Source organism: Peromyscus eremicus, chromosome 19, assembly GCF_949786415.1.
Source record: "Peromyscus eremicus chromosome 19, PerEre_H2_v1, whole genome shotgun sequence".
In the NCBI taxonomy this organism is placed as follows: domain Eukaryota; kingdom Metazoa; phylum Chordata; class Mammalia; order Rodentia; family Cricetidae; genus Peromyscus; species Peromyscus eremicus.
Genome location: NC_081435.1, coordinates 9531993 through 9604081, shown reverse-complemented (window position 1 = coordinate 9604081; position 72089 = coordinate 9531993). Strand labels below are relative to the sequence as shown.

Sequence of the window (72089 nt, the reverse complement as noted above, 5' to 3'; positions counted from 1 at the left end):
TCAGAAGAGGGGATTGATTTTAGGCTCTCGAAATAGAGAAACAAAACAAAACAACTCTCCCAAACAAAGTAAACAAACAAAAAACTAGAAAACAGAAATGACTGAATAAAGTAAATTGCTTTACAGTTTGATCACACAGGGGATGGAGTAGGGTGTGGGTAGAAGTCTATTTCCTTTCTAGAATGTCAGTGTGTATCTTGCTATTTTACAGAAAAATCATGAGACAATGGCTGGACAATAAGTAGATTTAGCTGTGAGACAGAATAACTGGCCCTTTTCTAGGGTTAGGAGGCCCCAGTTGCCTCCAGTACTCCATTTTCTGTTGAGAGACAGGTTTTTTTTTTTTTTTAATGGTTTTATTTGTTTGTTTAGGTCCTTTGTTTGTCTTCTAAGTCTGGTCCTGAGAAAATGGTGAGGGATTTCTATTTTAAAGATTCCTTCCTCCATATTTGAAAACAAAAGTATATCAGAGATTTTATGGGATGTGTATGTAATATCTCTCACTCCAGGTCTGGAAGAGATCTTTTTCCCTGTGTCCGTTCCTTTGGTAGGTGTAAGAAAAAAGAGGGCATTTATGCTTATTCTCTCCAGGAGATTTGAGTTCTGGTTCCTGGATTTGCTAATAGATCCACTGAGAAGATGACACCTTGCCTTTCTCTTCATTATAAAACTATAGTGACTTCTCCAGATTTGAGTGTTCCCATCATTCATTTGTTGCCATAGCACATACAAAAGCCCCACATAAAGTCATTCAAGAATTTTCCCACTTTTATTCAAAATTAACCACCACAATACATGCGGTCCAACCTCATGGCCATGAGTGTCTCTGAGAAGCTCCCCTGCTCTCTGCAGAATGGACTTTCACTTCCACTTTGTAATAAAGTTTCTTACATTCCCATACTTTCTTTTCTTTTCTTTGTCTTCTAAATTCTTTGTCTTCTGATGTCAGGAGTCGGAAACCATGGGTAGAAGTGTGTATCTTGTCTATCTCTCTAGTAGTCTTTCCAGCTTTACTAGCCATAGATTTTACAGGAAGAAGGGAGCAAGGGATGGGCAGTGTGTTTACTGATGGGATCATGTTTGCAATTAGGAAAATCTGAGTGTCTTAGATGAATTTAGTTTCATTAGTTTTGTGTCCATGTTGTTGCAAGGAGTTGGTCATGGTAGTGGCAGTGGACATTTTGCTTTGTTTTGTTTTTACTAGCAATGCTACTCCAGATTAGGCATTGATCATCATATGATATTTTAAAATGATTTGACCTCTAAAATATTTTACTTTTCTTGAATACTTATATTCACCAGGAAAACTTACTGGACTGCTAGCCAACTATATAGTACAATCCTTGAAAATATTGTGAAAATGAGGTATATGGAAAAGGTGAAGATCAAGGAGACATTATCATTTATTTAAAGGAAATAGTGAGGGAATACTGTAAATACAGTGAATACTGAATCAAACCAATTATTCAAGTTCATTTTAAAATATACTTTTCATAATTGCTTTATGCTTCAATTGTCATTGGAAATACAAGCAATGCTATACTTTTTATTCCTGACTTATGATAGGATACTGTAATTCCTCTTTTATGTCAATGTTAAAAGTAGCTATCACATAGTATCATACACACTGTGCTATATTGATTGGATTTCAGTATTTTGAGTTTGTTGCAGTTTTCAGTATAATTTTTCTCCTTTCTACTTTTCCAACATTCTATTACTGTCACTCAAGCAGGGAACCAAATTGAAGTGTTGAAATGGTGACTGGATAATTATGATACTCAGTGTCATCCCACATGTCAATAAACAGCCACATAGTGTAACACTGCTGACATCCAACAGAGATCTTGTCCTGGTTTAATCAAGGAGCATTTGACTAAAATCAGTACTGATTTATTCTGATGAACAACTTGTAGTATTGTTCAGAATTTGGAGTAGTTTTCAATCTGTAATTTATTCAAAATTTGCAAATTTATTGAGTATCTATTACCATATGCCAATCATGTAGTAGGTTTAAAATTGACAATGATATCAAATTACAATAGAGGGGGAAAAGGAAGAATATTTGTGATTTCTGGGTGATCATTGAAAATGTTATTTTAGCCAAAAAGAAAAATAATCAAACAAGTTATCTTCTTTCTACCCAGTGGTCATTCACCAAGGTCTAGATATCCCAAAATTCTGATACCCTATTAGAGACCCCAGGTACTTTGATGGGATCATTTCCTTAAACACCTGTCCAACCTATTAAGATTTTAAGGTGGTTGAATGTAGAAACCACTATGAAATAAATAAAATGTCACAAAGTATTTTTAAAGTTTACAATTTATCATCTACCAATTTCAGCATTATTATTAAGTTTATAGGTAAATTACATTTTTCCACTTATTTGTTGAGACATATATTTATTATGAACTCATTACTACATTATTTGCTAGGTAGAGTGTCAATCAAATGGACTCGCCCATTTTTCCATGAGCTTATAAAGTACAAGGGGGAATCATCGTTAAACAGATTATCAGAAAAGAGGCTCCAATTTAAAATTTGTAAAAATTATGACAACATTTCTTCTTGGTGGGTAAAGGCACGTTATGCTAACCTACAAGCCTGAGTTCAAATCGAGGAACTCACCTAAGGAAAGGAAACAAGTGACTCTTGCAAGCTGTCCTCTGACCTCCACATGCTCTCCTTGGTATGTGTATACCACCATCATTCAGAAACAAATAGATGTAAACATATTAAGTTAAAATATTGAATTTGTAATCGTTGGTTGAGGAGTGGCTAATGATTTATTTCAATTACTATAGTGTCTCATCAAATTTGAGACTGACAAGCATTTGATGCATATTTGTTTAGCTTATATAACTGCAATCATGAAAGAAGTTATGCTCCATCCTCCACTTAACTAAATTCTTTGTTTTTTGTTTGATATTTGTCTTTGTTTAGTTTTGCTTTTAACTTTGTAATGCACAACTCTCTCATACATACACTTCTCTACTTCAAGTTTGGAACACTGATTATTTCCTCTGGTTAACTGTGGTGTAGGATTATCCTCTCATGATGCCTGGGGCAGTGAGCCACAGCTTCCAGCTATCCATGCCATCACGAGGGTAAACAATCCCACTCTAGGATGTACTGTGCTTTGAAGCTATGCTGATGCTTAGTACATCGTGTGTATCATACACATTGTACTCCTTCTTCACTTGTAATATTTTCTACTTAGGATGAATTTATTTGGACATAAACTAAGAACACATTTAGAAATATTAATGCATAATTAAACTGCAAACTTGAGTGTTTTTTTTCATTTTCCAATGATTTTATTTATTTATTTTGAATTATTTGTTTTATTTTTTGAGATTATCTTATAATTACATCATTTCCCCTTACATTTACTCCCTCCATACAATCCCACATAACCCATGTATCTCTCTTTCTCTCTAATTCATAGCCTCTTTTTTCATTCACTGGTGTTACAAAAACATACATACATATTCTTAACTAAATCCAAACTGCTCCTGCTACAAAATATTACTTGTGTGTATGTTTTCATGACTGATCAGTTAGTATTGTATAACTAATTCTTCCATGTGTAACATGTTCTTCCATGAAGACTACTTCTTCCACTCTTAGAATACCTTAGTTGTCTGCAGGTTTTCTGTGTTTGTTTGCTTGTGTGTGTGTGTGTGTGTGTGTGTGTGTGTGTGTGTGTGTGTGTGTAAGGTTGAGGTCTTCTGGTCTTTCCCCATCTACTTTGGAATGTCTTTTATTGTTGTCCTTTTTCATCTCATATTTATGCAGTCGTATTGAGGAGATTTTATGGGTGTAGCTTCTAACATTACTAGAAGACACAATCTCATAGCAAACTCCCTGATCCTCTGGCTTTTAGAACCTCTCTCCATGCTTCCTAAATGATCCGTGAGCCTTAGATGCATTACAGATGTATCATTGGGACTGGGAAGCAACCAACAGTCGTACTAACCTCTGATGCCTACAAAGCTCAATGATGACCAGAAGGGCTGACATCTGTAAGTGTGTAACAGTGGCACACGTACCATGGTGTAACCAACAGCTCTTTAACTGGGAATAAGACCAGCCCACAAAGAAGGAATCATGCCTGATACTGGAAACCTAGTCAAATCGTTAAGGCTAAGGAAGTCATGGATCTTGGAAAAGAACCTACAATTGCTTTACTAAACCAGTTTACTAAACTAGCATAATCCCTAAATATACTCTAAATATTTGTTTTTATACTCACAGATAAGTATAGTCCTCACCCATCAGCAAGGAAATTTCTCTTTGCAGCAGATGGAGACCATTACAGAAAAAATTATGTTTCTAAGTCTATGTAATGCTTAAGTTAATTTTTTCTTAAAGACTATCTTTTTACAATTAATTATTTTTTTGCCATCTCAAGCTGTTATGAAAATCATTGCTCAGGGTTCTGTGAAATCCAAATTCTCTCACTGAATCCTCCTATATGGTAGCAGTACAGGTAGACATAGCCATGCTGAACTGAGAAATGCTTTCTTTAAATAATTTTGGTGAATTTCAGTTTTTGAAAATGAACAAAATCTTTACTAATGTGGTACTTACAACACACACACAAAATAAATGTTTATTATTAAAATCATCCTTTGATGTAAATGCACATTCATAAAATGTGTCAAATATCACTTGTTTCGGCAAAAACTTACATCTTACATCATCACAGAAAAAAAGATTTTATTATATTACATTTTAGAATGTGGTAATGTTATTTTAATGATAATTCTTTAATGCCAATTAATGTACCAGTAAGACTTTTCAAACCATATATAAATTCAACATTAATTTCTCTCTTCCCCAGAGAGAAAATTTTACATGGACAAAAAAAGCTTTGTGTGTATTAGAATTATATCCTTCTCTACCATGATAATTATGCACCTGTCAATACCACATTAAGAATCAAGTCTATTCATCTTTAGATTTTTCTTCCACAAGGACTTCTACTTATGGTTTTAATGAAATTCCAATCACCTTGTGTGGTGACACTCTAAGTTGATCCTCACTGTCCAAACATTGCTTTTGCTGTATGTTTGTTTATAGTAATTAGTCTGATTTGATTCAATGCAGGGTAAAATAACAAACATATGCAAACTAAGTCTAGAGGGAATAGAATCAAGATTAGTGTTCATGACACTGAATGGACTCTTTAGGGACAGCTTCAAGCTACTAGAAAGCACAGGGAATCTACCTGTATCACACTCACTTGGGACCTGTTCTTCCCAAGCAAACATCATAATCTTACTTTCTTTATGATTTAAACCAGATTAGGTTCATAGCTACTGCACCATTTCTACCAAGTGAATGAAAATCTGTTTGTCTCTCAGATGTAACATTAAGTGTTAATATTACCATGAATATTAATAAATACACAATGTTCTGGGGTCACAACTGTATGATAAAACATTTTCCCGAACCTCCAATGATCTCCACATGTCTGAACATAGTAGCAATTCTCCATCAGTCTCAACCTCCTCAACCTTCTGAACTTTTTTGTTTTCTAGAATAATAGATAAGAGTATATACAATATGTTTGATTCCCTTTGATAAGTGTTCAAGTATGAACCTGGGACTTGAAATAGGTACAGATATCCCTTCATAAGAAACCAATTATTTTCATTTTTCCATTCAAATCTGCATAAATTACTCATCTCTGGGTGTCTTTTTCAAAAATGGTAACAAAAAAGACTAAGGTAGTAGTAAATAAAATTGTTTAATTAGCTGCAGTTAAATTAGTTAAAGTTGTAAACAGATGCATTATTCAGAAACTAAAGAAAACACATGTGAACTATGGTTTAATTCAACATAATTTTTTACTGTTAGTCTCTTATGGTTGACTATTTTATTACTCTTGAGCCACTGATGAACTAATTTTCCCTTGATAACTTACCCTTAAAATTTATCAAAAAATATGCCGATTAAAGCTGGTAAAGTCTTCCTGAAAATTGGTCATAAGAAAGTACCATAATATGGGCTATGCATTCCAATTAGGGTTTCAGATTTTTCAGCCATCTTGAAGTAATCTGAAAGGTAGAGTGTTGGGAAATAGTGAAGTAGTTGGGTGATAAATTGGACAAATATTAGTCATCCCCTTCAGACTTCTAGAACAAGTAGGACATGGTAATGAATTTCCAAGTACACAGATTCTCAAATCTCACTTATCATTAGTATATAAAGATTCCTCTACACATATGTGTGTATGTGCATGTGTATAGTTTTTAAAATGTTGTGCTTCCTCTATTCAATATCCTGTAGCTTCTGAAATTGTTTTTCAAGCTAGGGACCAAGTCCTTAAGAGTCGCTTTGTCTCCAGGTTGTGAAGTCAGTATCACACGTATTTGAAGAGGTGCTGAAAGATAGAAGCTTAAAATAAAAAGAAGATGGCTATTGAACTTCCTATTTTTGTGACTTAAGCATGCCTCATAAGCCTTCATAACATTTCTGAGGAGCTGACACATAGTGTGAGATTAAAAAAAAATGTTGATTTTCGTTCCTTAGAAGAGGAAAATAATCTCCAAAATCAAATGGCAAGGTTCTCTTTGTGAAGCTCCAAGACGCAATGGATTCTGCAATGAGTACAAATGCAGTAATTTTCATCACTTCTTCTCTGGTGACAATTGACACAGTGCCTGTTCTTACAGGCATGCAGTAGGTGCTTGCAGCAACTAAAGTCAGATCAGTTCTAAGGTATCTTGGCTTTGAAAGTTGCAATAAATTTGAATCAGAGCAACTAAGGGTTAACTTACAAGCTTTGCAGTTTTAATGTGTGACTCTATCTCCAGGCTATTGTTCTTTCCTATAAAAATAGAACACCGATAAATTGCTCATAAGGATAAATAAGATGATGTTTAGCTGTGCAGTCTACTGCTAATTATTTAATATTTTCTGATATAGAGTAGCTACTTACCATCTTAATGTCCATGTAGTTCATGCTCCTAGTCTTAGGCTATGAGATTTACCAGAATCAGTAGCCGTTCCATTTATTTTTGCAGTGACTATTCCAAACCTTGTAGACTATACACAGATGTGTTAATGGGACAAACATGTAAAATTCTCTTCTCTGGTTCTGTTCTCCAACTGAATTATTTTCTTTTTTTGTTGACTCAGTTTTTTTCCAAGTTCTTTTAACTATTATTGGTGAGTCTACAGGCTTCCTTCTTCTTGTCTGAGTGGCCGTGCTTCTCTGCTTTTGTGGCAACTCTGCTTTTGTGGCATCTCTGCTTTATGGGGCAGATGATGACACATCATCCATGACATCATCCAGTAGCACTCTTGTCGCATTACCTGAACTAAAGCTTAGTTTCTCCCACTGAAAACACCTCTTGAAAGCTTTGTCATCGATATAACTCCAGCAGCATTGCATAACTTAAGGACTAGTTGAACCCTCTTGGTGAGGTTCTAATCAATAGGACAACAATATTTTGGTTTAGAATATTGCATTTATCATACATAGTACAGAGAGAGAGAGAGAGAGAGAGAGAGAGAGAGAGAGAGAGAGAGAGAGAGAGAGAGTAATAATTGTATTTGTGAAGTGTTCTTGAAAGATACTTTGGCATGAAGATGCAGTAGTTCCTGGATTTCCAAATCTAAAGCCTGGAGAGATCCTCAGTGCTGCGAGTAAACACTGCTCTTGCAGAAGGACCTCAGTTTGGTCTGCAGCATCCAATTATGGTAGCTCACAGCTGCCTCTAACTCCAGCTCCAGGGAATTAATGTTGTCTTCTAGTCTAAATGGGCACTCAGTGGCATATGCACACAATTAAAAAAAGATACTAAAAGTTTTAATTTTTTCAAATCTAATACTCACTTTTATTAGGCAATAATTTTTTTTCAGAGCTGAGGACCAAACCCAGGGCCTACCACTGAGCTAAATCCCCAACCCCTATTAGGCAATAATTTTAAATACACATATGACTATATATATAGGTTATCAGAAATACTCTTATTATAATCGTGAAATTAAAAAGTATAGGTTAACTAAAATATCTTAAAAATTATATATAATCCCTGTGATGTAAAAGCAAATATAAAGTACAATGTGGCATTTTAATATAAATTCCTCGAGTATGACTAAATAAGAAAATGCAATGAAAGATACTAGAAATGTTTCACAGCTCATGTGTTGGTTTAAGAAAGGTAAAGGTGAAGAAAATATCAGAAGCTGTCTCTACCAAACATGGAATTAGAAAACAATAAATAATAGGAGTATTCAATACATGAGACAGATTTTGTTCTTTTGTTTATGTACCAGATAATAGAAATAAAGATGTAATTTTTCTTGACGTAGGCTAACGTTAAGGAGAATTAGACTATGGAAGTGAAGAAATGAAGAAAGTATTGCCAACAACATAGACTAGACAGGATAATTTTAAATTATTTCCTTGTGTTTATAGGGTTTACCAAGGGTTTACAGAACTCGAAGTGGATATTATTTTGTACATTTGTTAAGAAACATGGCAAGTTGCTACAGCAAAGATTTGAGCATAATGGCTTAAACACGTTAGAGTTTGCCTCTTGCTATTCAGTGTACAGATGAGCATCTCGGGTAAGTGTTAAGGCTCCGTCAAGGACTCGTGCCATGGTTCAATGTGGTCCTCACTTCCTAGCACTAGCAAGGAGCCACTGGACCAATATAAAACAAGAAGAACCCGAAATCTCTGAGACAGCCTCTACCTACACATCCACACTGAGGAAACGATTCAGTTTATATGACTCACAAAGGTCTTAGAGGCCAGAAAGAACTAGAAGGACACCTAACAGGAGACAAAGGACAAAGTCCAGGTGCTTTAGAGTATATAGGTTAAACTTAGGAGTCAGCATGGAAGACAAGCAAAAAAGTCTCTACAGAAAAATCATTTTGTGGACATTTTTAGAATATTATGCATATTTAATTAAATCATATTTATTAAATAATTTCAATGAGATCTTTGCATTTCACGTGTCCCTGTTAATTTAATACAATTTAGATCTCCCATTGTTAAACAATTGATAAGCCTTCCATTTCTTTCTTATGTATTAGTAATTGGCCTTAAACCCTTTGGTTACAATGCTACTTCACAAAGACACCTGTTTAAATTGAAAACATTATGATACTAAATTAGTTTCCTTCCATGGAGTGGATATGCAAGTTTTAATTCTGTCTAAAATCTATCATAGTTGGGTGCATTAAATAATGCTCTGTTTCAAAATCATTTGTAAATTAACTCTGTCTGAATTATTGGATAATACATTTCATATCCACTTCAAATGGATTAATCATCCAAACTGATATTACATGTTCATACAGATTTTTATATTTAAGTATTTTATTTTTTAAGGAGCACATAAACAGGAGAAATATCTTTCCTTTTTTGTGTTTATGAACTTATTTTTTAATAACTGCAGCAAATATAGGAGTTTCATTTGCAAGCAAGTTTTTTAATATAATTACTGTTACATTTCTTGATACTCTGTTTATTTTTCTCATCCTTGCAAAGACATCATTTGTCATTTCAAATAGACATTAAGAACAAGAGTCATCATTTCATAACATTTTAATTTAATTTAAGTTTTATATGATTAACTGAAACAATCTCCATTAGAAATAAAAACACCCAAGGACCACTTTATAATGAATTATTTATTATGCCCTTATTATCTTTTCACAGTTTAAGAAATGTATCCACCATTCAATAGGCTACATTAATCATGGCTATCAGTAGTAACAGTTTTTAGCTAGTTTGTGAAGTCTCTAACTAAAACCACTGGTGGTTAACTGAGATTAATGAATACTGAAACAAACACTAAATGCTTGTTTAATGTATCTTTAAAACCTTCTCAGTGATTCTCTATACTTAGCAATACATCTGCTGAATAAGTAAATAATATTGGTGGGAGGACTTTTCATATAAACTGATAGACAAAGATTATACAAGTTATTGTCTGCTTTATAATCACTGTTAGTGTTTCAGTTCATATCCTCTAAGAGGCAGATGTGAAAACAGTGTTATACACTCAGGAAATGTGCTAGAAAAATGACTATGAAGCCTAAAGGAGAAACAAAAAAAGGAATGTCATCCTGAGAGCAGGATGCATGGGAGAGGCTTGAGGGAAGGTCACTGGGTAGCTGGGTAGTGCTGGAAGGAAGAGAGGGAGGCGGGAAGTGGAGTGATGTAATTCTATTTGAATAAAAATCATTAAGACGCAAAAAGAAACAAGCAAAGACAGGGACTGCCATTCAAATACAATGCTCTTACAGCTGTGAATGAAGAAGGCAAAGGTTAAATTCTGAGGGTTAAAATATACCAAACTACAGATCTGAAAGACACCTGGAAGATCCTTGGTGAAGCCATCTGCAGATGGAGTCTTTTGACCATCAGAAGGACTGTGGAAGTGCCTTGGTTATGGTCTGTCAATGGCAGAAACTCTTGCCAGTTCATGAGACCAGCATGAATTCAGTGGCAGATCAGAGAGCAGATAGACACAGCTGAGGCCAGGAATGTGAAGTGCTTGTAGGAGACAATCCAACAACCTGTCTCACTGTTCAGACCATAGTAATTCTGAAAGGCATGTTTTCTCTATGACTTTCAAAAATAGTATCAAATTGCATACCTTCAAGCAGAATTTTATTTTTATGGAAGATATAACACCGAAGGAAAAGGAAGAATGAAAGGAAAAAGGAAAAGAAAGTATGTGATGGAGAGCATGCTAATTTGCTCTGCTCTTAATGATGAGTTTGTCATGCATTTGTAGAACAAGTATTTGAACCCATCTTAAGCACATAAAATAAAAAAAACCCTCAGTTGGAGCAAAGGTGATTCCTCTATGTATCAGAAAAAATAAATATTGCAGAGTATCTCCCAGTGGTAATTGCTTTCTACCAATTCCATCAACGCTCTTCAATCATGGTCATAGTCCAATGACCATCACACAGTTGCCCATCCCCAAACACAGCTTTCTGAGGCCAGAGTCCCATGCACTACCCAGCATTTCCAAATTAGAGCACACGGAAGAGTTGCCACAGAGCTTCCTCTTCTTCTCTGTCTCAGAGCAGTCAGTTTTCCTTGTACAGTATTTGTGCATTCTAATTCTAAACATTTGTCTTTTAAAGGCTAACCAACTCATTGCTCTGTCAGATGGTTGACCTGTATGTGCTTCCCCTTTGTTCTGTGTATAGTTTGTGAAAGATTGAACACTCAGCATGTGTTAGGACCCAGGAATTTCAAGTTCAGAAGTGACATTTAGAGACAGGTTCTGGGAGAAAAGTCATTTAGCTGCTCTGCATTCTTGAGAGGCTCAGGAGTCTTAATGGTCTCTGAGCTCCAGGAACCCTTTTGAGTCTTCTCATGGGAGCTCTGCTAGGATCAGCAGAATTGACTATTGGGCCTCTTGAGTGTCACGTCATTTCTTGTTACAGAGTGAACAATTATGTCATTGTGGTAGTTTCCACATTTCCTAGAGCCAGGAATGTGATCTCTTCCTGCCTCCATTGTCTTACTAGATGAGGAAAAATAAAATCATAGCACAAGATTGTTTGAACAATGAAATAAAACAATGTGAAATCAATGGCTTAAGCCACTGGCATACACGTGACACTCTAGTACTTGGGGGGTTGAGGCAGGGGGATCAAGTGTCACGATCATCCTTGGGAACATAGAGAGTCTGAGGCTAGCCTTAACTACACAGACAATTGTAGTATTCATGCTGCTAGAGAGATGGCTCAGTAGTTAAGAACATTAGCTACTCTTCCAGAGGACTGAGGTTCAATTCTCAGTTCTCACATAGCAGTTCACAAACATTTGTAACTCCAGTTTCAGAGGACCAGGTGTCCTCTTCTGACTTTTTTTTGTGCATTGAGCTCCCACGTGGCACACAGACATACATGAAGATAAAATATCTATACAAATAAAATTCGAAGAAATTTAAAAGTAATATTTCAGTTCTTGACCAATAAGAACAATTGAATAAAATTAATTGCAATGAATTATTACAAAGTGCTTTACAGAAACACTTGTTCTGAATATCTTAGAGTAATACAACTAACAAATGATACATAGTGTTTAAGGTCTTAGTACCCAAGTTTATGTTCCTCTACTAAATGCTTCAAGGGTAATGAATGACCTATATCAGCAAGCGTCAGCCATTTGTGGATGGCTGATGTCAGTTCTTCCAACTTGAGAGTGTGGCTTAGTGTTTTCTGATAATCATCGTGGAAGACAGATGAAGTTGGGGAGTAGTATAGAAGTGTGGCGTTTTCCTTAAATGCACTGAGAAGAATAGGCCATTCCACTTCTGTATACATTATTTTGGTGAGATCTTAATTCCATGCACATGTGTGTGCAAGTCCTGACTTCCTTCAACATGAAAAAAGAAGAGCTTTTTGCATATACAGCTTTCCTCCCATGGGGCTTCTGAAACCATGATTGCAACAGTATTTCCTTCAGATTGCAAAATTGCAAGGACTTTCCCCCATTACACCAAACTGGGAATATGGAAATTACAGTCTCACTTCAGCTCTAGATTTTGTTTCTTACAGTGTGGCCAATAGCCACTGTAACTTTACCTCCTGGAGCACTTGTTAAAATTGCAGCTATGGGCTTCCAGCTGACTCACAGGAACAGCTCCTTCAGGGCACATTGTGTAGCTCTTCCTTTCCAAGTGAAAGTCGCTCTTACAGGGAGGAGGGAAGTTCAGGAACTCAGACTAAAGGAACTCACAAACTCAGGAAGCTCATCAAATTTGCCATGCTCAGGAAATTCAAAACGTCACGCAATTCACGAGGCTACTTGCCAAATTATCAACACAATTGATGGTACAGAAGAGACTCTTTCCAATAGTCCTGCTTGCATGTTGGGCAGGAGTTCCAGTGAGGCAGGTTTCTGAGTTGTCAAGCCATTCTGAAGTGGGCTGTAAGAGGGTAACAGCAGATTTTAAATCGTCCACATTCCTGTGAGTTATCTCAAGATAGGCTTGCCTGGAATTGCTTCATGGGTCTGTCTGTCATCAATTCCTATCTGGAGTAAGTAGACATTTATTTAGGTTTCCCCAGGAAAAGTCATGCAACAAGGCTTGATTCTTTTTGTAAAAATGTAATTTCTTTCCATTATTTTTAATTTTCCGTACTTGCATATGTCTGTATGTGGGTATGTATACATGAGTGCAGGTGTTCAGTGAGGCTAGGCACATTGGATTTCCCTGGAGCTGAAATTATAGTTAGATGCTGGGAATGAGTCTCAGGTCCTGAGCAAGGGTACATTCTCTTAACAACTGAGCCTTCATTCTGGTGTCAAATTTAGTTTCTTACCAAGTAAACTGGGTGGGTGTCCGATGAATTTGAGAATTACTGCCTCAAAAATCAAAGGTGGCATTTTATCTGAGTCGTCCTTGACTATCAATTCCACTTCTTCAATGACTGCTACTAGTTTTTTTTTTTTTTAAATATGATCAGGTTGAACAAATTTAAATGAACAAACCCCCAAACTCACATTGTTTCTTTCTGCATATTTCATGAACCTTCTTTCTAAATGACTTCGCAATCTTTCAGATCACTGAAGGGTTATGCATTAGTTATTGCTATTATTAGCTGTCTTAACAACTATGTCCCTTCCTACCCAAATCACAATGTCGTGAGTCACATGACTATGATAAGTAGTAATTACATTTGAGAGCTGTAGTAAGCTAGCTTCTATTAAGGAGAACTTTGATTTTTGTCAATAATCATTCATTCATTTTTCAATGATCATAACTTTATTATTTGACCATAGTTTAAGTTTTCATTTAAGTATCTTATATAAGATGATTGGATCCTATTAAAAAAGAAAATTTATTTAAGACTTTAATTGATTAAACCGAGGCAAAATTATTTACACAATTTAAGGTATTTTAGTCATAGCATAAGTACTCAAATGTACTTGGTTATTTTTTTCTGGCAAATACTAATGATGCTGTTAAAACAGGTAATCATTTACTGGAATAATATCATACATTCCTTGGTTCCCCAAGTGATTTTATTTCCTTATACTTAGACTCCTGTTTTCAAAAGTGCTATTTCTGATTTGAAAGCATTTTCTTAACATTTGTGATCTGTCTGGAATCCTTTCATCTTATACTAAGCTAAAGAAAGATTAAGCTTTTTCATTTTTTAATAGAAAGATCAAGCATTTTATAAACTTGATGTGACCTTTTTCACATTTGATGTTTTTTATACACCTAAGGCCAGTGAGCTTCATATCTCAGTTTCTGCTGTGAGCTGGAGCTGTATGAATTAGTAATGGATTAAAGTGATTGTCCTGTGTACCTGCTTCTGGCTCCTTTGCCGTCTTTATTTTGTATTTTTTAACTGCATACTGTTTTCAAGAGAAGTTATAAAATACTTTATTTTTCACATTTTCTTCTCTCTTTCTAACGTTCTCACCAGATTTCCTTGACATCGTTTTGACCAATGCTGCCTTCCATAATGACTTCATTTTCCTGTGAACATGCTTGGTTGGCTCAGGAAGAAGAGGTGCAAAAGCAGATTTGTGTTCAATTCTCACAAAAAATAAAGAGAACTAACAAATGAATCCCACGCACATCATTAGAAAAAATCAATGAGTTGAAGCTTATCCAATAGCCATGTTGATTTCTGAGTTCTGATGTTAGAATCAATCACTGACCTGACATCGAGCCAGGCACAGTGAATGTTTCCATTCATTATTTATACACAGAAAGCACAGTCACACACTTGGATGGATTTGCCTATGACCCAGTAAGAGAAGTCAAACTTGTAGTTTCTAAGGAATATAGTAGGAAACCACAAATATTTGCTTACCATAGTTTTATTTTATTATCACATCTGTAGTTAGCACTGGGTAGTTTGACTGATAACCTATCCACTCTCTTAAAGATTATTTTGTTTGCTTAAGGATGAATGTGTGGCGATAAACTTTAGGGTTCTGCTTATTTGATTTTGGTTAAAGGACAGAAAGACATACATAATCACCAAGGTGTGTTGTTACTAAATTTCCTTAAATTTTAATTTAAGAAGTATTGATATCCCTCTGATGTGAACTCCTGATATCTTTTGGCCTAAGATCAAGCATAGTTTTCATTTTTTTAGAATTGTTTTCAGCATTTGAAGTAAAAATACATACTCTATGCCACGAGAGACAAATGCAAAGCACTGCAGTGTCATGTATACGCTATCTAAATTTAATCATATTACAGAGAATCTAAGACCCATAAAGTGGCATCATCTATCTAATGTGACATAATAAGAATCTAAGAAAAGTAAACAAAAAACATAGCTTGAAGAATTAGGCCAAATCCTAGAACTACTGAGTTCATTCTAGGGACAGGAGATTTACCTAACATTAAGCTTGGTTAGGACAGGAAGGCTTTATTTATATAGATGCTGGAAAAGGTGAGGGTTATAATTACAAGAGCAAGATTCTCTCCTAAGTGCAGTGTTGTGTGCTTCATGTTTGTCCTGGGTTATCCTTCTCTCCCACAGCAGGATTGCCATACACTATCAGGGATACTTAGAGCTATGTGGAGACCAAAGCCCCATGAAAATGGCCTAGAGGACCTGACTAGTTCATCATTCAATCCCTACTGAGGCTGCAGCATCTTCCCTGTGACTCAAACTCAGAAGAATTTTCATGTCTGTTTTTATGCTGGTGATATCACAGTAAAAATAAAAAGACAAAATGGCAAGAGTATAGATCAATTGATTAGCATTTAGGAGATCCTGGTTTGAATCCTAGCCATAAAAAAAAAGACATCTTGACACATGCCTAAAATATCAGCACTTAGGAAGTGGAGGCAGGAAGATCAGAAGTTCAAGTGCATTCTTGGCTATTAGCAAGTTCAGGCAACTTTAGCTGCATGAGACCTGGTCTCAAAATATAAAAGACGAGAAGAAGAAAAGAAGAAAGAAAGAGAGGGAGGAAGAAATAAAGGAAGGGAGCAAGGGAGGGAGGAAGGGTAGGGAGAGAGAAGAGAAGGAAGAAAGAAAGGGAGGCAAAGAAAGAGGGAGGGAGAAAAGGAAGGAAAGAAAAGAAATGATGAAAACAGAAAGAGAAAGTTCTTGTGTTTGCTTTCAAGTCTTTGTTGTCATAAATCCCCTGTGAAAATTGCTAAAATATCAATGCCAGTACTCATTTCACTTGGATTATTTATTCTCCTTTGGATATGTTTGCTAATGGCATAAATTTATTTGTTTAGGCATGATCCAGTATCTGCCTGAGAGTTCCCATTCTGTGTTCTATGATGACTTATTGATTCTGTGTGTGTGTGTGCACGTGTGCATGTGCACACATGTGCACATGAGAAACTAGACAGAGAGAGAGAGAATAAGTATATGATGTTAGATAAAAATAAATTCAAACACAATTGCTTTTATTGGCTAAAGCTCTATTTGGAAAGAGAAATTATATATACACATATACATACATATATATACATAATAGTAAAACATACATATATATGTTACACACCCACATACATATATACAAAAGGCTGTGTGTGAACTTGATGTACAGACCCATGAATGGTCAGTGGAGCTCTCATACATTTTTAAAGCTAAAACAAGGCCGATCCTAAGCAAATAAGATGTAAGTTTCCTTACAAAGAGTAAACATGACACTCTCTAATGAATTGTCAAACAATTGTAGATGTTAGTGCACATTCTGTCTTTAGCCCTAACATATGTGCTTAAGCATAGACAAAAGCAATTAATGTAGAAAAAAATCAGATTTTTATCTCTTTAAAATTTCAACTCTGACAGTTCTAAAGATGAAGAGTTGCTGCCTTAGATCTAATGAGCACCATCCCCATATGTTTTAGGCACTTATTTGCTACAAAATCTAATTAAGCCATGTGAAAAAAAATGAGTCCCTGTAAAATTACACATCTAAGAGAAATGACATGTTTTTGATAGTGCCAGCACTTATCAACAGAGGAGCAGACCCCAGTCACAGCACTGCGGTGTTGTGTAGCGTGACAGCGCCAATTGACTTAGGCGCTTCTGTCGTTTTGGAGGACTCACACACAATTGGGTTTTCTAGGGTAACTGAATAAATGACTGCCGGTCTTTGAAATCTGAGAATATTTTGGGGGTGAAAGCATGATTTCAGTAGATGGCTTGGCAGAATGACATCAGGCTTGGCAAAATCTCAGGAGAAAGTCTTGTTGAAGTTGAGATTTGTGAAAAGCAAAATATTCACAATAAGTTAACATGAAAATTCCTCAATCTATCTTACTTTGTAAGTCAGATCAAATTGATTTCATATTATTTCACACATCTCTGCAAACTATTTTAATTGTTGTTTATTTATATTTCCCATTATACTTTAAAATTGAGCAACTACAGAATGCTGTATTTATTTTTATAAAGCACTGTAGGTATTAACAAGGAAGAAATTTTAAAAGTAACTGGAAAAATCATGGTTTTAAGCAATAGAAGTGAAACATTTTAGACCTCCCTATTGTCCTAAGATAAAAACGCCACCATCAGTCATTTCTTGTCATAAATATTATTCTTTTAAATGCCCCCATCGACAGCTACATCATTTTGAACTCAAAATTGCTCTAGCTTCTGGTACCATGCCTACACTGAAAAGCAGCATGAAGGTCACTAGGGCTGTGTTAAGTTTCAGGCAAAGAGCAACTCCAGCCATGCTCAACTGCCACGGCCTTTTTTCTCTCTCTCCCCTCCCAGTGGCTATCAACTCAGAAACCCCAGCATCCTGTTTTTTCATGGTGTTGAGCACTCCCAGAATAAATCTGTAAGCCCAAACTGTAATCACATTTGGTATTCCTATCAAAACCAAACATTGCAAGCCCTTGATCAGCAAACTTTCCAGTGCATACCATGGGCTAGTGATGAGCTGTAAGATCAAATTGTAGCTGCTAGAGAAGATTGGAGACGTGAGGAACAGAAGGGATTTATCAACATAGCTGTTCATGGGATTTTATCAGCAGACCAGAAGAGAAAAATATTAGGAGACTAACCACATTTGCCAAATTCATACTCATTTTTGAAAAGTGAAACATTAAGAATTGTAGGATAATTATAACTTCCTTAAACTCACATCCAGAATTAAATCATATTCTTTTCTTACTCATATTTAAAGTATATTTTTTTAAAATTGAGATTGCATATATTTTAACTATGATCATATTTTGTGTGCATTCTTGCTTTGTTCCTTGTGTTTTGTTTAATAGAACTTTTGTGTGTAATTATGAACACTATGGTTTAGGTTTAGGGATGACCCACTAGGAAGATCTTCCACTGTGAAGAAGTTCTCTCAACATTTGCTTTGGGATTCTAATTTCTTTGACCTATTTCCAGCATTATTTGAAAACTGTTTTCTAGGGCTAGAGAGATGGCTCTTGCTTCTCTTGCAAAGAGAAAATCTCCAAGTGTGGGTGAACAGATATACTACATGCAGACACACATATACACATTAAAAATAAACCTCAAAATTCTCCATTCCTTTCTTAGAAACATTTTCAATTTCCTCATCAGCTGGAGGACCCCTTTCTTACTTTCATTATTGCTGTATGTTAATTCTCTAAACTAAAACAATTGCTGTAAGGAGATACCATAAATACGATACACAAGAATGTGTACTTATCATCACAGATGGAAATTTCTTCACAATGCTCCATGTTTCCTTACTTGGTAATATTTCATAAGTTCATTTATATGTGTAAATAATAAAGTGCTGTACTAGCTGCGTAGGTAAATATGCATATGGATAACATACAGTCCTTAAATCAATCTAAAGGAAGTAAGAGAAAGACTTGATCTCATAAATTATTTACATCACAATTAAAATTTTTTTATATAACTGTAGGAATGAACAGAAAAAGCTCATGTGACCAAAAAGCAGTGCATTTCAAGGAAAGTAGAATGTACTGGAGGCAGGCAGAAGTGTGTTGTGAGTTGTGGGAAAGCAGGGTGGATGAGAACCAAGAGAGTTCCCAAGAATTAGATTGTAAGATAGCCTCTTCAGAAAACAAAGTCCAATTCTCATGTGGTGGGTGGCAGAGTAAATTATATATGTAAACTCAAAAGTCATTGAGAAAAGTGGTAGGAACAACAACCACAAAAACAAAACAAAACAACAACAAAAACCCTAGGAATTTGTAGTCTTTGGGGTTGCAATAGGACAGCCAAAGTGGGCAACAACTGGAAAGAAACATGAAGTTAGCTTCAAAAAAAAGAAAGAAAGCAGGCTTGAATAAACAGAAATGGTTCAATGAAGTGAAAAAAATTCCCCAAGAACCAAGAAAAATGTCTTTTTTAAGCCTTGCATAGTTGCAGACAACTCTAGTCATAATGCGTGGGAGATGGAGGGAGATGGCCAGAAAATGTGAGGCCACTGTCAGCTTTGTACCAGGCTTTGGACCAGCTAGGGCTACATGAGACTGTATTTCAAAAAGAAAGAAACAAGAAAAGAAAAAGAAAAACCTTTAAAAAAGAAAACCCACCATCTCTACTGCATACAAAATGGACCACATTATTCGCCTAGATGAACGTGTTCAATATCAACTTCAATAAAAAATATAATTTAGTAACCAAATAAAAAACATTGATGTCAAGTAGATTAAGTACATTGCTTCCAAAACATTGTAAAGTTCACACACTAATTTTCCTACATATAGACAACATGTCTGCAACAGACCCAAAGTGAAAATCCATCTGGCAATTTCAAAGTGGACACGTACCAGAGGCTATGGGAATCAGTGTGCAATTTGTATATTTCTACATTTGTCTTTAGTTCTTACATATACAATATTGTAAAACATTACAATTCTAATTATTGTTGAATATATGCAGTCATAAAAGGATTAATGATAGAATGGCCTGTCACCAGCACTGAAAACAGGTTTTATCACCTGAGACTCGTTTTTAATTGATCCCTTAGGGGGAGTGAAATAAGCAGTTATTTACCTGCCTGAAATGAATGCCCTGGCAAATCTCACTTTCCCCTGTCTCCTCCACAGTTAATACTTCCTTTGTGATCACTAATGTCTCCAATTTCATTTACTTATTAGATCTGGTTGTTAACTCACCACGAGCAATAATTTCTGAGCAGATGAATACTGAATGGAAATTGCTTAATTACTGAAGTTTTATTTGTGCTTTATTTATAAATGTTTGATTGCCTATGGCTGAGAGTAAAATGACCTTGGAATGTCTTTTCACCGGTGAAGAACTTAGGTGGGTTGTAACTGCACTGGATATTTTGTGGCATCATGTGAAACATGTGGGTGTATTTGTCTGTCAGTAGAATAATGACAGCTGTAGGTAAGGTCCGTCAGTGTGGTCACTTTGACCAGACTGCCATGTAGCTTACTGCTCTGCTCATATGCAATAGCTGGTTGTTTCAAAGTGCTGATGCTAAAATCTTTGTGTGTGTGTGTGTGTGTGTGTGTGTGTGTGTGTGTGTGTGTGTGTGTTGTGCTAGGAATGGAATCTAGGGTCCTGTACCTGTTAGCCAAATGTTCTGTCATGGATCTCCATACCATACATCTCTGTTTTTGAGTTTTTCAGGGGGAAATGAGCACAACATATTTTGATAAATTTTGTACCTGGCAAACTAGTAAAGATATCCGGTCGTACTGAATTTTATGTTTATTTTTAATCATATTTTTACTTTATCTACTGTACACGAGGCCTTTTGGCCATATCATTCTTTTGTTAGTTATTACTATAATGTTGTTCAGGGAAGCCCAAATCACTCTTCTGATGGTCTCCAGAGTGAGTCTAAAGAAACATTTGCCAATGGCAGGAATGTTCAAACATTTAGAAAAAAAATGAAAAAGTCTAGCAACCATCAACAGTTCCTTATCCCTCAAATAATACTTATTTTAAAAAAATCAATTCATCATCTAAAGAGAAAAGTATTACAAATTTACGTGCAAAGATCAAGTGAGTCTTTTTCAGACCATATATACAAAATTATTGGAGGCTACTGATGTTTCCTATTATGGGTCTAGAAACATGTCAATTGTCAAAAATAACACATACTTGTAAAAAACATGTTTCCTAAAAAATGTATTAAAGCAGCAAAGATGGACAGAACATAGAGAAAGGTGTTCTCACGTGAGCGAATGGTAATTTAAGCAACGATTTCATCAAGACTAAGTGGAAAAAACACAACAACAATAAAATGTTTTCCAGGACCAGTTAACGCAGAAGTCCACTGGGTAGGGTTGGTGTGCTTGTCACTTTAGGAGTCTTTTAGTGACCAACGTACCTCAAGTGCATACTCAAGGATGGAATCACGAAGTCTGGTAGAATACATTAAGTATTTGCCTTTGACTTTAATTACGAAGACTTTTCGAAGAGTCTCACATCCAGATTGTTGCAGGAAGTGAGCAGGTTGGATATACAAGATCAAATAGTGGTCAATACTCAGATGTTTCTGCAAAATTGACAAAGTAAATGCAGATTAATCACCAGGACCAGATGGTTTCTACCCAGGGGCTTTAAGAAACTCTAGAATGAAACAGAGACAGTTGGCCATGTGCAGCCAGTCATTTCAAAGGAAAACTGTGTGAGAAGGAAGACAAGTTGTTTGCAAATTTAACTCCTTCAGGGAGGGTCCTGGGACAAACCATGTCTCAACAATGAAGGATAAATATTACACACTTCAAAACTGTGCATTCTACTTCCTCAAAAGCGTCTACAAAGCTCAATCACCTTTGAAGTCATAGGAAGTGAATTCATTTGTAAGTTACAGAAAGAACACTTACTATTTTCACTAAAGAAAATATATACATGTATGTGTGTCTTTGTTGCTCTCATTCACTCATGTGCTTCTGTGTGTCTATTAGCCCATAAGACATGAACTCTGTTCCTATTGTTTATTTTTGAGAGTTTACTTCACTATTGCCAATATCAGAATGGTGTAATGCCACTTCCCACTTCATTTATGTTGTTGGGAAAATGTGAACTGTGTAGAGGAGCGGGCCTCTTGTCTTTTCAGATGAGGACACAATGTTTTTCCAGAAGACGTCTTTCACTAGAAGATGAACTTGTAATTCTAACATTAAATTCCTTGCTGCATTATCTTCTCAGGCATTACATAAGTTTTCACAGCACTGAGACAGAGCAGAACATCATCTCTGATCCGTTTTAGCCTTTGCCAATCTAGCTAATTGGTGTCAGGAGGTGAAACTGTGGCTATGGCAACTAAAGAAATAGAAAATGTTTGAAAATTAAACTTATTGAGTCTCACACATTTTTATTGTCTTGTTATATTCCTGTACTCCCTTTTCTCCTGTTCATATTTCGTGTCTTGAATAGGGGAATTATACTGTGACAGCTGGTACAGTAACATCAACTGAGTATCCCCCCATAGATTTGTCATGTTTGGTTTCTAGAAAGGGCCTCAGCTATGCCCCACATCTTAACATATTTTTTTTTTTATTGAAGTTATCAAGTTTCTGTTCACTCTGCCCAATTTTGGCCTGATTTATTTTCTCCTTATCTTGTTGGGAAAAAATGAAAAGAGAAGCAATGCAAAGTGAATTTCTGCATTTTTCCATCAAAAACCTACCAACGCACCTGTATTTGTACCTATGGGGACAGTTTTCCCTCTGTCACAATGGGTAATATATCTCTTCTACTGAGCCTGCCTTCCTCACTTTCCTGCTGATGTCGTCCTATCTTCTGCCTGTGTTCTTGGTTTCCACAATGACGCCATCTTTTTGTTGAGTATCTGCCTTTCTGCTCAATCAGTCCCACCCACATGTGGACACACTGACTATCCTTGTGCAACAGACAAACAAAATGAAACCTCATAACAATAAAACTTCCAGCTACTGCACCCCTTTCCAGCAAAACTCCCCGAAAGCATTGTTATTGATTGGAACTACTATTTTTTTTGTGTGTGTTCACTTCAATTAGTGTTTGTTTCTTGCTGAAACAGAGATTACTCTTATCAAAAGATGTCCACATGTTTCTAAATTCATTCATTAGTCATTCCATACTCTGTCCTAAAAATGCATTATGTTTTGCTAGTGCATTGCCTGATTTCTTTTTTTGTGTGAAAACTTTCATTTTGAGTATTCTATTCCTGGTTTTCTTCTATTTAACTGGTGGCTTCACATTGTCTTTGCTAAGAACCTTTGTTCTCACCTCTAACACAGAAGAATTTAAATTTAAATCTCAAGTAGATGTCTGCGTACCCATGTTCACTGCATTAGCTGCAATTGACAAGACCTAGAAACAAATTCTATGTCCATCAAGAGAAGGACAGGAATACAGGGTGTCCAGACAGGTAGAATACTATGCACAGTATAAAGAAGATAATCATATAATTGTTACAACATGTTGGCCAGGAATCTCTAGGGAATGGAACTGACAGAATGAATATGTATTAAAGGGGGATTTATTGGATTGGTTTATAAGTGTACTATAAATAGTTCAAAAATGCCTGATTTATATGAGAGCCCAAGAAACTGGTATTCACTCAGTCCCTGGGACCAAGAGACTCAGTGTTCCCAATCTGGACCTGAAGGTCCGAGGGATTCTTTAGGTGTAGTGTCAGTAATGTATCAGAGCAACACCAACAGTAGATGAAATTGTCAGTAAGAGTGAAAGCCAAGCAAGCAAAGAAAAAAAAAACAGTTAGCATTTCTTTATCCATTTCCCTTATGTGGGCTTAGAGATCTGCCCTAAACTGCCACATTTAACATCAGTAGTATAGCACCAAATTACTTCAAATTTTAAGAAACTTCAAATTTATCAAGAAGTGGATCTTGTGTTAACATTTTTCAGCACAATAAAAATTCATAAATAAAAAAGATAATAAAATAGCATTATATTGCATATAAAAGATAATTTACTTGTAAAGTGTAGCTCAAGTAAGAATGAGGGAGACATCATTCCCCACTTGCTGTAGATGAGATGAGTTGCATTATCCTCACTCTCTTTCTTATATCAGGTGTACAGGGAGAATTCAGCATCTTTTTTTTTTAATTTTTATTTTTATTTTGCAATACAATTCAGTTCTACATATCAGCCACGGATTCCCTTGTTCTCCCCCTCCGGCCCCCCTCACCTTCCCCCCAGCCCACCCCCCATTCCTACCTCCTCCAGGGCAAAGCCTCCCCCACGGACTGAGATCAACCTAGTAGACTCAGTCCAGGTAGGTCCAGCATCTTATGCATTAAGCACAAAGTTTTAGGGACTGACAGAACTCAATATATGTTGCCATTTGACTGAAGGGACAAATTTGTTCAAGACAGTTAGAATCATCATGAAACCTGACCTCCAAATTGGCTTTCTCTTAGCCTGGCACTATTATGTTGGGATATTGTAGATTTTTTTTTAAATGATATCACTAAATCTTGAAGGAGGCTCATGACTTGATGGTGGATGAATTGGAGTAATCTAGGGTTCTGACAGCTAAAATGGCAGGTAGCACAGAGGGCTTAAACAAAACTTCAGATTTGTTCCCAACACAAGTCTGTCATATACAAGCATTACAAAGAAAAGAAAATTCTAAATACAGAAGTGAGAAGACAAAAACAGGATCTTCTTTTAAACGTAGCTGATGGAGTGATGTAACGCTGTGCGTATGATGTAGAAGTGAACCTGGGAACTGTCTTACGCTGTGAGTGGTCATCAAACTGCCGCACATTTCAGATAAGTTAGAGCATGTGCTATACTGCTCCCACGATGACTAGGCATCCTGCAAAAATAGCCCAAAGTGAGGGGGGGCTTGAGGCCAGCAATGGCCAGCAGATTCCAGAGCCTGTCAGAAAGCACCAACTTAGCAACAAGTACTAAGGCAGAGCTTTCCTCAGGATGGGGTGGAAGGTATATAAGGCTTACCCTTTCCTAAAAGTAAATGAGCTTGCTTGCATTCTCCTGGAGTCTGTGTTGTTGCCTCTGCGTCTCCTTACCCACCGTACCCAGGGCATAAGGGACACACTGAATAGACAGCAACAATCAACAAATTACCTCTGTCAATTGCCTTTGGACCACAGTTATGAGAGGTGATTTATTGGTTATGAATCTGCCACATATTTAAAGTGAGATTTCCTAGTTGATCTCTTCATACGGATTAATCTATTTTGTACCAAGGGAGCTGAGGAAAGAGATGTGGAATCTTCCATGTTTCTAACAGTAAGTAGTTAGGCAACTGATGTAGTTCTCTTGAAGGAATATTTACTATATAACTACATAATTCTGGGCTTATGATAGGCTCTAACAATGCAAGATACTATTCTTCAGTGATGGATGTGCTATGCAAGTGATAAGACTAGGAATGGTTTTGGAACAATGGACAAATTGAGAAAAAAATTTGTAAACCTAGAAAAGTAGAGCATGAACTCGTGGAGTATCTGGTCTACTTAGAGGAACTAATGGCTGAATTTAGTTTAAACTGGGAGTGGAACATATCCATGAGAGCAATTAGGTAATAGCAGGATGTAGAGGGAAGGAGATTACAAAATCTCAAGGCAAGGAACTCAGTCATGAAGTCCTAAGTTATAAGATGTTTTTAGAGAAAGAGAATAAAGTCAGAGACTGATGTCAGCTGAACTGAGACTTAAGCAGCAGTCAGATTGCTGAGGGGCAGCAGCAGTTAAGTTATAGACTGTGGAGTTAATTCTGAAGGTCATGGTTGCAATCAAATTCTAACAATTGAGATGTGGTATGAAAATAAATTTGACACCTTGGTGTGTGGTTGGTGAAAAAAGTACAAATGTTTAAGATTTTTTTTCAATCTAGTATACACTAAAACCACCTTATATAAATCTATATTTTCTATCTCTTCTTCCCTCCTCTTTGATTTTTTTGCTTCATTTCTTTGTATACCTTGGCTTTGTTTACGTCCATTCATAACGTTTTACACTTCTGTATGCTCCTTGGCCCTTAATTGAGTGTCTAATTTGCTCTGGATTCATGAATTGTACGTGTTAGCAAATTGTTGGTCTCCTTGATCCTACTGCTCAAGCCAGGCAATCCAACAAGCAAATGTCTGCTAAAAAAGAACCAGAGTTTATAGGCCCTGCAGTCAGCATTTCCTTGAATGAATATTTGAGGCAGATAGAGTGTAACCCACAATGCCAAAGCTGGGTATGGCTGCTGACTGCAGGAGTAGATTACAGAGTGTGTGGTTTGCTTTGAAAAGCAGAATTCCTAAAATTCATGGGGGAAGTAGGAGGCCATGGTAAGGAAATCTAGGTCTGTGATAGGGTTGTCCAGAATCGGTGCCATCCAAGGATAGACATGCAGGGCAGACGTGAAGTATCAAGTTAACAGAAACTCAAAACAAGATTAATACATGGATTCTAGATTAAAGGAGAAGGTTTCAAATGTTCAAGAAGACTCACACACCACAGAAACAGACCACCAAAAATCAATGTTGTAGGTATGCTGTATGTCAGCCATCAAGCCAGGGTCCCTAGCGTGGTGAATATGATGCAAACTCAAAAGTGCCTAGGTCATGGTGCTGACTTCTGACACCTCTTCTTTGAGAAAGGCAGCTCAGAATCATCTCATCTTTCCTCTCAGTAAATCTACTTAGTACTGTATTTTTTATTTTTTTTTACTTTTTTTTATTGCTTTGGCTTCAAAGGAGACATGTTAATTAGAAACACAATGAAGTTGTTAACAAAGGGGAAAACATAAACATTTGCAGGAGCTTCAAAAAGAAAAATTGATCGCCTTCGGATAAGTTTGTTTATTCAGGTATTTAAATGACGTTTATCATCACAGCAGCTGGGGTGTTTTACATCTGAGAAAATCATTGTTACTGAAAAAAGTCAATTTCCACAACAGAAAGCAAAATAATTGAACTAAAGTATTGCCTGCAGTATTAAATGACCCCCCAAAAAAACAAATCTGTGCTCAAAATAGAAATATAAGAAGGAAGTTAACAGAATAAAAACTAAGGCAAACATGAGAAAAGATGGATTTTTTAGTGTTCTTAAATGATCATCAGTAAACCATCTTGAGAGAGTATGTCCAAGTATTTATTGTTCTTGACTGCTTAGTTGTATTAAGAAATGAGCACAACTGAATTTCTTTGAATTTTCTTACTTTCTTGTTGCCTACAAGGAAAGTCACATTTGGATTACTGAGTTACTTTTTTGTGTTTGAGTGTATCTTTCAAGATGCCAGATTATTCTTTCAAGAAATATACACTTGATGAGTTCATTTTATTGTCTCAATATTCCTTAAATAACCTGGATCACATGTTGTAGTCAGGTGAGCATCTATGTGCACACCTGTTGAAGGAGTTAGGTACTCATGGCTGGCTGGCCGCTGTCCATGGAGGTTGAGTTGGCGGAAGAGAGCGCTGGATGCTGCGGTGACAGAAGAATCACGAGCCATGGTTACCTTTCTAGAGCTTTATTAGGAGGAAGGAGAAAGAGAGAGAGAGGAGAGAGAGAGAGAGAGAGAGAGAGAGAGAGAGAGAGAGAGAGAGAGAGAGAGAGAGAGAGAGAATACGGAAAGAGGGCCTGTGGGAGGGCACACCCACTTTTTAGGCTGGGACATTGTTGCAGTCTGATGATATAATGAGGACATAATCCTTACTCCTGTTTTCTTGATCTGTTTTCTCCCCTCTCCCCCATGTCTTGAACATTCTAAAGTGCTTATTGGTAAACTTACCTTTAGTTGACTTTCTTACTGAAAGGACCAAGCAGATGCCATAACAGGCTGCTCAGTCTTCTCTTAGAGATCAGGCCTCAATTTCAGTTTCCTGAGACTTGAGCAAGCAGTTTCTGGGAGGGCCATGAACAAAAGACATAGTCCTTGCAGTAGCTCCCTTTCTGCACGTACTCTGACTGCTCAAAGTTCAGCCAGATGTTTACTGTCTGGGGCCCCTCACCAACTTCGAGCTATGTGCATAACACGCTAGGCCAGCCAGCCCGCACGGCAGCTCAAGGACAGAGCCTAGACCACTGAGCCAGGCCCCACAGTCAGTATGTGCTTGGCCAGCCAGCCCCCATGGCGGCTCAAGGACAAAGCCTGGGACTTGTGCTGGACTGCCCCCAAAATGGTAATAGTAACCCCCAACCAGTAAATTCAAAGGTTACATACCCTCACCCAATTAAATAGAACAGAGATAAAAATAAACCAATCCGAGTTGCACCCGTGGCAAAACCCCCCAACTGTCCTGAAGGGCTTGTGGTTTTTGCCTTTAAAAAGCTAGCCACACAAAGAGCGAGCAACTCCTCCCTGCCTCACTCTATTGGGTATAGGAATGAGTTCCCTGTCTAGACTTGTATCTACAGAATAAACCTTGCTGTTGTATTCTGGACTTCCAAGCTCTTCGGTGGTCTCTTTGAGGTCACAATCTGGGCATAACACTTACCATAATTATGAAAACAAGTTTAGGATGCATTTCTCCATGGAAAATTCTATAGCTTTAACAACTCTAATCATCACCAATTTTCTGTTATATTTACTAATATGGTATAAATTTTCTTTAAATCTTGTTGTTAAAAAAAAAAATCTAAGTAAAAATTCCTACTTTTTTTTTTCAAAGCAAAAAAATCATCTAGATCTCCAGGGTCAGAAATGACATATTTTACATTTATTATAATAAAAGAAAACAAATATGACATTGTGCTAGATTCTTAAATCCTTGCTAAATGATGGACTTATATAATGCTTGCTTATAAATTATTCTGTGTTTTTAATAAGGAAATGTGTAGCTAATAAGTTCCTGAATAAATTTGGCCTCACAAAATCTGTAAACTGTCCTTAGAAAATCTCCTCTCATGTTTATCAGGTAGATCTTAAGTATACCGAGATATCACAATGGGGGGTGTCTTTTATTTCTGGTTGCTTACCCACAATCAGCGTGCGCTTTCACACACGGATGCTGTATCAGTACTGGGGGATGCCATATGATGACCTAAGCTTAAATTAACTACTTGAAGCCCCTACTAATACCCTAGTAACAACACCCATTCCAGTGTTCTGGGAAGATCAAAATGAATCAAAGTGGGGAAAATATTACTGTAGCTTTCAAGAAAGAAGAACATGGCATTGTTTTAGAAAGTAGCAACATAGACCAAAATAGGGAAAAAATGTGAAGATGGCTTCTAACATGTAGTCTTTTCATTTTCATTTTTCTCTAATTAAAAGAAAAGTGACCATACAGAAAGCATGTTTTTCCCCTGAAAGTTCTTACTTATGACCTACACATGGAAAATATCCAAAACCACAAGATTTACATTATACTTACATTATCTCATCCTAGAAATTTTGTTTTTATCTGGCGTATTTGTGTTATTATGGACTTCTGAAGCAAACTGATCTTTCCTTTTTATAGGGTGCAATAGTGAGGCATATTTCTGCATGTTGTAAAAACATTTTTCACTCATATTTCACAAACTCTGATTGTAACTATATAATGGTTACTATTTTTTCCTAAATCTTGATTTGTAGATTCAAAGTTTAAAGCAATTATGCTCTATTCTCAAAAAACTAATTGATTGTATAATTTATGCACTGTTAATAGGTTTCTTTTCTTTCACTTTTTTTCTTTCTTTTTTTTAGGTTTTTTGAACAGGTTTTCTTTGTGTCGCCCTGGCTGTCCTGAACTCACTCTGTAGACGGGATTGGCCTCAAACTCACAGAGATCCTCCTGCCTTAAATAGATTTCAATTGGATCTTAACTCATTACCAGATGGATGGGATAGTCAATGTGTAGATAAGTTATGAACACTGTTAACAAACATGAAAGATACCAACTTATTATTAAAAAAAGTAAGACAAATTCTATTAAATAAATCTATATAATAAAACTAAAAAAGTCATTTTTTTCTTTTCAGTTCTCTAAAACACGAATTCTAATCACAACTAAGGCAGAATTTTCTCAGCTATATTGTTGAGAAATATATGCATTGACAACATCCTTGGCAGATACATAGCAAAAAAAACAAATGGAGTCATAGGGCACATCAGGCATTTCGTGTATTTTCATCTATAATGTTTTATTGGGTTATCTTTAACAGTTGCATCTAGGTGGAAAGGTGGTCACATGCTTTAACTAATACATTGGCACTTGATAGCAGGCTTGCATACATCGCATGTAGAGAGACCTGAATTTCATACCTCTCACCAAGCAAACCTGATGCTGTGTCACATACCTGTAATATCAAGGGATATATAGTTTGTTGCCATCCTGAGATACATGAGATTAGCTCTCAACAGCACAACAAAAAAAAAACATAATGGAAAATATTTTAAATATTTTACTAATAAATGCATGCAAATCCTAATCCACAGAATCCACTTTTCTTTTTTTTTAAAAATGTTTGATGTTTTTATTGAAATAGAATTCATCACTTCTCCCCTCTCTTTCATCCTCCAGCTCTTCCAGTGATCCTCCCTTAAAGCCTTCCATGTCCACTTCAAGCTGATAGCTTCTTTATGCATTATTACATTTGTTTTACACACACACACACACACACACATGCACATGCACACACATGTATATACATTAATATACATAAATAGAACCTATTGCATCCTTTTTTTGTTCTTTGTGTGTAAATGATTTCAAGGGTCACCACTCTGCACTGGATAACCATTAACAGGGCAGCTCCCTCTGAGAGTCTAATCCTCCTTCTCCCAGAAGACAATAGTTGCCAACATTTCATTGTCTAAGGCTGAGTCCCTGAGAAATTTCCCTTTCCATGTTAACATGGCCATTGATACTGGCATTGTTCTGGTCTTGTTCATGCAGCCATCTCTATGAGAAATGCCAGAATCCATTTTTGTTTTGCTTTCTGATAATAAAAGGGTTTTTTTTCCCCCCAAAGGCAACACTAATAAAAGCAGAAGCCTGAGCTGCTGTTCACTGACTAATATCAACTGTAACCATCTGTTGATGGTGGAGTGCTCAATAATTTGTATTTGTGCTCTACAACCAATTTAACATGAACGAGCTATAGATGGATCTGATCACATGACCTTCATCTTAACTTGTCAGAACTGAAATATTTCTACCTGAGAGGAAGGTTCCTTAAGCTTCAGGAATGTTTATTCAAACATTCCATGCTAGTGGGAGGCCTTAAAGACGCAGGAATTAAACACTTCTGGAAATCCCTAGACACTACAAAATTTCCAAGCTCCTCAGTCCTCAGGGATATATAAAGAGTAAGACTGACTGAGGAGAGAGGGTACTTTCAGACTGACCTCTCCAGTGAACTAGCTGCAAGATGTGCAACTTACCCTGGACTGCATATTCCTTAGTTAGCCCCTTGGTTGCATCTTCCTTTCCAGTGATGCAGCTGCCTTCAAGTCAGCCATCTTGCAAGCCACTCGACAAACTCATTGTTTGGTCAAGGTCGAGTTTCGTGGAACAGAATCTTTGTTCTCCTGTCAGGGCCTGAATAGACACATGTTCCCATCTCCCCAGGGAGATCTGCACAGCTGACTTGGTGTCACCTCCTGGGTGCAGGAGAAATTGACTGGCAAGCATTCTTCAGAGTCTCTTGCCTGAATTGGTAAAGTCTAAAAACACAGTCCATAATAAACCCCGTTACATAAATCTGCTCAAAGCATGGGTGCGTGTGGACTAAGGAGATGTCTCTTTTGAGCTGTGAAGTATTTTCCTCGTTCAGCTGGGCATGAGTTTGCTCCCCTCCTCATAATTTTGTGGCCCTGGGTCTGTCTTGTCTGGGTCAGGAAAATAAATTATTTTGGTATCATCAATTGTCACAGCGATGTGTCATGTTTTGCTATAAAGGTCAGATACTATGGTATATACCTATAATTCTATCTGTCCTATAAAGAAAATATTGATGGGATTTGTGACCTTCTTTTGCTTGTATTTAAAGTAATGCTTCACTGACTTATATCAGAAATTTACCTGACCACAGTCTGTGTTCAAAATCTTGACCTCTAATGTTTCTCTTCAATAAACATTCTTCTAACAGAAGAACTGCCAATCAAACCCATCATTTCATAGTCTATGACCTTTGTTGTGCAGTCTCTTTGTTTCCTTGACTTACTATTCATCTAATCTTGATTGAAATATATTAGTTGCCTAAAAACTTTAACATTTTATGATGTTTGTTTCACATCATATTATCTTTAAGTAATATAAAATTATCTTCCCAACAGAAAATAAGGATTCTAGATTCAGTGGAAACATTTCTTAATGAATGATCCTAGTAATCCCCAAATACACAAACTCTGTACTGACATTGGGTTTTCAGAAGTGCCCTCTGTAGCAGCCACGTTCGTTGTCACATGCCATTCTGCTTGTCATTGTTGGGCTTGGCTGCCTTCCAAAGACTGAGCAGTGAGGAATTTCTAAAGAACTGAAATATTTTAGAACGTGCATTCTGAAGAATGACAATTCTCTTAACAGACTCATCAGTAGAATTTTTTGCTGACAGTTTTGAAAGTATGGCTAGAGTGCAGTCCTTGGAATTTGATGATATACTTAGGAAAAAAATTAGAGTTCATGATACCTTCTTAAATACTTACATATATTTATAGCAAAATATCTGAAAATTCTAATTTAGAAGCTTTTAGTTTTTGATATCTTTTAAACAAAAGGTCATAAAATTAAATGATTAATCAAACTTTCATAAGCCAACATAGATGACTTTCAAAAAATTAGTTCCAATGATAGAAGTAGCATAATACCAGTTGTAAAATGTTAAAACCACATGGTATTATACATATCAACTCATTTAAAGTAAAATAATAAAGCAATAAAGAAACTCAAGAAAACAATAAGTAAAAATTTAAGGTAGCAGGGATCTTTATGGAAGAAGAAAACAGAGAAAGTGAGTAGCCCCTGAGAGGCAAGCACTGGGGCATTTAGTTTCTTTAGATGGAAAGTGATATATCCATTTTACTTTTATATTTTTGCAGATTTATTGCACATTTCATATTACATTTCCATGTATCAATGCACTCTTGTGATTTACATGGATTATTATTGAAATGTTTGAAATAATCAAAGCTTGTTAGATTATTTCTAGAAATGAAGTCCCCATTCAAAGTCAGATTTTTTTCCTTATAACTCTTTGAATAAAGAGAAATAATAAAATAACCTTGATGTGGCACCTAGTTTTTCCAACATCCAAATGATGCAATTAATGTTTAAGAATCTTGGCTTGGTTTTAGAATTGGGTAATGATAACTTGCTGTTGGATATTTTAGGGGGCTGAGAAAGAAGTTTCTAAGATTTTGATTTTTATTATTAATTTGTTCTTTGAAAATTTTGTGTAGGTGTGTACACACACTGATCTCTGTCATCTTCCATCCTCTATCTCCACACAGCTCTGCTTACTCAACCTCACACCATTCCCTACAAATTTCTTTCTCCTATTCCTTTCTGTCTTTTTTGTTGCTGTTCTGTGACCCACTGAGTTTAACCAGAGTCACCTATGTGATCATGGGTTTAGAGCTGTCCATCCATACCAACTGCCTGCTAATGTGATTTGAGGCCCTCTTCACAGGAGGGAACCTATGCCCGGTACTGGAATCCCAGTCAGCAGTCCATGTCTGGGAAAGCCACAGGCCCAAGGGAGGAACTTTAAGTAATTGACACAACATCAAACTGCATTCTAAATAGCTATTTTGCACTGTAGTCAAAAGCTAGTCTGAGGCATGGTTAGAAACTATTGTATTATTAATGAGGTATGGGGGGCCCTCTGCTTTATCAAAGTTAGTTAGGTACTCTTTGGTGACCACTGGATTAGCATTTTTATCTCAGTTGTCTAACTGACAGGTCAATGCTATACTATTCATGTATATTTTCATATCATGCTTTTCAACTGAACCAGATGAAGCGTTTATACTTCAGTTTATTACAATGAGCAGATATTATACCAATAACAAGCATAGGAATTCAAAGGTGTTTATTGGATTTAATGTCCATGAAGGCAAAGGTCTCTTATTTTTTATTAAATATTATTGTATACCTGGAAGTGTTTAGTTTAAGAGAGAGGGTAGCAGAGGTGAGGCTGGGCAACTCTCCTTATAGAGCACCTATGTAAAAGATGTAGAAGATAAACCTTTGTACAATGGGAAGTTTTGTTTCAGATTATTTGTCTTTAATTATATTCAGATGAATTGAATATAGATTAACAGTCCGAGTTGGTCAAAGCACACTAGGCATACATTTTACATTGCTGTTGTCACTTCATTAATCTTCAGTCAATCTCTAGGATCTGGTCACTTTAGTCATAGCTATACTGCACTATACTATTAAATGAAAAACTTGTGGGCACCAAAACTTCTGTATCTACCACATTCTTATCAAAACCAAAATTTCTTGAAGTTCCTTGTCTGTTGCATATCATGTAAATGAATTCTAATTGATCTTTAATTTTAAAAGTTTCAATCTTGCACACTCACGTAAGGTAAAATGAGGAATAACTTTGTATCATATGCTTTTCAGTAATCGTTTGAATAACCAGAATCCCTCATTCACAAAGAATATCATCACAGTAATGCAGGCTGGTTAGGAAGAAGTGATAACTATTTCTTATTATTTTTTGACACATATTTAAGAGGCAAATTTTGAAAGTTATAATGATATCTGTGAAATTCAGTCACTTATTCTTAATTTTTAATGAATACATTTAAATTATGATAATACATTATGCACCAGTGGTCAGGAAAACTGCTTTTAGTGCCCTAGGCTATTTAATCTACAGCACTGTAAATAGTCATGATGTCCACACATAATGATTCTTATATTTCACAGCATTTTAATTAATACTGTTTCCATGGAGACTATAGGTTTTTACTTTGATTTTCAATATTTTTGAAGTCTATAACAATTTTACAATAATATTATATAGTCTATAAAGAGCTTGTAAGAGGGGGATAGAGTGGTACTTTACTCACTTATTACTAAACTATTAAAATGTTAATAGGTTAATAGGTTGGGGAGCTGGGTCAGTAGTGGTATCATTGACACAATGTTAGTATATGAGTTCAAATCTCTCAAACCCATGTAAATTGAGCATCTTAGTGCATATATATAATCCAGATGGTGCTTGTAAAAATAGGAGACTCCACAGAAGCATGTGATTGGGATAAACTGGCATATAGTGCTCTGGAATAATCCATCTGTACACTGTGTGAATATATGTTACTATGATTAGTTTAATAAACAAGCTGACTGACCAATAGCTGAACAGGATAAAGTTAGACAGGAAAGCCAAACTGAGAATGATGGAATGAGGAACGGGGGAGTCAGAGGAGATGCCAGGAGATGCCAGGCCATGCTGATAAAGGTACTGCTACATGGCAGAGGGTAAATAAGAAGTATGGGTTAATTTAAATGTAAGAGTTAGCTAGTAACAAGCCTGAGCTATTGACCTATCATTTACAATTAGTATAAGCCTCTGTGTGGTAATTTGGAAGTAGCTGCTCATGGGAAAATTCCACCTACAATATAGGACAGTGAGCAAGAAATTCTGTCTAAGAAAGATGGCACATGGGAGGATTTCCACCTACCAAAGCTGTCTTCTGATCTCTACACACACATCATGGCACATACCTGAATTCAAACACAAACACACGTGCATCAAGTAAATCTCTCTCACACACATATATTATATATGCACACGCACAAATGAATACATAAATGAAAACATTTAAATATTAGTAACCTTCCTCAGGATATTTAAATTAGCCATCTAAACATATCCAAGCAGTTGTTTTTCCCCCCCAGTGGTCTTTAGTTTTTATTGTTTCTTGTTCTCATAAATAATCCCATCATTTTCTCTTCCTGTAACTTTGTGCATAGGAGCTAAGCACGTAGGTTCCCAGTAGCTTCCCACCTATCACTATGTTCACAGCAACTGCTGGAAGTCAGGAAGAGGATTAATTGAAAGGATTTTCCGTGGATTAGAATCACAAAAGGGTTTTAGTAATAAACAGTGCAGCAGAAGAAATAAACATGGGCAACAGCTAGGGCCACAGAAAACCAGGGGCAGGCAACCCTGTGTAAAATCCCTGCCATTTAAAGGGCACAAAGAGATAGATGAAGGTCTTCTGTAAGGCAGGCAGCTCCTCTGAGGATCGCCAACTGCCAGGTTCCACCCATAGAACATTCTAACTGCTCTAAAGGTTGAGCCCAGCCCCCACCCTACAAGCTCAGAACTTGAAATCCCACCAATTCCTCCCCCTACACTTGGAGCTGAAGTGGTGTAGTTTCCTTAGGCTGAAAGAGGCAATTGCACCCCTTCCTGCCCTCTTTTTCCACTTTTCGACGGAGTTGCCTGTAATCTTACAGCTCCTCTAGTCCCTCGTGGCTTTTGTGACTCCATTTTTTTTCCAACCCTTTCTTGTGGATGAGACAACGGCTCCCATCCCCTTGGAGCTCGATTTTCATCTTCATCACCTTCTGGTCTCCACAGAAGTCCTTGTCCCAGGTGTCCAATGGAGAGTTTGTCTTCAGGTTTAGCCAGGCTAACCCCTGACCCCTGTTGGGTGTGGTGACAACCTACTGAATGGCTTGGTCCTCTTTCAGTCCTCAGTAAGTCCTGGGGACCTCAGCAAATACAGGTTGTAGTAGCATTTTTCTTCTCTCTCACCTGTGGGAACTGTCTCTTCCATACTTTCTCATTTCTCCTTGGGATGCCTTAGAGAACTTCCAGCTTTTCCACCTGGCACCAGACCTGAAGGGCCTAAATTTATTCACTTTTACAGTTAAATCTGTCCTCAATATCACTTAGATAAGCAATGCAAAGGGCCACCTAGAAGCATCCTAGATCCTAATATTATTTGACCTTTACAAATACTGCGAGAAATGGAAAGAGATTTCCCGGTTCTCTTTCTCTTTTCTCCATTCCAAGCCTTGTTTGCTTTTGTCTCTTTCCCCCAACATACATATCACACAGTAAATATCCTTTTAAGTTACCACTGATGGATCTGTAAGTTTGTTTCAAAGTGGGAGCAGTACTTAGCAGGAGGGGGAGAAAGCAACGGAACAGACAAGCTGTCCCCCAGTCCTGCGCACACAGCCTGCACACGTTCCTTCTGGCTGATGCGTCTCTCAGCTCCCTCCTGCACCATCCTCTATCTACAGCCAGGACTCAAAACTTTCCTATCTCTAAACCCTCTTTGTTCTCAGCTTACTGGATTTGGTTTTACAGGGATTCGGGTGTCTTTTACGTATGAGTGGCGTTAGACTGTTGTTTTATGCTGTTCCACTTCAATTAAAAGCTGGTTCTGGAGTTGGCTCCCCCGCCTCTAGACACATTCATGTTTGTTTAAAGGTTTCCTCCAAAATCTCTGTTCCATGTCAGGCGAGCCACCTGACTATGTGATGAGCAAAGAAGATTAAAACAAAAGGACAGACCATTCTCAGTGGAGACTATTGCTACTCAGCTCATACTCTTTTGGTTTTTGGTTTAACTCTCTAAAACTTTTGCTAAGGTATAAGTCTTACTTCAAGATTTGTAAATATGTTGGGTATGATTAAAAATCTATAAAACCTGTAACAAAAGGGTTAACTTAAAATTTATAATACTAGGTTGAGAGTTAAAAATCTATACCTAGGTAGTCTTAAAGGAAACATGGCTTCCTTCCATCTTAGCTTCTGTCTCGTCAAGATGGAGGCAGCCACTTGGCTGACAGCCTTCTTTGCTAGGGTTAGAAAGGATGGATTTTGCCATGTGACTTCACTTGAATCTTGTTCAAAGTAACCATACAGCATTAGCCAACCAAGGAAAAAACAAACTCTTCCTAACTTTGAAGCCCAAACCAAATGGTTCCTCTACTATTTTAGATCAAGCTAACAAGCCTCCCATTATCAGCCTCAACCCACAGTCTTTTCTTTCCCTCTCCAGCCTCTTGGTTATTGTAGTGGGTAGCTGTTCCAGCTTTGACCTGAAGTACTACCCCTAGTAAGGCTTCTGATAACTGCCATGCCTACCAATGATGCATCCTTGGGGCAGGGCCAAGATGGGAGTCCTTGAGACCTGAAATCTGGATGTGCTGGCTCTCTTGGTTCCTGGTGATCCTGGATGCTAGAAGACAGACTGAGTCAGAGTTCTCCAGAGACCCCTAGTGGATTGCCCCTCACCTCTCCCGGATCCTGTAACCAACCCCTTTACTGGCTGTAAGTTACCCCAAAATAAACCTCCTTTTTAACTACTTGGAGTTGCCTTGATAAATCCCCACATTACTTGGTCTTCCTTTCTCCCTCCTCAGTGACAGGTCACCCAAATCAACCCTCTCTGGTGCCCATTTTAATCCCACTGCCATCCTTAGTTCTGAGACTACTTCTCTCCAGCTCTGCTATGGAATCCCCTTTACCTTCCCCTACCTGGCCTTAAACTAGTCACAATTCTCCCTGTGTGGGAGGTAGCTGGGATAGATGGCCTGGTCAAGATACATATCTCCTCATTAAGATAACTTTCTCAACTAGAAAAGAGATTGAGGTCCTACACTGTTAATTCTTCCACCTGTATTAAAGAATTCCAGAATATTACCCAACCTTACAATCTCACCTTCCACATTGTTTATATGATTCTCACAACAATCTTCTCCCCAAGGAGTGTAGGTGAGTGTGTGACTGACTGGGCTAGAATGAATGCAGACAAAATCCACCCAACTAATGCCACCCACCCAGCCGGGGCTGAGGCAGTCCCTGACCAGGACTCTAAATAGAATTGCAATATCCCAGCAGGAATTCTTGCTAGGGATCAATTCATAACTTTCCTTTTGGATGGTCTTATCAAGGTCACACTTAAAGTGGTAAATTATGAAAAATTCAAGAGGTCACCCAAGACAAATGCAAAAACCTGTTTCAATTCCTAGAGCCCCTTACAAAGGCCCTCTTGCAATATGCCAGTGTGGATCCTGAGTCTCCAGATGGAAAACAACTCCTTATGACCTACTTCTTCTCCTAGAGTTTTTCTGATGTTAGGACCAAATTTAAACATCTAAAAGAAAGGACCTCTGACTCAACATGCAGTCTTAGCCCATGGCCTTCAAGATATACCATGAGAGAGATGAAAAATCCCCCAAACAAAAGTACCTGATACTGAATGAGGTCTTTTAGCTGGCCATAGCAGCTGCCCGGGCTCCCAAAGCCCAAGAACCTCTTGGTCCCTGTTTCAAATGTAGTCATGATGGCCGTTGGGCCTGGGACTGTCCAAACCCTCACAAACTGTTCCAGCCATGCGCACAGTGCCAACAAGAGGGACACCGGGCTGCTGACTGTCCTCATGTCTTTCTTGGCTTGAGGACATCAAGCCCAGGTCACCTTCAAGCTGACTTCCTAAGTCTGGCCATGGAAACCTGCAGGGGCTTAGGCTCCTTTGGCCGGACCACCACCATCTCAGACAGGGAGCCTTGGGGTGCCATTCCACTATCAGGTCAATTTATCTCCTTCCTTCTGGGCACCAAGACCACTTTTTGGGACCTGAAGGGACTTTTGTGCACCCATTTCTCCTTCTCATTCCTCTATTGTCAGAGTAGGGGGACAACCTTACCGGGCTTGCCAAATCCAACCCCTTAGCTTTATTTTTAGGAATATTCCCTTACCATCTTCTTCCTAGTGGTAGCAACCTGTCTAGTCCCCTTGCTTGGAAGTGGCCTCCCAGCTAAAGTAGGAGCTTCTATTTCTTTTTCTCCCTCACTAGCTTGACACCAGGATAGCCAGTGTGCCCTTCCACCATCTACTTCAAACCACACAATCAGACACACTCTTTGCCTTACCAGCTTCTCAGGTGGATTCTTGGGTATGGAACACCCCAAACACCCCTATAGACACACGTCATCCCCCTCTCATCCAATTACAAGACCCTTTCACTCCTATCCAGGGCAAAAGGCAAGACAGCCTGCATGCATGATTCCAGTTGTTTGGAAAGTTTTGTCTGTTTCTTTGTGCAGGTGGGCTTGTTTTCTGGTGTATCTGTAAGTTTCAATGTAAACTTGGGAGTTGAGGCAGACATCAGTCAGACTCAGCTGAATGCATGAATGATGATGTTTTGTTTCCAACTGGTCTTCTTTGAGTGTGTGAGCTTTCTGTGTTCTGTGTTTATCCATTTTGTTTTCGCTTTCTCTGCTACTGCCAGCCTCCAGCCACCACTGCTAACGCCACTTGTTATGGCTGCTTTGATGGGCCAGAGCGTCCAGAGCTTGGAATTTATCTCTGGGCTTTCTGGTCACTGTATTCAGCTTATGAAATACAAGAATTAAAAACAATGTGTGTTCAATAGGTATGAAAGTTACACCTCCACGCATTCATATACAAGAATGTACCTCTGGCCACAGCAGAATTTATTCTGTCTAACACACAAAAGTCTCCAAAAACTATTCCCTTCCTAAGTTCTCTCTCTTCAGGTAGCATTGATAGAGGATACTAACTTTACCTTCCAGCCATGCCCACCTATTAACGTTTCAAAGCTTCTCCCCTGACCCATCCCAGAATACTCCCCATCTCACTTGTGCATTGAGACACTGAAAGAGTTATTACCTCATCTTACACATATACAAAAGGGAGTGCTAACTCAGGCCACCTATAGAATGTTGGTTGTGTGACCCTCCTGGGTCACACTCAAGACTACCTTTTGTGGCCTGGCCCATTCTCTTCTTAGATGCTCCCACCTCACCTCTCATTAACTGCTCTGAGACAAATACCACTCCCACCCCTTATCTCACCCATATACCTCTCTTTGGTATGGTAAACCATTTTAACTCCTCAGCATTACACTTTATGGGCACACTGAATCCTTCAGACTGTAATAATACTTTGACTCTGAGCACTGCCATATGGCCCTTATGTCTGAATGCTCACAAACCCTCAGTCCTCTGTGGCAATCAGGTTACTGCTGTCTACCCACTGGGTGATCTGAGACTTGTGCTCTGGTGTTCCTTTTTCCAAAGTTAGCTATGGTACCTGGTAAATAATTTTTGCTAGTCAGATTCTATTTTTTATTGAAGTCCTGGGTATAACCATTGGCATCACCACTGGGGCAGCAGGACTAACTACTTCTCTAGCTATTTACCATCAGTTTTCACCCAAGTTCATCCAGGATCTCCAAGGAGTGGCTCAGACCATTCTTACCTTTAAAGCTGGCCACCATAGTGCTACAAAATTGGTGAGGGTTAGATTTACTAACAGCAGAGACAGAGATGGTCTTTGTCTCATCCTCAGGGAAGAATGTTGCTTCTATGTCAGTCAGTCAGGTATAATAAAAGACAAGATCCAACAACTCCAGAGAGATCTCTAAAAAAACATAAGAAACAGCTCGATGCCTTTGGCCAGTGGATCATTGACAGTCCAATATGGAACTGGATACTACCCTTTTTAATGACCCTTCTCCTCTTTTTCTTAATGCTACTAATCATACCCTGAATCACAAACTTCTTGTCTAGGTTTTTTCAACAACAAATCAAAAAGCTTTCTAACCAGACTTTAATCAGTTGATCTTACAGGATTACTAACCTCCAGCTATCAATCTAGAAACCTGGGACTCCCGATTATACCCTGATGGTAAAGTAGTCTAATAATAATGTCATCTCTCCTTCCTAACCCCTGACTGTTTATCAATAATAAACAAAAAGGGGGAAATGTAAGCTCCTCAAGGTGCACCAAAGGCCAGGCCCCTTCCCTGAGGACCTTCAACTGCCATGTTCCACCCACAGAAGACTCTTACTGTTGTAATGGCTGAATCAAGCCCCCACTCTACAGAGTAAAAAGCCCAAGCTCAGAACTTGAAATCTTACCAATCACTACCCTGGAAAACTTCACCCTGGAAAGCCCCACCCATCCAGAAATCTTGTATAAAACCTGTCTTCTGTTCAGTTCTCTGCTGCCTGAAGCTGGAGAGGAGGTATCTGTCTTGGGTTTTTCCCTCTTAATAAATCTCTTGTGTGAGAATTGTTGTGCCATGTGACTTTGTGATAGTCCTTAACTCCCAACTGCTAGGGGACCTCTCCTCCCAAAGTTGTAACACTTACATCTTCTGTATCATGCTGGTGGTCAAATCAGGCTGGTCAACTGAGTAAGCTAAGATGCACCCAAGTCTATACACTCTTAGCAATGAATACAGACAGACTGATATATAATAACTTGGGTACAGGGGAAATTTTGAATTTTACATAGCATATTCTATGTCTTTAGCTAATAAAGAGGCTGTAATGATAAACATCATCTGTCAGGGTCAAGCCTGCTATTCTATGTAGTGCACATTTTTTTTTTTTTGTTAAGAAAAATTACAGTGAAGTAACAGAATATGGGCATTACAGTGGATTTTTTTTTTTAGGATTTCTCAGACTAGCTTTAACTTCTAGAGACTGTTTTACTTTTCAATAATTTGCTACTTTTAAAAAATATGGATTATAGAAGTGCTAGATTATACATATATATGAATCTGCTTTACCTTTTTATGTGTTTGCATACATGTGCATCATATGTGTACTTGGAACTTGTGAAGGCTGGAGGGTGTCTAAACACCTGGAACTGGAGTCACAGATGGTTGTCAGTCAACATATGGGTGCTGAGAACCAGATGTGGGTCCTCTGCAAGAGCAGCCAGTGCTCTTATCCACTGAACCATCCAGCCAAACCATATATTTGCTTTTTAAAAACCAGGTGCCCAGTCCTTTTATAAACTCATTGTCTCTTTTTCAATTATCAGTTATCAGAGATTTATTAAAGTTTTTCTTTAATCATGCTGCATTTATCTGTCTTTCTGTTCAATTTTTGTCTTCGATAATTGATGGTAGACTCATATACTCCCAAATTTCAGAGTGTTCTAACTCTCTGGTAAATTGAAGAGTTTTCCCACTACATATTATTATAACATTCCAAAGCCTATTTCATATATTACAATTAGCATAATTTTATGTCTTTTTTGTCCTCATGTAATTTTCTAAAAATGTTATTTATAATATTTCTGCTTTTTTATTTTGAGATTATACTATGATTATAGCATATTTACCTTCCTTTTATTACCTACAAACGTTCCCATATTTATCATTCTCTTTCAAAACATGGTCTTTTTAAAAATTAATTGTTATTGTATTATTGTAATTGTAGGAATATATATATATATATATATATATATATATATATATATATATGAAGTTTAGTCTGCTCAGTTTATATAATGTTGCTTATGTATATGTTTTCAGGGCTGACCATTTGGTATTTGACAATCAATTGATGTCATATTCCCTGGGGAAGATTATTTTTTTGCTCTCAACTTTCCTGAGTTGCCTGGAGTTCTTTGTGTAGGGTTGAGGCCTCATGGGCTTTTTCAAATCCACTTTGTCATGTCTATTGGTTTAATACTTAAATTTCTAAATAAAGTCATGTATCTTTAGGTTTGAAATGTTAATGCTGTAATGCCTGTCTTAATCTAGTGATTGGATTGTTTTGTGTCTGTTAGGACTGCCCATTTCTTTCCATATATTCTGTTTTGTTCCTTGCTGATTGTGTATTCTGATCTTCTTTCTTGTTTTCCATTAGCTTGCTTTTGAGTGGTAGTGTTTTAATTCTTCTTGTTTGAAAAGCTGTCCCGTGTTTACTCATTTTATTTTTATTTTTAATTATAGCCTAACAGAAAGAATACAGAAAAGCACCTTTCACATTAAAGCTGACGACTGCCCTCTGCACATTAAATAATGACACATCTTCTAAAGGGGATCTGTGTGTTCCAGAAGGGAGAACCTCTCTTTTCCATGGTTGCAATAACTCAGCTCTATTCCCAGTGAATTTTCAATGTATCATTTATGAGATCTCCTCGGTGTGAACCTGAATGTACAATGGTTACAGTAATATCATGACTGTTTTTCCTTACAGAGACAACTTTTGAAGACAGTTCACCATAACTGTATCTCCTAAATGCCTCAGTGTATGTACACCTCATCAGTGTGCCCATGTCCACATTTCACATAAGAATGAGCTTCCTTTCTCCTCCATCACATCCTTTATAGTTCTTGAGGTAATGTAATAACTTCCAATAAAATAGAAGTTCTCTTCCCAAATATCCCACTTCCAGTTTGTTGCCTGTAACAGGCAATGATGCAAAGCAGCAGTAGTCATCCTTTATGTCAAGAAGGTACCTTTGCTTTCGAGGTAATAGCTGTATTTTGTTCATTTCCCTGATTTATTTTTTCCCCGCCACCTACCGAATTATGTTCCATATACTGATGTGATTGCTAGTGTTTTAGCACTGAAACATATTCAGCGTGAGCCATTAGAGGGAAAATGAACATGAAAAGCCACAGCAGAAACCTATGTTTTCAATAATAAAAATGTAAATAGAGAGTATCAGAAAGCATGTTCTCATTCACTTACAAATACTCTATGCTAATAGCTTCTACAGAATAGTTCATATCTGGAATTGCTAAAAATAGGAGCTGGTTTTCAAATCAACTCTTTAAATTGACAGTTTTACCAAAGGCATAATCAGAATTGTTTTCATTTTTCAAAGATCAGTTTGCTTGCATTGCTTCCTTTTATTTAACCACAAAGCTGTATTTTTCACATGGAAAGATAATTGTTATAAAGGAAACCAGAACTGAATTGTTACCTTAAAGGTAAAGATTCAATCACTTGTATTAATATATGAATAATTTACTACTGTTCATCTATTTATTACTGCTGTCCATCTGGGTGTCTATTTTATTTGATTTGGCCTTTGGGGATGCCATAGGTTTTAGTAGCTAGAAAAAAATGGAAAATTTGCCAAGCTCTCTTCTTAATAAGGGCATTTACAGCCAAACACATGTTTTTTTAATATTTGTAGAGTTTTAAATTTTCAATATTTGTTAAAGTTCACATTAGATGGCATTGACACTAGTTTTCTGTTCAGCATTTAATTTTCATATTAATTTCTCACATACAGATGTCCTCTCAATTGTGTTGCCGAAGAATTATAATAATAACATGAACATTTGAAATATAAACTTGTTCAAAAGATGATCTTATTATTTCTATTTGGAGAATATAGGTACTTCATTACCTATATAATTGGAAATCCAATGAATTATAGGTGATTCTTTTTACTTGTAGTTATTGATTGATCTTTCAACCAAGTTTGGCCAAGATTGGCTGAAAATAAATTAGATAATAAAAAAATATGAAAGTATGTATGGCAATAAATTTATATGGTAAAGTCAATGCAATGTAAATTATGCATTTGCTTTGTGTGTGTGTGTGTGTGTGTGTGTGTGTGTGTGTGTGTGTGTGCGCGTGCGCATATACGTGAAAACCAGATATCATATTCTATCACTCTATTATTATTATTGGTATTCTTATCTTTGAGACAGGGTCCTTCACTGAATGGGGACTCAATGTTTTGACTAAATCATAAGAGCAGCAAGGCCCTGAATATGACTTTCCCTCAGCTCTATGTATTGCGTTACTGCTGTGGATATCGCTCTGTATAAATAAACACTGATTGGCCAGTAGCCAGACAGGAAGTATAGGCAGGACTAACAGAGAGGAGAACTGAGGGAACAGGAAGGCAGAGGGAGAGACTGCCTGGAGCTGCAGCCAGGACAAGAAAAATGTAAGGTACCATTAAGCCACAAGCCATGTGACAAAGTATAGATTAATAAAAATGGGTTAAATATAAGAGTAAGAGCTAAACAATGATAGGCCTGAGCTAATGGCCAAGCAGTTTAAATGATGTAAGAGTCTGTGTGTTTATTTTACAAGTGGGCTCCGGAACTGGCGGGACTTGGCGGGTTCTGGAGAGAAATTGTCCAGCTACAGGTTACTGTTGGATGCTACCACACAGCTTTATGTAGGTGCTGATAATCTCCTTCTTGGGCTGTTAGCATTTTAGTCATTGACCCTTGCCCATATTTGGAATTTTGTAAGGAAGATAAGAAACTAAATATATGACAATTTAAAGAACCACCAAAATTCAAGAAAATAAACAGCAGATGCTAGCAACTTACAAACTTACATTACTTGATTATTCAACAGGGGAGTGAGAAAGACATTGGAGCTGTAGTTCAAAGGAAATTAATTCTTAAAAAAAGAAAATGCTTTAAAGGATTATTACTCCCTGAAACTACTAGTTTGTGGATAACGCAAGACAATTACTTTAGATAAAAGATAATACTAGCCTTTGGCCGTTAACCTCTGAAAAAAACAACTTAGTTTGAAAAGCATAACTTATCAATACTTGATATATAAAGCTCCTATCTTCCATCTTGTACCTGAACATTAACACTACCTAAAAGTTATTTACTTTAATGTGAATCTGAATGAGTTGTGTATGCTATCACATTCATGTTTTCCTTTATGGATTAGTAGATTTAATGTTCATTGTGTAACTGCAACTTGTGAACTTTCTCCATTACATCAGTATATCCTATTGGATACTCTTGGACCCAGATCATAAAGTAGATGTGAATTTGTAGGACATTTATGAAAACATGTCTTTGGGACCAACTGGTATATAAAAAAAAAAGCAGACTCACTCACTTCATGGAAAAGCAGAGAGTGTGAGAGATGGTCTCATACATGACAGGACCTAAAGATATCTCATTGGATCATCTCTTTGAAAGCTTCTACAGTCTCCACATATAATTACTCTTGGAGACTTAAGCTTTTGGGACACAGTTTAAATTCCAGAATACTGAATCCATGCTTTAATTAACCCTGGGTGATTGTATTTTTTTTTATTTCAAGACAGGGTTTCTCTGTGTAGCCCTGGCTCTCCTGGGGCTTACTTTGTAGACTAAGCTGGCGTAGAACTCACAGAGATCCTCCTGCCTTGGTTTCTTCCATACTGAGTTGAGGAATGAGCTGATTACTTTTACCTGAGAGAGATTGAGTTGTCTTGTGATTTCTGTGGTAGCAGTCATTGCTGGGAGAGTTCTACGCTTACTCTCAGTAGGTGTGTCAAGCTAGTTCTTAAAAAGGAGAAGCTGTACTTTCATAGGTTTCAATATTAGGAGGGAAATTATTCTAGCTGACTGCACCCATGTGTTGGATTTCCATTCTTTTTTCCAATACCTCCTTAATCTCTCATGCTCATGGATCAGTATGATTAACATAGTAAAAATAGCCATTTTACCAAAAGTGCTGTACAGTTCAACCTAGCCCCATCAAAATTCCAACACAATTCTTTACAGACCTTGAAAGAATAATACTCAACTTCATATAAAAAAAAAACCCAGGATAGATAAAACAATCCTGTACAATTAAAGATCTTCTGAAGATAGCACAACCCCAGATTTCAAGCTCGACTACAGACCTATGTTAATAAAAATCATGTCATGGAATTGACATAAAAACAGACAGGTGGATCAATGGAATTGAACTGAATACCCATATGTAAACCCACACACCTATGGACATATTTTTTTTTTAAACAGAACCTAAAAATATAAATTGGAAGAAAGAAATAATCTAAAACCAATGGTGCTCATCTAACTGGATGCCAGCATGTAGAAGAAATCAAATGATCCATATCCATCACCATGTACAAAACTCAAGTCCAAGTGAATCAAAGACCTCAACTTAAAATGAGGTACACTGAACCTGATAGAAAAAAATGTGGGAATAGCCCTGAATACATTGTCACAAGAGACAGTGTCCTGAACAGAACACCAATACCCCAAGCACTAAGATCTACAACTAATAAATGGGACTTCATGAAACTGAAAATCCCCTGTAAGTCAAAGGAAGTACCAATGGGAAAAAATACCAGCCTACGAAGGGGTAATGATTTTCACCAACCCCACATCTGACTGAGGGTTAATTTCCAAAATACGTAAAGAACTTAAGGAACTAGAAATCCACAGAGCAAATAATCCAATTAAAAAATGGGGTACATATCTAAACAGAATTCTCAGAAGAAGAATCTCAAAAGGCAGAAAAATACTTAAATGTTCAAAATCCTTAGCCTTCAGGGAAATGCAAATGAAATGACTCTGAGATTCCATCTTAATACTTGTCAGAATGGATAAGATCAAAACCACAAATGATAGCTCATGCTGGCAAGGATGTGGAGCAAGGGGAACACTTCTTCATCGCTGGTGGGAGCACAAAGTTGTACAGCCATTTTGGAAATCAATATGATGGTTTCTGAGAAAATTGGTAATTCATCTACTTTTCTAGCTATATCACTCTTAAGCATGTACCCAAAGGATGCTCCATCATACCTCAAGGACAGCTGCTGAACTATATTCATAGCAGCTTTGTTTGTAATAGGCAGAAACTGGAAACAACCTAGATTTCCCTCAACGGAGGAATGGATAAAGAAAATATGGTGCATTTATACAATGGCATATTAGATGGCTGCTAAACACAACGACGTCATGAAATTTGCGGGCAAGTGGAGAGAACTAGCAAAAAATTATCACGAATGAGGTAACACAGACCAAGAAAGACAAACATAGTATGTACTCACTCATAAGTGGATATCAGCTGTAAAGTAAAGGAGAAACATTGCACAATCCACAGACCTAGAGAAGCTATGTAACAAAGAAGGCTCAAGGGGAGGGGTTGGAAAAATCTCACTGTGAAGGGGAAATAGAATAGACATGGAGGGTGGAGGGGTGTGTGTGTGTGTGTGTGTGTGTGTGTGTGTGTGTGTGTGTGTAATCAGGTTGGGGGAGTGTGGTGATATATTGTGTATCAAATAAAGCTTGCCAGAGGATCAGAGGACTAGATTAAACATAGAGGCCAGGCAGTGGTGGCACACACCTTTAATCCTAGCACCAGGGAGGCAGAGATCTGTTTGGATCTCTGTGAGTTCAAAGCCACTCTGGAATACATGAGATTGATTCAGTCTAGGGGAGAAATAGAGCCAGGCAGTGGTGGTACATACCTTTAATCCCAGTTCTTGGAAGTCACATGCCTTTAATCCCAGCACTTGAGATCTCATGCTTTTAATCCAAGCACTAGGAAGAAAGTGATATGGCTGGGCAGAGAAAGGTATATAAGGCATGAGGAGATAGGAACTAAGGCTTTTTCCTCTGAGGACTCAGAGGTTTTCAGTCTGAGGATTCATGGAGACAGGATCTTGCCTCCATTTTGGCTGAAGGATTCAGTAGTGGTGAGAAGTTTATCTAGTGGCTTGTTCCTTTGTCTCTCTGATCTTTCAGTATTTACCCCAATATCTGGCTCTGGGTTTTTATTGTAAGACCATTTAGATTTCGAACAAAAGGAGAGGATGAAGGGAGAGAATATTAGAGAGACAACTGAATTGGAGAGTATCTTGGGAACAAGAAATCTAATGCAATGGAAACTCTTAGGAATCTATGAGTGTGACCCTAGCAAAGACTCTTAAGAATGAGAGTCAGAGCCTAAACCAGCCATCTTCCATAAACAAGCAAGGCTCTCAGTGGAGGGATTGGGCCATCAACCCAGCCACAAAACCTTCAACCCACAATTTGTCCTGTCTGCAAGATGTCCTGGGGTAATGGTGGCACAGAACTTGTGGAAGTGACCAGTTAATAACTGGTCTAACTTGAGGCCCATGCCACAAGAGGGAGTCCATGCCTGACAATGCCTAGATGGCCAGGAACCAGAGGCTAGATAGCCCAGAGCCCTAGGATAGAACCAAACACAACTGGCACACACAAAAGTAAATTAAATGATTCCTAATGATATTCTGCTATACTCAGACTGGAGCCTAGCCCAATCACCATAAGAGAGGCTTCATCCAGCAACTAATGGGAGCAGATGAAGAGACCAACAACCACACATTAAGCAGAGCTTTGGGAACCTTTTTGAAAAGGGGGAGGAAGGATAGTAGGAGCCAGAGGGTACCACAAGAACAAGCTCTACATAATCAAATAAGCAGGGCTCATGGGGGCTCACAGAGACTGAACTGACAATCAAGGAGTCCATATGTATCTGAGCTGGGTTCTCTGCATATATGTTATACTTGTATAGTTTGGCATTCTTGTGGGACTCCTAACAGTGGGAGTGGGATTGTTTGCTTTGACACTTTTGCCTTCTCTTGGGCTCCTTTTCCTCCTGCTGGGTTGCTTCAACCAGCCTTGATGTGAGGGTATATGCCTAGTCTTGTAGCAGGAATTGTTAGAAGGTCTTGTTAATAAAAACAAACCTGGGGCCAGGTATTGGGGTGACTGCTGGATCGTCAGAGAAGCAGAACAAGCCACAGCCACCTCATCTTGCCAATTCCTCAGCTGATCCTGTTTCCTCAGACTGGAAGCCTCTGAGTCATTATCCAAATGAATCTCAGCTCAACTGTTGCTCAAAAGCCTAAAAGATTAACCAGTCAAAAGCTTCTAGTTTCTGGTCTTTATGCCTTTCTGCTTTCTGCCATCACTCCCTGGGATTAAAGGCTCACTTTCTGGGATTAAAGGCGTGTGTCACCATGCCTGGCTGTTTCCAATGTGGCCATGAACTCACAGAGATCCAGAGGGATTTCTGCTTCTGGAATGCTAGGATTAAAGATGTGTGCTACCACTGCCTAACCTCTATGTTTAATATTGTGGCTGTTCTCTTCTCTGACCCCAGATGAGTTTATTAGAGTGCACAATGTTTTGGGGAACACAATACCACCATATAGTTTTATTGTAACTTGCTATACAGTATTAGGCTGATATCCCTGGGAGGCCTGCTCTTTTCTGAAGGGAAAAGGAAGAGAGGATCTGGGGGAGAGGAGAGGTGGTGGGGGAGGGCCTGTGAGGAGAGAAGGGAGGAGAAACTGTGGTTGGGATGTAATACATGAAGAAGAATAAATGAATAAATAAATGAAAAAACTTTCCCTTTGCTAACTTTAAACACAGCCATTTCTGTAAGAGAATAGGTAACAATGGAAACAGTATTCAGTATGAGCCAAATGACATAATTTCTCTCTGTTTCTACTTTAGGCCCTCTGCCTGATAAATGTCATGTGCAAATTTAGATAAAAATTGTTAACATGGCCTGTAATTCTTTTCTGAATTGTCCAGATACTTGTGTAAATTCCCTTATGCCCTCAGAGCATGTGTGGATGTAAGCCGAATAAAGTATGGACATTACCCCAGATAACCAAAACCAGTATGCATGAATTGATTTTGAGGGGGGAATTGCCTGAACAATTAATTCCTTGTTGTATTTTAGAAGGATTTTAAATAATGGTTTTGTTGTCTTTAATTGTTTCAAATTTGAATTATACAGTTATTTTAATTTTCCAGTTTGCCTATCAAAGAAAAAAAAAAACAAAAACAAAAAAACAAGGAAACATGGGGTTTATTGTTGCAGTGAATCCCTGTTAGATATCTGTTAGTGTGAGCACTGATGTTTCAGGTCCTAAATTATAACATAGTTTACACTAAGTAATGTTAAAATGAACAGAATTCCATTTTCTAAAATGTCTTGATGAATGGAGGGATCATATTTCCCTTCCACTAAGATCCAAAGTTTGAGGCAATCCTAGAATCCACAAATCTCTTCTCATTACACAGAGTGACTGTAGACATGTAATACAGGGTTAAGGTCATAAGAAAAATGATTTTCTTTGTTTTTTTTTTCTCTTTTAATATGACAGGTAGGAAACAAAATAATTCTTGCAAACAGAAAAATAAATTGCAAGATTTTTCATTAAAGTTAAAACACAATAACACACAAAAATAAGTATTAAAAATAACTATTAAAATAAATTATTTTAACCGGTTTGCCTTTCTTTTTTTTTTTTTTTTTTTTTGGTTTTTCGAGACAGGGTTTCTCTGTGTAGCTTTGCGCCTTTCCTGGAACTCACTTGGTAGCCCAGGCTGGCCTCGAACTCACAGAGATCCACCTGGCTCTGCCTCCAGAGTGCTGGGATTAAAGGCGTGTGCCACCACCGCCCGGCTTTGGTTTGCCTTTCTTATGACAATGATATGCTTTCTTGGGTGTATCCACTGTCCTCCGGATACTCTCCTCTACCTTCTATTAGTTCTCTCCCATGCCTGCCTTCTTCCTTCCACATCTTTTTTTCCGTGTTCACTACTGATTGTTTAGTTTGTATCCCCATAGAGTTTAACTAGGTCCCTCTTGTGTGATGCTGGGTGTGGCTCTACCAATTAGAGCTTGATGTGCTCACTAGTGAATACATGACCAGATGCTATGCCCCTCCCCTCCTGGAATCTATTGCAACTTTGAGGGCTCAATTCTAAACAAGATATTCAGACCACACTCTTAAGGCACAGGAACCATTGGGTAAGAGGAGGGCAGAAAGAATTTAAGAGAAAGAAGATAACGAGAAGGTCTGTGTAATACTGTCTTCTAAGCATGCTACAATCATGAACTCAGGGCAGCTTTTCATCCTGGCATTGAGCTGATGAAAGTCATGCCCACCCAAAGGTTAACTATAGATAAGGAGGGAACGCAAGGACCCTACCACTTACTGTCTGTTATAGGTACCTTAAAGGATTGCTACATAAAGATTTTTTTATGCTACATATTTTTTAATCATTTATTTGCAGATAACTTAAACATCTACCTTTTTCCCCCATTTTTCTTTGTTAAGAATTTTTCTACTCACTCTACATGCCACCCACAAATCCTACCTCCTCCCTCTTCCCACCCCCCATCGGTCCCCCACAAGCCACCCCACATCCCCACATCCTCCAAATCAAGGTCTCCCATGGGGAGTCAGCAGAACCTGGCACACTGAGCCTAAGCAGGTCCATGGCCCTCCCCACTGCACCAAGGCTGTACAAGGCATCATATCACAGGCACCAGGCTCCCAAAAGCCTGCCCATGCACCAGGGACAGATCCCGATCCTCCTGCCTAGGTGGCCCCCAAACAGTTCGAGCCAAACAACTGTCTTCTGTATCCAGAGGGCCTAATCCAGTCCCATGGGCGCTCCACAGCCAATAGTCTACAGCTCATGGGCTTCCATTAGTGTGGCCGGTCATCTCTGCACATCTTCCCGTCATGATCTTGAGTCCCCCACCTGCATAATCCCTCTTCTCTCTCATCAATTGAATTCCTGGAGCTCAGCCTGGTGCCTGGCCATGGATCTCTGCATCTGCCTCCATCAGTCACTGGACAAAGGCTCTATGATGACAGTTAGGGTACTCACTAGACCAGTCACCAGAGTAGACCAGTCCAAGCACCCTCTACACCACTGCCAGCACTCCAAGGTGGGGTCATCCTTGTGGATTCCTGAGAGCCTCCCCGGTACCCTGCCTCTTTCTATTCCCATGATGTCCTCATCTATCATGGTATCTCCCTCCCTGCCCTCCCACTCTGTCCCTGTTCCAGCTTTACCCTTCCATTTCCCTATGTTCTCATTCCTCACTCCTTGCCCTCTGCCACCCCTCTACACCCAGTCAGCTCATGTAGATCTCATCCAATTCTCCTTCACTGGGTCATCCATGTGTCCCTCTTGGGTCTTTTCCTGTTAGCTAGCCTCTCTGGAGCTGTGGGTCGCAGTCTGGCCATCCCATCCCTCACATCTAAGATCCACTTATGAGTGAGTACATACTATGTTTGTCCTTCTGAGTCTGGGTTACCTCACTCAGGATGATATTTTCTAGTTCCATCCATTTGCCTGCAAATTTCATGATATCATTGTTTTTTACTGCTGAATAGTACTCCATTGTGTATATGTGCCACATTTTCTTAATCCATTCTTCAGTTGAGGGGCATCTAGGTTGTTTCCACCTTCTTGCTATTACGAATAATGCTGATAGGAACATAAAGATTTAAGAGATGTTTCAGAAAGACTTTTATTTCTATCCAAGAGTGAGTCACCGGGAGCACATTTGGCCCATTTGTCCAAACACCAAGAAATCAGTGTAAACGTTTGCAAGTCAGTAACTTTCAAGATTCTCCCATCATGCAATGAATATTAGACCCCAAAGTAGGGGGAATGGCTCAGAATGGTTATGATTGCCTGCCTTACTGTTAGAGGAATTTTCATGGCTTTTGTGTTATAAAAAGTTCTGAACCAGAGCACTGCTCTTCCTGCATCTAGTTGTGGGATGTTGAGGCAGCTGGTTTCCAGCATAAACTAACAGGAAGATGTGCAAATACAGAGACAGGTATCATATATTTTCCCTCAGATATGTAAATGGGGTAATTAACTTAAAGTAAACAAAGTTAGTGGGGGAGTGAAAGGGCAAAGTAGAGGGGAATTAATGGTAAAAGGGAAAAAAGAGGAGATGTACATGATCAAAGTATATTATAGGTTTATATAAATGCATAATGAAGCCTATCACTTTGTACAACTGTTGTACACTAACAACAATAATGATGGTGGCGATAATGATGATGATGGTAAAAAGGAAGCCTTAAGCTTCTATTTGCAAATGACATGTTTTATAAAATTGTTCTAGGGACAATATAAAAAGAATGCTTTAAAAATAATAACCTATGCTGTAAAGATGAGTGTAGCTCAAGGACACTCTGTTTGACCAATATAATTATGTAGATCACACATATAAAAGGATGTTCATTCAACATTGTAAATGAGTAATGATTTTTTCTTTTTTAAATATTTGAGAATTTCCTACCCGCATCATACATTTTGAGCAAATCCACTCCCATCCTTTTCTTCAAGTCTAATTCTGCCCACCGTCACTTTTTCTTCCCACTTTCATGACATTGTTTAACTCACTGTGTTCACTTAGTGCTGCGTGTATGTGCATGGGTTTAGGGCCATCCACTGAAGCATGGACAACCTTTGTCCTTCTCCCAGCAGCCCTCAATCACCAATACTCCTGAGCAAAGAGAGGGAATTCATGAACCAACCTCCCCTACGTGCTTCTGTTTTGACTGTCTTGATATTGTGCAGGTTTTATACATGTAGTCATAGCCTCTGTAATTTCATGTGTAACAGCCCTCATGTGAGAAAATATCATTTCTTTTCAGATGTCACCTACATCTTCTTACAGTCTTTCTGTCTCCCTTTAGTTGATGGTCTCTGTATTAATGAGCATCTACTCTAAAATTAAGCTCCTTTCATGAGGATTGAGAGATACGTTAATTCACAGGTTAATGATAAACATTTAGGGTATATTTTATTGCCATGTACAGTTAGTAGAAAAATAGCATTAGGTTCTTCACTGAGCCCCATTTTGCAGGCATTCCTGGGTTTTGGACCCACTTCACTTTCCCAGGCATATTGAGATCTGTCTTTGTCGATTGGAGTTTAATCCAATCAGAATGTTTGGATGGTTACTGTTGGTTACTACCATAACATTCATGCCCCAATTGCACAGGAGGACATATCTTGTCAGGCCAGTTACTGTTTCAGCTCATAGAGTTTTCAGCTGTGTAGGGTTGGTGATTAATTTTTCCTCTGATAGAATAGCACAGCATTATGAAAGCTATTCTGTAGCAATTAAGCTTCTCCATCAGAACCAGCTTGCTATATCTAATTCCTATAACTAAAAAATTTGGTTTCTTCAGCAATCGGATCTTAGTATTAGATCTGGAGCATAAACAAGTGCAGTGCCTATAATCCTTAGTGATTCTGAAGGTCTATGGACTCTACTGACCAAGAATCAAACAGAAGTAACCCTCATCTGGCACTGGAGTATTTATTTGATAATCAATGGGTTCTGGAAAAGGCATCGTCTCTCTGTTAGGGGATAACTGTGGTGATATTTTATTTGTGCTGAAATGTGGTGATTTTTTATTTGTATGTTAATCAAGTTTGCCTGGAGATCAGAACAAATAGCAAGCCATTAACACAAGTCAGGTAGGGGGAGCACATGCCCTTAATTCGATCACTTGGCAGGCAGGGTCTCTGTGTGTTCAAGGTCATACTAGGGAATAGAGCCAAGCGTGGTGACACATGCCTTTAATCCCAGTATCAACCATAGAGACCTGGAGGTCTGTACAGATAGGCAGTGACAAGGAAGTGAGGTGTCTGGGCTAAGAGCCAATGAGAGGGCAGAACAGCAAGGCAATAAGGGCATGGGTAGACAGGAAGTAGCTCACTTTTGGAAGTTGCAGAGCGGGTGAGTTAAGGTAGCTGGTGGCTATTCCTATTTCCCTGATCTCTAAGGCTTTCACCCCTATATTTGGCTCCATGTTTTTTATTTAATAAGACCGCTTAGAAATTCATCTACAGATAACTCCATTTAAACTCCTTTTGTTAAGTATATGTACACATCTTAGGAAGCTTCTGTAGTCTTAGGTTCACATATAGATTTTCAAAGGTCTTTGTTGTTAGGAGAATTCTTCCCCAGACTGTATTCTCTCCCCTGCCCTCTCTGTCCCTTGCCAACTTAACCCTTCCTGCTCCATTATTCCCCCTATCCTCATCAAAGCAGCTGTGTTTTTCTCTCGAAATCCACTACTCAGTGACCCTTTACTGGGTTCCTGCCTTCTATGGGGATTTTAACTTAACCACACATACCAGACTTGGTAATTCTGTATGACTGAATATTTAGCCAAATGAATGCTTTAAATCAGACCATTCAAGTACTGGTGAAGATTCATTGCAAAGCAGGGCATCTTGAACAAAAGCTTAACATTTCTTTTAAAACATTGCAAGAATCTTAATCTCTGACTACACATTCCACTCCTATATGTTCACATTAGAGAGCTGAAAGCAATGCTCACTAAAGATGTACTTATCAATGCTCATAAAAGCTTTATTTAACCTGGTCCCAAAGCAGAAACAACACAGGCGTTCTGCAGCCATTCTAGATCAAAACACTTTTAATATAACCCTTTTGGAGGAATGCTTCTTAGCATTTAAGGAAAAGAGCATGTGATATAGACAGGTATGCTAATGTATCTCAAAATTCTCATGGTAAAGGAGGCAATGAAAGAAAACAGCAAATTGTATACAGCCATCTATTAAAAATGCTAATAAATGAAAACTAATATTTAGTAACATAGTGTAAGTTTTACTTGGTTGCTAGGAAGAAGGGTGTTAGAACAGCATGAGAATGATGAACTTTAAAAGGGACATGCTTCAGGTGTGATGATTTGCACAATGATTATAGTGATCATTTCTCTAATAGATGTTTAAATATTACAAAAGCTATCAAATGTTCCTATAAATATGTGGAGAGTATTTCATATCCATTTTTTCTCAGCAAAAGTAAATAAAAGAAAAACTGTCTTTGAAGGTTATAATAGAATACATATATAATCCCAGCACTTGGGAGGCAGATGTGGCCTGATCTCTGAGGATTCAAGGCCAGTGTGTGCTACATAGTGAGAAACTATCTAAAAAGCAATACTAAATACAAAAATAAAACCTGGCCTCACAAATAAATGTGTTGTAGATCAGTGTCTCACTTAACCATCATCAGAGAAGCTACCTCTTGTAGGAGGTAGGAACTAAGACAGAGGCCTACAAACTGCACAAAGCCAAGAGTGAGGGACCTTGGAACACAGTTCTACATGGGATGTCTTTATTAAACCCCTGCCTTCAGGGCTCAGGGAGCTATGTGGAAGAAGGGTTGTAAAGATTGTAAGAGTGAGAAGGGATGGATGACAGCAATGAAACCTTGTCTTCCAGATACCACAGGACTGAAGCAAATGGGAACTCACAGAAACTGTGGCAGCATGCACGAGACCTGCACAGTTGCAAGTCAGAGAGAGTCCCAGTGCCGAGATGGAGAAGAGGACATGATGTCCTATCCATATGTGCATTTGTTTGCATGAGCATGAGCATTTGAATTCAGGAATCCATGGAGGCTGGAGCAAAGCATGCAATCCAGTAGAGCTGGAATTAAATAATTATGAGCAACCTGATATGTGTGCTGGGAACTGAGCTTGGGTTCTGTGGATGAGCAGTACAAACTCTTTTAACTGCTGAGCTGTAGTGGGTAGCCATTCCAGCTTTGACCTGGAAGTTCCAACCCCCATTGAGGCTTCAGTAATGGTCATGCCTACAAGGTGGGGCTGAGAGAGGATGCTGAAGATCCGGATGCACCAGTGCTCTTGGTTCTAGGACCCTGGACTCTGGAGGTAGACCGAGCAGAGTTCTCCAGAGAACACCGCCAGACTGCGCCACACCTTTCCCAGACCCTGTAGCCTATTCCTTCACTTGTAAGTTACCCCACGAAATAAACCTCCCTTTTAACTACGAGGAGTGGCCTTAATCATTTCACCAATACTGAGCCACCTCACCAGTCCCTTAACTGCTTTTTAATAATTGCATTCCCAGTGTAGCACACTGTTCACTAAACTGTGTTTCAGATATTACTTCAAATTACTTGTTAAAATTTCCATATTCTAAAACTTTGCTTAAGACTAAATGCTGAAAAGTATTCTACTACAAAAGAAGAGTATAATATGATGGAATGCTTGATTATACAAGGTCTATGTATACTCTGACCTACGTTGTAGAGAAATTACAGAGACCAAGAAGTAAAAAATTGTCTCACAGTATAACATCTGCTCAATTTTCTACTTCAGTTCATTAATACAGAATTATCCTCATATGGTCCGCTTAATTTTTACTCACATTTGTCAGGGTGAATTCACTTAATTAAAATCATTTTATTCAATGAACAAAATCAATAAAGCAACTCATCTAAAAAATGCAACCCCAGTAAAGCTGCAGTTATTAGTAGAAGCCATCAGGCTCTGAATTAATCTGGATTATATCTCGACATAATTTTAGTGACCCAACTCTTATAAAAAGATGATCTCATTATAATAATATATCTAAACAGAGAAACGATGATAACATATATTGTATATTATAGAATGAAAAGGAGAAAAATACCAGTATATATATATATATATACACATATACATACATATGTATATATGGACATATATAGTGTTTCTCCATATATACATATGTGTGTATATGTATATGTGTGTATATATACTGGTATTTTTCTCCTTTTCATTTTTATAATACATAAATATATTATCATCGTTTCTCTGTTTAGATATATTCTTGTAATGAGATCATCTTTTGAAAGAGTTGGGTCAGTATGTCTATATGTGTATGTGTTATACACATATATACATATATAGGTGGGTTTTTTCCTTTTTATTTTTCTAGTGTCTGTAAAGAAAATATGTCATAAAATCAAGTGCAATGGCGTGCATGGAGGAACTTTATAAACTGAGACCCCTTTTTCCTGATTGCTGCTCCCAGCATCATTGCCACCGTGGTTTCCACAGTGTTACTACTTTTTACTATCACTGGTAAGAAAAGATAATTAAAGATTCTAGACAAGGGTGGGGAGAAAAGGAAAAATTAGCTATCCAGTACCATAATATTTAAATGTGTTATTTTATTTATTTACTTCTTTATTATTTAATGGTATTAAGAATTCAACAGAGGTCCTTATGCACACTAAGGAACTATGGTGATATTTTATTTGTACTGAAATGTGATTTTATTTGCGTGTTAATAAATAAGGTTGCCTGAGGTCAGAGCTAATAGCAAGCCATAGCAGAAGCTGGGTGGTGGTGGTGCACGCCTTTAATCCCAGCTCTTGGGAGGCCGAGCTAGGCAGATCTATGTATGTTCAAGGATACAGCCAGCATGGAGACACATGCCTTTAATCTCAATACCAACCATAGAAGACCTGGAGGTCTGTACAGACAGGCAGTGATGAGGAGGTCATGTGGTTGGGTTTACAACCAATGAGAAGGCAGAATAGAAAGTCTATAAAAAAGACAAACAGACAGGAAGTAGCTCTCTTGCTGAAGGGGACATCAGCAGCAGTGAAGGGTAAGGCTCTTAGCTTTGACCTCTTGGGCTTTCATCTCTGCATTGGCTCTGTGTTTCTTATTTAACAAGACCATTCTTCTACACTCTAGACTCAGCAATATCTAAGCCTAGTATCCTAATTGTAAGTTAATCTTCTGTTTTGAAAACCTGGGTAGAAAGGAAAGCATTCCCACAACCTATATATTTTTCTCGCTCCCAGATTTAACAGCAACAAGACAGAGAAATGAATTTAATTTTAAATTCAAGAAATAGAGAACTCCCCCTCCCCTGTGGGCATGTTTTAGAAAATATTTGGAACATACGTTAAAAAATTTTTTGTTATGTGAACGCCAGGTTTAGCTGTGTATCCTGTATTGTAACTGCAATTTGCCCCTCTCCCCCTTTCTTGTCATTCACATGATGTGTGGCTCCAGTAAAGTTTATCAGAGTAACTTTCATAAATCATAGAGTGAAACAGTTTTATGTGGTTTGAAGCTCCAAAGCTCCAGCTAAACAAGGAAACAAAATTCTCCAGGTTCTCTAGTGAAAGTCAGTCAAGTTGAAGAGATGTCAGAATGAAAAAAAACGAGAGCAGGGAGTCACAAAAAGAGGCTTATGAGCAAGAGCCATCACCTTCACGGTGAATCCTTTTTGTAGGGCTTGATGTGCCACCAAGTGTGTCAATGTGTTAGGAAGTCACACGCTCATGGTTCAGCTTGTCCTGTCAAGCAGAGCTCACACTGATGAAGATTCTGTAGAATGTAAGCAAGGCACAATCATAGAAGAGACAGATAGATTTTATAACATGTTCATTCTGCAGATAAACTGTCTATCAATTCAAGAATGGATCTATCCACCACAGAGGCAGCACCTAGATGACTACACTTCTTATGGATTCTATTAATCTTCTTCTCTCCTCTTCTCATCTTTCATCCCCTCTCCTCTCTTCTCCCCTCCCCTCTCCTTTTCGCCTTTCTTTTCTCCTTTTTCTCCTTTTTCCTCCACCTTGTTAGACTCTCAGACTCTCTCAGCTAGAATCAGCTACAAGCCCCCTGACACAGCCTCTAGAGTACTGTAATAGCCAATGTGTCCCCTCCATTGTGGCTAGACTCACCTCTTAAAATCTCACAGTGAGGATTACAACTCAATACATGCTTCATTGGAACAGTGCAGGGGTCTCTGAGATCACCACCGTGGCCAGCGAAGTAATATCTGTGGGAAGCAAGAAGGTGATTTGGTTCAACGTGACTCAGTAGCTGATATTGGCTCAAACTCTGGGAGTCTGGCCCTGAGTAGTTTATTGTAGGCACATTTAAGCACAGCACAATTTGGCGAAAAATTGCCCAGTGATTAAAAACTCAATCCCATGTGCACAAATAAAGCTTAAGACAAGACTACATGAAAACTCTTTGTAAAGTACATGTGACATCCTCCATAATGATGGGTTCTGTAGACTGACTACGTGTGACATTTTCTGTAAAGATGGGTTCTATAGATTGAGCAGTTCACAATAAGAGTGTGAGAGAGGATCCAGTGGATCCAGTGCAAAGTCACTAGGCTATTGAGTATGTCTACCTCCAGTCTTCTGGGAAGAAAATAGGTTATGCACTTCTCTTTGAAGGAACAACCCTGTGTGTTTAACATTCCTGGTTCCCTTAGTGCTTATCTGTGAGCACAGGGACCTCTGTATCTTCTACAGAATAGTGCAAATGTAGCATTTTTATGCCAATTTGTTTTTAATTGAGTTTACTTACTAAGCTTACTAAGATATGATAATTTAATTCTCAAATAACAAAAAAAACCCAAAGATTTTGTTATTTAGGAATCAGATCATAACTCACAATATTTGTCATATCATTTGTTAACAGGTATGGATAAGGTTCCCATATTTAGATGGAATATTGGGCATATGAGTATTTGTTTCATTATTATTTCTGAAAACATTTGCATATGTGTGTGTCTGTGTGTACACATATGGCATATTTCACAGGAACATGCTTTTAGAGCCAATAACAAGGGTAACTATTCACATTTTAGAATCTTCCTGTGTGCATTCTACAAATACATACAAATATATAAAAATAAGTATCTGCATGTTAGGACTTCTTAAGAATTTAATTTTTAATTTATTTCTCTTTACATCTGTAAAATGGGTGGTGGTTATAGACATGACATTTGAGGAAGAGTACATTAAAGTTGGAACTTACGTGATGATGTTAGCTGAGTACAGAATTCTCTTTGGGGTGAACAGCAGAATTTGATGTGCTTTCTAATGACTATTATTTTTTTCTGCTAGAAGCATTTGGTCCATTCAGAGAAGCTCACTCCATGATAAATGGGTGTGATTAGATCTGGCTAGCTGCTTACTATTTGTTACTGGACAGAGCTGCAAGTCAGATTGGATTCTGTCCTGCCTCAGGTCACACAGGGCCTGTACAGGCTTAATGACACTCAACCTTAATTCTTTAAATTTGACATGATAATTTTTTTGTATGTCACAACTGCCTTTTACACACAGGCTGTATATTTGTGAGTGAAGCAGAATTCCCATTTGGTCCATGAGAGGCTTTTATGATCCAACTCGCTGTTGTACTGCACTGTTCTGGGAGTTGGAGAAACTTTCTACTGTGATTCAATGAACAACTCTCACCTGCCTTTGGCCAGAAATCAGGGGTTTTCTCTCAGACTCTAAGTATTTCTTTTTTTAAGAGATAGTGCTTATCCACTGTGTCTGACTGACCCTAAATACCTGAGCTCAGGTGAAGCTCATGCTTTATTTTTCTTGTGTAAACACTAGCATGGAACAGAAGTTGTTAGTGGAGTAGAGACCTCAGTGACTTTTCTGAATGAATCATCATATTTACTACTCAGCTCATCATCTATTTAGAATTGGCAGCCTACATAAACTGTTCTCATTTGTCATCGTTTGGCCATGCTTTCATAGTCTATCATTGAACTCCTCACCTCCCTGCCAGCCCTGTCAGTGTTTTGTGTGTGTATGTGTGTGTGTGTGTGTGTGTGTGTGAATGCAATGCACAATTATGTGTGTGAAGGAGGTAGATTGGATGATTGTGTAAATATGTCTATGCTTTAAAATGTTAGATGTTTCCATAACATCCAGTTCTTGCTTAAACATTTTATTATAAAATGTAGCAAGTCGGGGCTGGAGAGATGGCTCAGAGGTTAAGAGCACTGACTGTTCTTCCAGAGGTCCTGAGTTCAATTCCCAGCAACCACATGGTGGCTCACAACCATCTGTAATGAGATCTGGCTCCCTCTTCTGTCCTGAAGGGATATACACAAGCAGAACACTATACACAATAAATAAATAAATTTAAAAAAATGTAGCAAGTCATATTCTTAGAATGGAGGAATTGTTAGATGTTGGCAAACTCTACTTTGCGTTCTTTGCATGTAGTAGATTCTTAATGTAAAATACAGCCACTAACATTGATTTAAATAAACATCTCTATAAAATATGTATACATGTTTTTACGCAGACATATTTTATGTTTCATAATTTGTAATAATTTTGTTAAGGACTTGTATTATCTCACATATTTTCATTGTGATATTATTATTATCATACATCTTTTATCAAAGTTGCCAGTGAGATCTTAGTTGATGCTGATTCATAAATAAACTCAGGCCTGTGTTAAATATAGAAAACCCTAGGATTTCATACATTGTCCTTGAGTGTATTCCATCCCAGATCTGCCTTGTGAGTAAATCAACTTTGAGTTTCACATCATCCAGAATGAGGAACAAACAATACAACAGCATCCCTGTCTTCCATCCCCATGATGCAGTTGTGCTGATAAACAAATCATGTGGGATAAATGTTTCCATTACATTTAATTGGTCTTTATTTTTATAGTCAAGTCTTACTGTGCAAAAGTAGTTATTGCTCACTTACACCTTTTCATTTTTATCATCATCATCATCATCATCATCATCTCTTATTCAGATGAGCTGATTAGGAAAACTCTAATGAGTTATAGGATTTTATAGCATGCAAATACACTCTTTCCTAGCTGATGAGTTTATTCTCATCTTTTGCTTAAGAATATCAACTCATAAATAATACAGATGAATCAAACCTATGCATATATAACAATCTAGAGATAGCTCCATTCTTTGTATGTATGCCTGTCTTCAATTCTTTTTTCTATACTCTCATTTTGAATAAAATTTTCAGTAATCTTTTTATAATTATAACAAAAAACTACATGAAGATAAAAAGTTATGTTCTCCCTGATTACTGAAAAGTCCTGGTTTCATTTGAAATTTGCGCATAATAAAACTTGAAATGAATCTTGGAGAAATAATTTATGAAATAGATTTCAGACTAAAGTAATCATCAAATCTTATGGAAGCTTCCATTTGGCATATTACAGTATTAATATGACACCATGATAAACAGGCTGTAGCATATCTCAAACTATGATATATTAAAATTATGAAAAACCCTTTGAATGCAAAGATCTGCTTATTAAAAGCATCAATATTGCATTTACTGTGCACAGATAAAATTTACATCAAAACACTTCATAATGAGATGGTGGAGAGTCTGAGGGAAGTTATGAGGAGAAAAGTTATCTTAAATAATAATCATTTCAATGTAATAAATGTCTAAAAATGATGGCTTAGAGCTTCTACCCTTGGTGTTCAGTAAGTAGTTATCCTGTCAAAACTGCCAATGCTGACTGATAAGTGTTCAAAAGGCCCCACTGGAATATTGACAGGCCTCACATCTTGTATGTATTATGGAGATAAGAAGATTAAATTTATATTTACTTTACCTTATAGCTCAGCCTCGTGTTCCACAAAAGAGACACACTTTGTTAACAGTTTTACAGGATGATGAGTGTTATCTATAGGAATAAAAAAGGTCCACACATGCCACTCTTTTCTTAATCACAATAGCATGTGACGTTTTATCAGGCATCATGGAGGCAGAGAAACAGAAGCAGTGCAATTAAGCTCTCTGTCTCTCTGTGTCTTTGTCTTTCTGTCCCATGGCAAATTAATCTTAATACTTGGAGATATATTCATATATGTCTGTGCTATATTTCTCATGATTGTGACAGAGCATGAGTCAGAAGCAATTTCAGGAAGGAAGTGCCTATTTTGTCTCATAACAGTCTATCTGGGTAAGGAAGACATGGTGAATGGAGTCAGTAGTGGTGGCTGCCTATGGAATAGCTTGACCACATCTTGGAAGGTCTGGAAGCAGAAAGCTTATAGCAGCTCACTCTGTTAGTTAGGACACAGTTGCAACCATTCTATAACCTGAAAAAATACCACCTCCAGGAAATAAGGGACCAATCACATGAGCCTAGAGATGTTTCATATTTAAAAATATTTATTGGGCCCCCAGCTCCCATCTTGCCCAGGACGTCCCTTCTGAAGCACAGGTGAGTGCCCTAGCTTGCCCCCGACCCCATCCCTGGGCACCAGCCACTCCGGGGAAGACCTGCCCAACTTGGGCCCAGGTTCTGGTCCCCGGGCAGGTGCCCTTCTACCCCAACCGGGAAGGATCCCCTTCTCCAAGACCCCTGGCAGACCCTGCAGTCTCCACGCCCTGCCCCCACGCCCATCTGCCTGAGCCCCAAGCCTCTTCCTGAGACTTAGAGGCCAGCCCCCAGCTCCCATCTTCCCCCGGACTTCCCTTCTGAAGCACAGGTGAGTGCCCTAGCTTGCCCCCGACCCCATCCCTGGGCACCAGCCACTCCGGGGAAGACCTGCCCAACTTGGCCCCAGGTTCTGGTCCCCGGGCAGGTGCCCTTCTACCCCAACCGGGAAGGATCCCCTTCTCCAAGACCCTTGGCAGACCCTGCAGTCTCCACGCCCTGCCCCCACGCCCATCTGCCTGAGCCCCAAGCCTCTTCCTGAGACTTAGAGGCCGGCCCCCAGCTCCCATCTTGCCCAGGACTTCCCTTCTGAAGCACAGGTGAGTGCCCTAGCTTGCCCCCGACCCCATCCCTGGGCACCAGCCACTCTGGGGAAGACCTGCCCAACTTGGGCCCAGGTTCTGCTCCCCGGGCAGGTGCCCTTCTAGCCCCACTGGGAAGGATCTCCTTCTCCAAGACCCCTGGCAGACCCTGCAGTCTCCACGCCCTGCCCCCACGCCCATCCGCCTGAGCCCCAAGCCTCTTCCTGAGACTTAGAGGCCAGGCCCCCCAGCTCCCATCTTGCCCAGGACTTCCCTTCTGAAGCACAGGTGAGTGCCCTAGCTTGCCCCGGACCCCATCCCTGGGCACCAGCCACTCCGGGGAAGACCTGCCCAACTTGGGCCCAGGTTCTGGTCCCCGGGCAGGTGCCCTTCTAGCCCCACCGGGAAGGATCTCCATCTCCAAGACCCCTGGCAGACCCTGCAGTCTCCACGCCCTGCCCCCACGCCCATCCGCCTCTTCTTGAGACTTAGAGGCTGGCCCCCAGCTCCCATCTTGCCGTGGATTTCCCATCTGGAGGAGAGAGAGAGAGAGAGAGAGAGAGAGAGAGAGAGGAGAGCACCCATCCTCCCCCGGACTTCCCTTCTGAACAAGAGCTTCCATCCTGCCCCGGACTTCCAATTTGGACAAGAGAGCTCCCATCTGGACAAGAGAGAGAGACTTCCTGAATCTGTCAGCTCTGAACCAAGTGTGCGGATAAGGCCAGGAACGAACCACAAGGAGATGGGCAGACGTCAAGGCAGAAACACATACAACAAAATGAATAGTAATACACCATCACCAGGCCCTAGCCCTCCTCCAACACCTAGACCTGAACATCAGAAATTGGAAGAAGCAGAAGAAAATAGCCTTATGAATGTCATCATGAAGAAGCTAGAGGCTCGTGTAGAGGAAAAGACAAAAAAAATGTGAAGAACGCTGTAAACAACTAGAGGAAAGGGCAAACAAATTAGAAGAAATCAATAAAGTCCTGGAAGAGAACAATAAAATACTGAAAGAAAATCAAGAAAAATCAATGAAACAAATGAAGGAAACAGTCCAAGACCTGAAAAGGGAAATAGAAAAAATGAAGAAGACACAAACAGAGGGAATGCTGGAAATAGAAAATCTGAGAAAACGATTGGGAACTTCAGATGCAAGTATAATCAACAGAATGCAAGAGATGGAAGAGAGGATCTCTAGCGTTGAAGATACAATAGAAGAAATAGATTCATCAGCCAAAGAAAACACTAAAGTCAACAAAGTCATGAACCAAAATGTCCAAGAAATTTGGGACACCATGAAAAGACCAAACCTATGAATAATAGGGGTAGAAGAAGGAGAAGAATACCAACTCAAGGGCACAGAAAATATATTCAACAAGATCATAGAAGAAAACTTTCCCAACTTAAAGAAGGAAATGCCTATGAAGATACAGGAAGCCTATAGAACACCAAACAGACTAGACCCCCAAAAAAGTCCCCTCGCCACATAATAATTAAACAATTAAACGTACAGAATAAAGAAAGAATATTAAGAGCAGCAAAGGAAAAAGGCCAAGTGACATATAAAGGCAAACCTATCAGAATAACACCCGATTTCTCAATGGAGACTTTGAAAGCCAGAAGGTCCTGGACAGATGTAATGCAGACATTAAGAGACCATGGATGTCAGCCTAGACTAATATACCCAGCAAAACTTTCAATCGTCATAGATGGAGTGAACAAGACATTCCATGACAAAGCCAGATTTAAACAATATTTATCCACAAACCCAGCCCTACAGAAAGCACTAGAAGGAAAATTCCAACCTAAGGAAGTCAGATACAACCTCGAAAACACAGGCAATAGATAAAGCCACAGCAGTAGACCCCAACGAAGAAAAGTACACACACATCACCACCAAAAAATAACAGGAATGAACAATCACTGGACATTAATATCCCTCAATATCAATGGACTTAATTCACCTATAAAAAGACATAGGCTTACAGAATGGATACGAAAGCAGGACCCATCTTTCTGCTGCATACAAGAAACACATCTCAAATTCAAAGATAGACACTACCTAAAAATAAAAGGCTGGGAAAAGACTTTCCAATCAAACGGTCTTAAGAAACAAGCGGGTGTAGCCATCCTGATATCCAGCAAAATAGACTTCAAACTAAAATCAATCAAAAGAGATCAAGAAGGGCATTACATACTCATCACAGGAAAGATCCACCAAGATGAAGTCTCAATTCTGAACATTTATGCCCCAAACACAAGGGCACCCACATATGTAAAAGAAACATTATTAAAGCTTAAATCACATATAAAACCCCACACATTAATAGTGGGAGACCTCAACACCCCACTTTCACCACTGGACAGATCCCCCAAATCGAAACTTAACAGAGAAATAAAGGACTTAATTGATGTCATGACTCAAATGGACTTAATCGACATCTACAGAACATTCCATCCTAACAAAAAAGAATATACCTTCTTCTCAGCACCCCATGGAACCTTCTCTAAAATCGACCACATACTTGGTCACAAAGCAAATCTAAACAGATACAAAACAATTAGAATAACCTCCTGTGTTCTATCAGACCACCATGGTCTAAAGTTGGATTTCAACAACAACAAAAACTACAGAAAACCTACAATCTCATGGAAACTGAACAATACCCACCTGAATCACCAATGGGTTAAGGAAGAAATAAAGAAAGAAATTAAAGACTTCCTAGAGATCAACGAAAATGAAGACACCACATATCCAAACCTATGGGACACTATGAAAGCAGTACTAAGAGGGAAATTCATAGCACTAAACGCCCACATAAATAAGCTGGAGAAATCTCACACTAGTGACTTAACAGCACACCTGAAAGTTCTAGAACAGGAAGAAGCAAAGTCTCCCAGGAAAAATAGATGCCAGGAAATTATCAAAGTGAGAGCTGAAATCAATAAAATAGAAACAAAGAGAACAATACAAAAAATTAATGAAACAAAGAGTTAGTTCTTTGAGAAAATCAACAAGATAGACAAGCCCTTATCCAAACTAACCAAAAGACAGAGAGAGAGCATCCAAATCAACAAAATCAGAAATGAAAAGGGGGACATAACAACAGACATTGAGGAAATCCAGAGAATCATCAGGTCATACTTCAAAAACCTCTATTCCACAAAACTGGAAAACCTAAAAGAAATGGATAATTTTCTGGATAGGTACCACATACCTAAATTAAATCAAGACCAGATAAACTATTTAAATAGTCCAATAACCCCTAACGAAATAGAAACAGTCATTAAAAGTCTCCCAACCAAAAAAAGCCCAGGACCAGATGGTTTCAGTGCAGAATTCTACCAGATCTTCAAAGAAGAGTTAATACCAATACTCTCTAAATTGTTCCATACAATAGAAACAGAAGGAACATTACCAAACTCCTTCTATGAGGCTACAATTACCCTGATTCCCAAACCAAACAAGGATACAACAAAGAAAGAGAACTACAGACCGATCTCCCTCATGAACATTGATGCAAAAATACTCAATAAAATACTGGCAAACAGACTCCAAGACCACATCAAAACAATTATCCACCATGATCAAGTAGGATTCATTCCAGGGATGCAAGGATGGTTCAACATACGAAAGTCTGTCAATGTGATACACCATATAAACAAACTCAAAGAAAAAAACCACATGATCATCTCACTAGATGCTGAAAAGGCATTTGACAAAATCCAACACCCCTTCATGATAAAGGTCTTGGAGCGATCAGGAATACAGGGAACATACCTAAACATAATAAAGGCAATTTACAGGAAGCCAACAGCCAACATCAAATTAAATGGAGAGAAACTCAAAGCAATTCCACTAAAATCAGGAACGAGGCAAGGCTGTCCGCTCTCCCCATACTTATTCAATATAGTACTTGAAGTTCTAGCCAGAGCAATAAGACAACATAAGGAGATTAAGGGGATACAAATTGGAAAGGAAGAAGTCAAGCTTTCCCTATTTGCAGATGACATGATAGTATACTTGAGCAACCCCAAAGATTCCACCAAGGAACTGATACAGCTTATAAACACCTTCAGCAACATAGCAGGATACAAGATCAACTCCAAAAAATCAGTAGCCCTCCTATATACAATGGACAAAAAAGCGGAGAAGGAAATCAGAGATACATCACCCCTTACTATAGCCACAAATGACATAAAATACCTTGGGGTAATACTAACCAAGCAAGTGAAGGACCTATATGACAAGAACTTTAAGTCCCTGAAAAAAGAAATTGAAGAAGATGTCAGAAAATGGAAAGATCTCCCATGCTCATGGATAGGCAATACTAACATAGTAAAAATGGCAATCTTACCAAAAGCAATCTACAGATTCAATGCAATCCCCATCAAAATACCAACACAATTCTTCACAGACCTGGAAAGAATAATACTCAACTTCATATGGAAAAACAAAAAACCCAGGATAGCCAAAAGAATCCTGTACAATAAAACAACCTCTGGAGGCATCACGATCCCTGACTTCAAGCTGTACTATAGAGCTACAGTAATAAAAACAGCTTGGTACTGGCATAAAAACCGACATGTGGACCAATGGAATCAAATTGAAGACCCTGATATTAATCCGCACACCTATGAACAAATAATTTTTGACAAAGAAGCCAAAAGTGCACAATGGAAAAAAGAAAGCATCTTCAACAAATGGTGCTGGCAAAACTGGATATCAACATGTAGAAGGCTGCAAATAGATCCATATCTATCACCGTGCACAAAACTTAAGTCGAAGTGGATCAAGGACCTCAACATAAATCCAGCTACTCTGAACCTGCTAGAAGAGAAAGTAGGAAGTAGTCTTGAACACATTGGCATAGGAGACCACTTTCTAAATAGAACACCAGTAGCACAGACACTGAGAGAAACAATCAATCAATGGGACCTCTTGAAACTGAGAAGCTTTTGTAGGGCAAAGGATACGGTCAACAAAGCAAAGCGACAGCCTACAGAATGGGAAAAGATCTTCACCAATCCCACATCTGACAGAGGACTGATATCCAGAATATATAAGGAACTCAAGAAATTAGACATCAAAATGCCCAACAGTCCAATTAAGAAATGGGCTATAGAACTAAACAGAGAATTCTCAACAGAGGAAACTCAAATGGCTGAAAGACATTTAAGGAATTGCTCAACATCCCTAATCATCAGGGAAATGCAAATCAAAACAACTCTGAGATACCACCTTACGCCTGTCAGAATGGCTAAGATCAAAAACACTGAAGACACCTTATGCTGGAGAGGATGTGGAGCTAGGGGAACTCTCCTCCACTGCTGGTGGGAATGCAAGCTTGTACAACCACTTTGGAAATCAATATGGCGATTTCTTAGAAAATTGGGAATCCATCTCCCCCAAGATCCAGCTATACCACTCTTGGGCATATACCCAAGGAATGCTCAACCACACCACAAGAGCACTTGTTCAGCTATGTTCATATCAGCGTTGTTTGTAATAGCCAGAATATGGAAACAACCTAGATGCCCTTCAACTGAAGAATGGATAAACAAAATGTGGTACATATACACAATGGAATACTACTCAGCAGAGAAAAACAATGACATCATGAGGTTTGCAGACAAATGGATGGATCTAGAAAAAATCATCCTGAGTGAGGTATCCCAGACTCAGAAAGACAAACATGGTATGTACTCACTCATAACAGGATACTAGATGTGGAACAAGGATGACTGGACTGCTACTCACATCACCAGGCAGGCTACCTGGAAAACAGGACCCCAAGAAAGACACAGGGATCGCCCAACGACAGAGAAATGGAATGAGATCTACATGAACAGCCTGGACATGAGTGGGGGTAGTGAAGGGCGAGGGTCGAGGGAAAGAGAGCTTGCGTGAGTGGGAGATCCCAGCTGGATCAAAAACAGAGAGGGAGAACAAGGAATAGGAGACCATGGTAAATGAAGACCACATGAGAATAGGAAGAAACAAAGTGCTAGAGAGGCCCACAGAAATCCACAAAGATACCCCCACAACAGACTGCTGGCAATGGTCGAGAGACAATCCGAACTGACCTACTCTGGTGATGGGATGGCCAAACACCCTAATTGTCGTGCTAGAAACCTCATCCAACTACTGATGGATCTGGAGGCAGAGATCCATGACTAGGCCCCAGGTGGATCTCTGGGAGTCCAATTAGCGAGAATGAGGAGGGTTTATATGAGAGAGAATTGTTGAGACCAAGGTCGGATAAAGCACAGAGACAAATAGCCAAACAAACGGAAACACATGAAATATGAACCAATGGCTGAGGGGTCACCAACTGGATCAGGCCCTCTGAGTGGGTGAGACAGTTGATTGGCCTGATCTGTTTGGGAGGCATCCAGGCAGTGGGACCGGGTCCTGTGCTCATTGCATGAGTTGGCTGTTTGAAACCTGGGGCCTATGCAGGGTCCCTTGGCTCAGCATGGGAGGAGGGGACTGGACCTACCTGGACTGAGTCCACCAGGTTGATCTCAGTCTGTGGGGAAGGCTTTGCCCTGGAGGAGATTGGAATGGGGGGGCGGGCTGGGGGGAAGGTGAGGGGGGCGGGAGGGGGGAG

At 38.4% G+C, this 72089-nt stretch overlaps 1 long non-coding RNA gene across 1 annotated transcript; it reads right to left on the bottom strand.

The window, feature by feature from the left end:
- Positions 1 to 29974: 29974 nt before the first annotated feature.
- LOC131895907 (uncharacterized) lies at positions 29975 to 36053 on the bottom strand. Its single transcript, XR_009375315.1, has 3 exons — positions 35805 to 36053; positions 35479 to 35521; positions 29975 to 30134 (listed from the first exon to the last, which is right to left on the bottom strand). It is a non-coding gene; the product is annotated as an uncharacterized LOC131895907 (long non-coding RNA).
- Positions 36054 to 72089: the final 36036 nt, after the last annotated feature.